This window comes from Humulus lupulus, chromosome 9, assembly GCF_963169125.1.
Source record: "Humulus lupulus chromosome 9, drHumLupu1.1, whole genome shotgun sequence".
Lineage (NCBI taxonomy): Eukaryota > Viridiplantae > Streptophyta > Magnoliopsida > Rosales > Cannabaceae > Humulus > Humulus lupulus.
Genome location: NC_084801.1, coordinates 125,717,127 through 125,789,215, shown reverse-complemented (window position 1 = coordinate 125,789,215; position 72,089 = coordinate 125,717,127). Strand labels below are relative to the sequence as shown.

Here is a 72,089-nt window from a genome sequence, read left to right as displayed (position 1 = left end):
GAGGACCAATCCTACTCTACTCTTGAACTTCGCTACAGTTGGTAAGTACTTTTGTCCTCGCGTAAGTTAGTATGACAGTATGTATCTCGCGATTTATCCCTCTCCATGTTGTCTTAATTAGGTCTGTATCGTCGCACTCCTTTTGTTGAATCTTTTGACAAAAGGCTTAGGGTGATGGATTCCATTCGCAACGAGGAGCTAGAGCTCCCCTTCCGCATCACCGATGCCCATCTCCAATAGTATGGGTTGCTACAGGCAGGATAGAGCATAAATCTGGAATCTAGTGGTCCTAACCAAATTCCAGGATTCAAAGCAATCTCAAAATGTGGCAAGGCTACACGCGGAGTATATGGCAGCCAAGGCGCAACATCAATACACACAGCGCCTTCGCGAGGAACACGCAGAGAGCGTCCTCGCCATCAAGGCAGTTGTGGAGGCAATGGAAGATAAGGAGCTCGAGGCGGGGATCGAGTCGTCTTCCATGCCTCAAGGTAAATCTTCAATCATTCTTCATTATGCTAGGCATGTAGGGGAGGGAACTAGTCTCGACCATTCATCTTTTTCTCCCTCCCTTCTTGAATGTGACCAAGTCTTGGGGCATCGTTGGTCCGAGCAGTAGTATCAAGACTACGAGGACCTCATCGACGTGTTTCTCTGCAACCCGAGGAGGAAGAGGCACACTCAAGGCTTCGTGCCTCTTGGTGTGATGACGACCATGCACGCCTCTTGGTTTTGTCAGTACGAGACCAATCTAATGTAGGAGATGGGTTGACTTATACATGAATTCGCTCATTCTGTCCTCCACTCCGAGGAGCCTGATCACGGTGGGGCTCCCGAGGAGTTTTATACTTGGTCTCACATTTTTATCTGTTGTGATTTCTCTTTCTTTTTTGGAGACTAACAAGTTTATTTCCTTTGTGCAGAAAGTATGGGCCTCTCTGATCTAGTTCGGTCGAAACGTCAAAGGGTGTCGGGGCCTTCTAAGATAGACGCCTCGATAGCACCAAGTGCAGTGCCTGTATCCACAATAATTGCTCAAGCATCCTCTGCGGCTGCTCCACCGGTCCTTGCCCCAAGCACAACGACTATCGATGAGGTCATTGACCTCGAGGCCTCCTCTCCCCAAGATGAGGGACTTTCTGGGAAGGGTAAGGAAATCCCTTCAAACTCATCCCAAGCCAGGGTGCCTCGGTTGGTTATCTTCTCGAAGCACTATGAAGGGGATGACTTAGAGCTACATAGGGAGGCCACTGCGTACTACAACGCCCGCATCGAGGATGGCAATAAGGACTCCTAACTCCTTGCTGAATATCTGTGTGAGGACTAGCCAAAGGATCCCGTCGTCCCTCATCACCGCGAAGAGCCAGAACCTCTCCTCGTGGGGAGAATAGGAGATAGGGCCATACCAGTAATTGTAACGCCCTACTTCCTTAGAGCCGTTACTAAGTGAGTTTTAAGACAAAACAGTGCAATGAACTCGCTAACCGAGGTTTTGAAACAAAAGTGTGTCTAATAAAAAGTTAAGGCTGTAATATTTGAAAGTGCGTTGACTTAATAAAAACTTCTAGTATTAAACAATTGGGATCCCAAAATAAGCTTTGAAAACTATTTACATCTTGAAATAAGTTTACAGTTGATCAGTTCTAAAAATCATAGATTATTACAGCCATTTTCAAACAAACCCCCAACCAAAGCAGTCGGGCAGGCCAAACACGTACGCGTCGCTTCACGCTCTCCGTACTCATGGTTGGTTGACTCAGTCTTTGCCCTTACCTGCAACACGGAGCACCCGTGAGCCGAAGCCCAGCAAGAAAACTCATGCAGAACATAACATATGCAAATATACAGTTAATCATATCAGATAGTCCACAGATAAACAAGTCAACCATTAGACTAAGCAAACACGACCATGCTGCCCCAGAAGCCTTACTGAAGCCTGGGGTATCGGTTCTCATCGTAAGGATAACACATGTATCCACCGGGCCCTGCCCTGACTATAGCATCCCATGTGCTAAGTGTTACTTCCGGCCCCGCTGCCGCACCAGGCCTACGCCGCTCTCGGCCCTTGCCGTTCATTTTATTATAATCACACATATAGTATAACACAACAACATTCAAACGAATATTAATTCATTTAAGTCTGCATCCTAACATGTGATGCAATATAGGGTCGTGCCCTGCAATCATCTCATCATGCAACGTGCAACATAGGGCCGCGCCCCGCAATCATACTATGGGCCCATGCCCTATCCTACGGGTGTTATAGTTTTCTTACCTGTATTCCGAGCCTCCTGATGCACTAAAGCCGCGAGCACGGTCCTCAAGCACGAGCCTCTCCAACATCCTAGTCACAACACACATGAAACATCCTTTAATACTAATCAAATCATAACCACTTCCCGGGACCAATCCCACACTCTCGGGACTCCCAAATTCCTAAAACAAATCATCGGAAACATCCCCCGAGCCCCTGGAACAAATGCCCAAAAATGCAAAATTTCCCATCCTGAAAAAGGCGTAGCGCCGCGGCGCTACCCGCAAGGGCCGCGGCGCCCAGCGAAGTTAGAAAGCTCCCCTGACTGAAAACAGCCTCGCGCCGCGGCGCCCAAGAACAGGGTCGTGGCGCTCCTTCGCGAACCCAGAAAAACTGGGTTTTTCCTCTGCATTTCATCATCCAAAACACTCCCAAATCATCCCCAAACTCACACCTAAGCCCCAAAATCAATTCAAAACCCCACATAGACCATTTAACAAATCAGAAACACAATCAAAGAAACCCAAACACACAATCAAATCCCCAAAATCCACATCTTTGATTTTCAACTTCCGAAAATATAAAACCCAAAACCAAACTTAAACCATGCTTAAATTCCTCAAACCATAACAGAAACAAGCCTTAAATTTACTTATAATCCTTACCTTGAATGAAGAATCCAACCCTATGCATCCTTGATTCATCTCCTAAGTCTCAAATTTCAGCTCCTTCACTCCTCTTCTTCTCCTTCTTCTTCTTCTTGCCCTAGGTCTCCTTCAAGCTTTCCTTTTCTTAATTTTTAAACAAAACCACCAAAATGGATAAGTGCCAAACCGTTCACCCCATATAACCCAGCTGCAATATATCTAATTCCCAGCCAAATGACCAATTTACCCCTTCATCAAAACCCTTTGCTAACTACACCTCAAGGGCACTTTAGTCATTTCTCCTATATTGCAATTCTACCATTTCTTTCACCTAAACTTGTTACTCTCAGCAGTAACTAATGGTTACCCAGGTTCCTCAATCACCAATAACCATTACCCACTAAATCTCAACTTAACCATAAAATTCCCAAAGTCCCCCTAGGCTCCTCCCGAGCCGGGTATAGAAATCCCGTTGTGACTCTTAAGTTAAATTTTCTCTCTAGGACCGTCTCGGCACGTGCATCACAATAATAACTCCACACTCACGTGGTACAATTCACAGAATACAATTATCACATATATGCCCTCAGCGGGCTAAAATTACCAATTTACCCCTATCGTGCAAACGGGGTCCCCATGCATATTTATTTCACCTAATCATGCATACTAACCACATAGTCATGCATCTCAAATAATCAAATAGTCGTACAACACGCTTTAAAATCATAACCATGCATTTAACTCATAAATCACACATAAATTCCATCATGCCCTCCTGGCACACTAATCAAGGCCCTTAAGCCTTATTAGCGATTTTGGGTCGTTACAGTAATCCCCTACTTCCTTAGAGTTGTTACCATGGGATTTATAAGTGTGCTATTAGCTCGCTAATCGAGGTTTTAAGTTTAAAAGTGTGAATAAAATTGAAATAAAGACTCATTTGGCAACATTGGATATAAAGATTTAGACATTCATTAAAATCATAAAGGTTGTACATTTGAGATCCCAAAATACTGTTTAGAAAATGTATTACAACTCAAAAATATAATTACGATCAACCTAAGCGACAAAGAAAATCATTACAATACTTTTCCTAATATAACCCTGGTCGTGGCAGCCAGGTAGGTCGAACATGCACCCGTCGCTCTACGCTCTCCAACTCATGGTTGTTTGACCTTTCCTTTGCCCTTACCTGCACCATAGACCACCCGTGAGCCGAAGCCTAGCAAGAAAACTCAACATATAACATTTCACATATCAATCCAACAGTATACAACAAAACAGTCAACAGACTAAACACATAGCGGCCTACGCCGACCCAGGTGCTTTACCAGGCCTTGGGTTCGCGGTCTTCACCGAGCAGGTGGATAAAACACCCTTGGAGGGTCTCGCCCTAGCAGCCTGCACTCAGCGTGCTTAACACCGATCATGGCCCCTTGCCGTACTCGACCTTTGTTGTTCTTGGCCTTCGCCGTTGTAACAACCCAAAATTACTAATATGGCTTAAGGGCCTTGATTAGTGTGCCGGGAGGGCATAATTGGTTTATGTGTGAGTTTATTGATTTAATGCATGATTATATGAATGTAAGTGTGGTTAAATTTTATATCTATGAAAACCACATTATTATGTGGGTAGATCTGCAGCGTGCAACTTGAGGCGATCCTAGGGAGCTAGGTAGCGGGAAAGTCACAACGGGGCATAATATTTGACTTTGGGCAAGTCAGGGGTATTTCAGGTATCGGGTGGTTATTTGGACTATCGGATTATGGAAATAAATATATGGAGATATATTTAAGGTTAGGAAGCTTAGGCGGGAATTTTGGGGAAATTTACCATTTTGCCCTCGGGGACATTTCTGGTACCCCGAGCCCCGGGATTAACTTAATTAATCAAGGTTGATTAAGTAGAATAGAAACCAGTAGAACAAAAGAGACAAACCGACCCATTTTATCTCTCTCTTCTTCTCTCTTCTTCTTCTCAAAGAAAACCATTAGAACCTAAGAAACTCAACTGAGAACTTTATGATTTGGGCTGGAGTTTTGGGAAAATAGCTCAGTTTCAGCCAAGGGAATTCAACCATAAACCAAGGTAAGCATTGAATTTCGTTTTTGGTTAGTTGATTATAAGGTTTATGGGTTGAAATCTAAGGGTTCCTAGGTTCTTAATTTCAAGGTTGAATTAAGGTGGGAAGGCTTGGGAGTTGGCTTGGATTGTGCTTAGAGAGATGATTCTGCTGTGGAGGCAAGCTTGAATCCATGAATTAATGGCTGAACTCTGGTGTTCCATTGCTGGTTTTTGTGTTCTTAAGTACCTGGGTTTCAGAAATCGAAATGGGATTTTAATGAGGTTTAAACTAGGTTTTCTGTTGGATTATGTTGTTAGGATCATGCTAAAAGTCTCGTGATTAATGGGTTTTGGAATTAGGGTGCTTTGGGGTGATTTTGAATAAGGTTAGGATGTTGGAAATGGTGGGTTTTATAGGCACGAAGGGATGGGCCACGGCTCTGTTCTAGAGCGCTGCGACCCTACGAAGCTAAGGAGCCAGGGAGGCTCTGCCGAAGGGGAGCGCCGCGGCGCCACAGGGCAGGGCCGCGGCGCGTGTCTGCCTTCAGAGGGGCTTGGTTTCTATTTCAGAGGCGGGTCACGGCTAGGTTTCTGGGGTCGCAGACCTTAGGTGCATTTTTTATCTTTTGGGGATTTTAAGCGCGGGAACCTAACCTAGGGTGCTCAGGATCGATTCCACCACCGTGTTTGGTGGAACTCGATGTCCCAGAAGTTAGAATTATACCCGGAAACCTTTACTTGAATATTAATGGAATCCATTACCTTGGTTGTGACTAGGTGTTAAGCTAGGTCTTGGGAAGCAGATCGTGCTCGAGGAACGTCGCTCGTAGTCAGTGAACGTGGAAATTAAAGGTAAGAAAACTGCACCCGGTTGTGTATTTATGGTGGGACTAAGGGTTCCCTAATCTGTATGCTTTGAAAGGGTGGTATTATGACATGTACATCGTAAGCCAATGGCCTAAGAGTGCCAAGGGTTACACTAGTGCACAGGGCGCAGCTCGGCCACTGGTAGCCGAGGACAGCTTATTATGCACTGAGCTCGGTTTAAGCGGGCCGGAGTCAGTGGGGTAAACAGAGGATGCGGCCTAAGTTGTCGGCCCTAATTATCATGTGACTTGATTGTTATTAACGTTTAGTTGCATCTTTGATTTTTAATACGTGCTATGTGAATAATGTGGAATATTAAGTGTCTGGTAATGCTTAAAGGATTATTCATCTGTTATTGATTGTTTGTGAAGCATATTATGTTTTCTTGCTAGGCCTTGGCTCACGGGTGCTACGTGGTGCAGGTAAAGGCAAGGGAAAACTTGATCAGCCCTGACTTGGAGAGCTCTATGAGCTGAATGTACATGACCAGCTGCTCAGCCGCCACGATTGAGGGGAGACAGGAGCAGGGGAACCAGAAATGTCTGTTTTGCCTTAGAATGGCTAATGGTTGTTTAAATTTTGGAAATTTTGTAAACTGACTTTCGAACGCTGTTTCTTTTTGGGATCCCATGTATAAAATGTTTTGTTATATAGAATGTACACTTTTGAGACCAAAACCTTTTAACCCTAGTTCATTAGTGGTTTCAGTAACACATTTTAACTAAATGACTTGATTAGCAAGTCCACCATCTTTATAAACACATAGTGTAGCGGTCTTGGCCATCCAGGGCGTTACAGCCGTTCTTGGCCTTCGCCGTTCATTCATTAACATGCATAACACAGCATAGCATTCATAGATATACACCCATATATTAAACACAACCAATAGGGCCATTCCCTAAAACACAAACAATAGGGCCATGCCCTACTCTACGGGCACAAACAATTTTCTTACCTGTGTCCCAAGCTGATTGAGTACTGCGATCCCTAGCATGATACCCTAACCCAAGCTTTGACATAAACCTAGTCACAACGCATCCATAATAACAATCCATCAAGCCCTAAATCAAATAAGAACTTCAAATTAATATACTAGCCTTTGGGACCTCGAATTCTACTAAACTTAGTAGTAGAATCATTCCCGAGCCTTAACATTTGGATTCTCGAGCTTAGAACCATAAATTGGCCAAAATTCCCTATTGGCGTTGCGACGCTCCCAATTAGAGCCACGACGCCCCAAAAATTAGGGTCGTAACCCTCTCTAAGTTAGAGAGCCAAGCCTAAAATTTCCTGGACTCGCGTCGCAGCGCGCCCTACCTAGGGTTGCGGCGCTAAGGGGATTCAGCGAACCGAGCGCCACGGCCCGACCCCGCGAACCCAGAATTTCCACCATTTTAAGATTCCTAAACCTCTTGAAAATTGACCCAAACACAATATAATGCCAAAATTAAGTCCCAATTCCCTTACACTACACTTAGAGTAGCACCTAAACTCAAAGAAACTAAACAAACCCTCTTCAAAACCTAAATTCAATCACCCAAGTTTCAAACCCCAAAACTCTAACAAAACAACAAAGAAATTCATAGAAACTTGATCTAAACCTTACCTCTATAGTGGTTTCAACCTTGAGCTAGTTCCCCAAGTCTTCAAGCTTGTTTCCCCCCAACAAATCCTAGCCTTGAATCCTTAATTTTCTAGGAAATTTTCTTCAATAGTCTCAAACTACTCCCAAGACCAAGAGAGGGAGACAAAGTCGTGAGATAGAGAGAGAGACTTAGAGTTTCTATTTTTTTTCTTTCCTTAGTTATAGAGTATAGGTTAACTCTATCCTCAGCTGCCTAGGTCCCAAAACTATCACTTGCCTCACAATGACCAAAATGCCCCTTAGATCAACACTTGCCCCTTTAACGCCCCGAAGGGAAATCCTGTCATTTTCCATGTCCCGCTAAGTCCTTAAGTGTTCCTATAATTCCCCATTTAATCCCGACATGACCAAATAATTGCCAAATTACTACCCGTTACCCAGTAAATCCCGAACATCAACTATGTTCCCAAAAGACCCCTAGGCTCACCCCGAGCCGGGTATTCGACCCCGTTATGACTATTTTTCTATTCCACTCCCTAGGACTGTCTCAGATCACACATCGCAAATATATCACCACAATCTCATGGTATCAAGCACAACATGCATACAATTCACATTTATGCCCACAACGGGTCAAAATTACAAATATGCCCCTACTAACCAAATTGGGCCCACATGCATATTTAATTCACCTAAACATGTATTTATAATCACATAATCATTTTATTCACATATTAACATAATTAAATCAATTATTTCCCTCCTGGCACACTAATCAAGGCCCTAAGCCTTATTAGTAAATTTGAGACGCTACGACTATCTTCTCCTTACATAAATTTCGTCCTCAAAATTTACCTGAATAACTCGGGATATCGATCCAGCATATCAAACTCAAGCTCCCAAGTTGCCTCTTCCACTTTTCTATTCCTCCACAACACTTTCACTAAGGCAATGGTCTTGTTCTGCAAGACTTTATCTTTTCGGTCTAGAATCTGAACTAGCTTCTCCTCATAAGATAAATCTTGATCCAGCTCCAAGTTCTCGTAACTTAACACATGTGTAGAATCTAATACATACTTCCGGAGCATGGATACATGAAACACATTGTGAACCCCTGATAGAGTTGGAGGCATCATTAATCTGTAGGCTACCTCTCCAACCCGTTCCAGAATCTCAAAGGGGCCAACAAATCTAAGGCTTAACTTGCCCCTCACCCCAAATCGTTTCACCCCTCTCAAGGGAGAAACTCTGAGAAACACGTGATCGCCGACTTGAAACTATATGCTCATGCATCTCAAGTCTGAGTAACTCTTCTGCCGACTCTGGGAGGTGATCATTCGAGCTCTAATCTTCTCAATCGCTGCATTTGTCCTATGAACAATCTCAGGACCTAAATACCTCCTCTCACCCATCTCATCCCAATAGATGGGTGATCTGCACTTTCTCCCATATAACATCTCACATGGAGCCACTCTGATAGTCGCTTGATAACTGTTATTGTATGAAAACTCAATCAAAGGGAGATACTTACTCCAAGATCCCCCAAAGTTCAGTACGCAAGCTCGCAACATATCCTCCAGTATCTTAATCGTCATTTTAGACTGTCCATCCGTCTGAGGATGATAAGCGGTACCAAACCGCAACTGTGTGCCCATAGCCTTCTGCAGGCTCTCCCAAAACTTGGAGGTGAAGGTGGGGTCCCTGTCGGATACTATCAACCTCGGAGCCCCATGTAGTCGCACAATTTCCTTCACATACAATTCATCATACTGCTCCATTATATAAGTTGTCCTAACAAGCAAAAAGTGGGCTGATTTGGTGAACCTATCCACAATCACCCACACCTAATCATACTGTCCCATAGTCTTCGGTAATCCAACTACAAAGTCCATGGTGATATCCTCCCACTTCCACTCCGGAAACCCTAAAGGTTGCAGCAACCCTGCTGGCCTCTGATGTTCAACCTTTACCTGCTGACAAGTCAAACACTTGGCCACATAATCCACCACACCCCTCTTCATTCCCGACCACCAATAAAAGGTTCTCAATCTTGGTACATCTTCGTCGTACTCGGATGTAAGGAATAAGGAGTGGTATGAGACTCATCTAAAATATCTCGCCGGATACCGGAATCCATCGGAACACAAATCCAACCTTTATACCTCAGTAAACCCACCTCTGAAATAGAAAAGTCCTTAGCCGCTCCGGCTAAGACGTCCTCTGTGTGCTCCCTAAACTGGGGATCCTCCCCCTGTGCTTCCTTGATCCTCTCAAGGAGTGTGGACTGAAAAGTGATATTGGCTAGCTAACCAACTATCAATTCAATTCCTGCTCTAGTCATCTCCTTAGCTAACCTATCAAATATCTACCTCGAACTAAATAGTTGTCCTGGGCCCTTCCAGCTCAGTGCGTCGGCCACCACATTGGCCTTCCCAGGATGGTATAGAATGTCGCAGTCATAATCTTTTACCGATTCCAGCCAACACCTTTGGCGCATATTCAGATCCTTCTAAGTAAAGAAATACTTTAGACTCTTATGGTTGGTGTATATTTCGCATTTCTTTCCATACAAATAATGCCTCCAATCCTTTAGTCAAATACCAGCGCTACCAATTCCAGATCATGAGTGGGATACCTCTGATCATACTCCTTCAGCTGTCTCGATGTGTAGGCTATCACCTTCCCAGCTTGCATCAATACACACCCCAAACCCTGCCTGGAAGCATCGTAGTAGACTACAAATTTCTCATTGTCTGACGGTAGACTCAATGCTGGAGCAGTGATCAGTCGCCGCTTCAACTCCTTGAAGTTGTTCTCACATCTATCTCCAGACATACTTGGTCTTCTTACGTGTCAGTTCAGTCAATGGTGTAGCTATTCTGGAGAATCCCTCAATGAACCATTGATAGTACCCCGCTAATCCCAAAAAACTCCTAACCTCTGGTACACTACTCGGCCTGGGCCAATCCCTCATTGCCTCAACCTTTCTTGGGTCCACCAAAATCCCCTCCTTGCTGACAATATGCCCCAGACACTTGGGGTAACCAAAACTCACACTTGTTGAACTTAGCATATAACATATCCTCTCTCAACCACTGTAGTACCAGATGAAGATGCTGCTCGTGCTCTGTCTCTGACTGGGAATACACCAGTATTGTTGGGGTTTTATGCCCTAATTAAAACCCAATTTCTTTGTAATCTCATTTAATTATCAATAAAAGAATATAAATCATTTTTTGACTTGGTCAATCACTTTTCTCACATGTTTTATTGTCATGATTACTTGTTTAATATAAACTTCTATTAAATCCCGAGCATATAGCTAATCATATTTATAGTGACGTAATCAAAGTGGAATATAAATATGATAATATGTTCAAAATAAGTTAGTCCTAAGATTAGTCAGTGTACAAGATTTACACTGACTTGCCAATCTACGATATGATCTACTTACACATTGAAGTGTTATGTTCTTTCCAGAACATTAGCAAAGTAGATAAGATCGGATGTATTTGTTACATCAGACTAACCCGATATTGACAATTGATAGGATAAGTAAACATACCGTTATTATCTATTCTAGTCATATCATACAGTTGACCATAGGTCAATTCAATCTCAATTTTGAGTGGTTAGTATTCTAACTAATTGTATTATTTGAGTTCTTTGACTTGTTCGTTACCAGCTTACCCTACAGACTAGCCCATACTTACATCTTGGGAACTCGGTAGTATAATTGAGTGGGAGTGTTAATCATAGATATGAACATCTATAGCTTCTGATGAAGAAGTGAAATGATGGTTTCCTTTTAGTTTGGTTCAAGGTGCTAAATGATAGAGATCTCATTTCAGTAATTAATATTAGTTTACTGAAATATCATTTACAAGGAACTAAGTGTTTTAAGGATAAAATACAATGAGGGGTAAAACGGTATTTTAGTCCCATCTCATTATAGACCGTCTATAGAGGATTGAGTGATAATTATCGTTGTAACAATGGATAATTAATAGCATATCTATATTTTTTATAGAGCGTTCTATGAATTCAAGAGTGCAATTCCGAGTCTTTAGTGGAGTCGCGAGGAATTAATGAGTTAGTAAATTTATTTGTTAGATTTATGATAACTTATTGGAGCTTGATTTCATAGGCCCATAGTCCCCATTGTACCTTGGATAAAATCATCTAGATAGTCTCAATTAATTGATTTAATTATCAATTAGAATTATCAAAGTTGACCAAGTAAATTTTGGATAGTTTCACAAAGTTATGTAATTTTGAGAAAAAAAGAGAAATTAGGGCAGATTTAGAAATTAAGATAAACTGGTATCTAAATTAATAAATAAGTTTAAATCAAGGTTCAAATTATAAATAATTAATTTGATAAAAGATTTAAATAATTATGTAATTAATTTAATCAATAGAAAATAATACAGGCCTTGATTTTAAGTCCAATGGGCTTATAATCAAATGAAAATTTTCACGGGCCTAAAGCCCATGATAATTTCGACCTAAGGCTGTTAATTGGCTATTAGTTTATTGACTTTTTAATTAAATTAAATGACCTAATTTAGTCTATAAAATGAGTGCTTAGAGAGAAGTAAAAAAACATAAGTTTCAGAAGTCACAAGTCAGATTTTCTGATAGTTTTTAGATTCTCTCTAAACACAAGTCCTTTTCTAAGCCTCTTATTATTATTTTCTCTTCTTCTCTCTATATCTATCTCATGTGTTGAGAATTGTCCACCCTAGTTTAGGTGATTCCAATGTACTTTGGAAGGGTGTGAAGAAAATTGAAGATCGGTTCAGTTTTTTGGTAATACTCTGCAACAGAAATGATACAAGGGTTAGAGAAACTGAAGGAATGACTCATTCATTCCGCTGCATATAATGTAAGTATTCTTATCATTTTTTCTCCTTGAATTCAATTTTAGAAATATGTTCTAGGTTATCTCATATTAATTTGTTCAATATTAGATCTACATGAAAATAAATAAAGATCATGTATAAGTTTCTCAACAACTGGCCTCAGAACCTTTGGTAATCTTTATTTCCATGCATGAACATGTTAAAAATTGGATTATTTGATGTGTTTGAATAATTTGATGGTTTTTCATGTTTATATGAAGCATATTAATTTTATGTGATTATTAGCAATTTTAGGTTGTTTTGTAGTATTTTCTATACTATTAATTTTTACATATGCTTTATTTTGTGTAAAACATGTTAAAAATTAATTAGAAAATTGTTTTGGTTTGAAAAATTGCTAAAAAAAAATTTTGGAAAAAATTTCCTCTGGCTGCCACACCGGCGCGCACACCCACACGCGCCCATGCATGCATCCTTCGGCAGACTCCCCATGCGTCACTCGGCCGCCCCCCCTACGCGCACGCGTCACCAGCCAGTAGCATTCAGTGAAACGGGTACTGTTCATCCTATTTTTTTTACATTAAAGAAATTAAAAAATGTGAAAATTTATTATTTATAATCAAAGCTAAAAATATCAGATTTTTTTTATCATTTAAAATTATTTTTTAAAATAATATATTTTTGTTAGTTAAGATTTAAATAATTAGATATTTTCTACAAAGATTCAAATTTAAATTTAAAAATAGATTAACAACTTAATTTTAAATCTTTTAATATATCAAAATATTATAATTAAGATATCAGATATTTAAGATATTTTCTTTTAAATTCTTGATATTTTATTAAATCTTTATTTTAAAATATAAATATATGTTTATTCTATAGTTTTTAATATTTAAATTATTTGAAATTTGAAATTTGTTAGTTAGATATTTTCATGGATATTTGAATTTGTGTAACTGTTTTGAGATATTTTAGGGTTGTTATAACTATTAATATTTTATTTTTATTTTTTTAATGGTTAAAATATTAGCTAATAGTTGTAACGACACAAGATATTTTTAAAAAACAGTTAAGATATTGATTTTAAAATTTAAAATTGGTTAAATTTTGAAAAATATCATTTTTTTCTACCAATTAATAAAATATTTTTTTAATAAATGAGATTTAAATTAACTTTGGTTAATTGTTGATAAATCATATTTAAATTAAATTAATATTTTTCAAATTAACCTAAATCAAGTTGATTGTTGATAAATGAAATTTAAATTAACTTTTGTTAATTGTTGATAAATTTCATTTAAATTGACTTATTTTTGTAAAAATTTAATTAATTTGAATTTTTTTGATCAATTCTAAATAATTAATTGTGGTATTTTTGCAAATGAAATAAATTGTGGTATTTTTGCATAAATTCATAGAATTGCTCATATAGTAACATGATTAGGCTCATCCAATTATATCATGGCTGATTGCACTATATTTTATTTGGGCCCATTAGAAAATGTAAAGTTTAAATTCCTCTCTTGTGAATGATTCTACTTGTGAATGCCCATTTGCTTTGCATGACTATAGTGAGCCTAATCAATTAATAACAATTAATAAAATGAATATTTAAATTTATGTATTTTGGACCTTGTATGGAAGATTGGGGGCCTCTGTAGTGGGAACGGCATACTGGACCCAGCCCTCCTCCATACAAGCTCAATTGTTAAAGCCCATTTACCTGAGTTGGACTTAATTGTATAGGTTCATTATATTAGTTAAACCTAAATATTGATTAGCAACAAATTAATTCTAAATTAATTGAATTTGTTTCAATGTGACACTTTAGAATTAATAGGAAATTATAAGACTTTGGTTTTTAAAAATTCAAATCTTACAATTTATTTGGAAAACAATAGTCATTAATTTTCTAAAAATAAATAATAAAATTACTATTTTAATTTTATAATGAGCTTATTTTTAAAAAAATTATTCGATCTCCACCGTTGGTTTAACATAGTCAATAACTTAATGGGGCCTCGAGGCGCTTTGATTCGTCCCCCTATGGAAGGTGTTCATAAGTTATTATGACAAGGTTAAATTTCGAAAGATAGATAATTATAGGTCAAATTCTACTAGACTCACCCCTACGGTGACTGCTAGGACTAAATCTATGATTATCGAAATCGTGGGTCTAGCTCATAAAATAAGAGATTTTGTTTTCTTATTTTGATCGAATAGTAGGTTGTTAATAATGATGTTCATTATTAAATAAGTTTACAACTTTATTTAACTAGTGGTATTTTTGACTCTCGCCAACCGGGACAAGGATATCATAGATTAGTTGAAAACTTAAAGAAATAGAGATATGATTATTTTGGTATTTTTTCCTCATATCTTACATATTTTGGTATATGTTGTGCTATTTCTTGAAATTTGTGTGAATAAGAGTTTTATTGAGCAAATGTGATTGATTTCTATTTTATTGATAATTTGTAGTTCTAAGTTAAGTAGTGTTTGTGTCTACTCCCATCATTTCTCAACTTTCGATGGGGAAACGCACTGGAGAAAACTTCATTAATTGGAAGGAGAATATCAACATAGAGTTGATTGGTGACAACTCCGAGTTCGTCATGATTAAAAAATCCCTAGAACGAGCACCGTGTCCGTACGTTCGTGAAGGCACCGTCATGCTCATGATGGCACCATAAATGCTTGGATAACACCGTCTCCGCACATACGTGATGACACCGTGAATACTCGAATGCCATCGTGTCTGCACGTTCGTGATCAACTCAACTATGGTCTGACGTAGCTCATGAACGAGCTTCATATTTTTGAGCCTATCATGGGTGGACCTAGTAAAGGAGGAGAAAATAAGACTACCGATGTTGTTGCTGATCCAACTAAGACTGAAGCTAACCCAGCTTCGTCTTCGAAAGCTGGAAACAAGAGGAAAGGTGGACAAAACAACAACCCTAAGCCTGCAAAGGCTTTGTTTTTAGCTGCTATGATTCCCTATTGGGTTGGATTTTGGAACTGAAAAGGTTATTGACATCAAATTCATAATCAGATTATGAATTAACCTTCACTAGTAAATTCAATGGTACATTAGGAATCATGAAATAATTAAAAGGGTAAAATTGTAATTTTATTCTCACTTAATTATGAATCATCAATAAATGATTAATTTGTATGTAATGATTACTTTATGGTTACAATAAAGTACTCAGTAAATATATGTCTTTAATTCTCAAGAGTTCAGTCTCATATTTTTAGTGGAATAATCATGAGATTAATAAATATGATCATTGAATCAAATAGTTTTGGTTAATAATCTTTTATTTATTGGAGCTTGGAATTATTGGTCCATATGTCCCCGAGGCAGCTCTATCAACACTAATCAACGTAAAAGTTGATACAAGGGTTAAACTGTGAATGATCTATTTGAGAGAATATTTATTCTTCAAGATAAATGTGCAATTATGTGGTAATTGAAGTTGCACAATTTATTATTGCATTTGTGCAATTTTCGAAATTGTGTAGAAATAGAAGAAATTGATTTAAATCAATTATTTTATTTAAGTGTGAATAGATAAATATGGATAGTCGAAATTGTTTTTTATTATTATATTTATTTAATTAATAATAAGATGATAATAGAAATTCAAATTTTGAATTTTGAATTTTGAAATTTAAGTTGTTATATTTTCCTTAAAAATATGATACCTTATTTGAATTTTTAATTATTAATTAATTAAAATAAAAACCACATGGAAAATCAAATCCCATTTTCAAGGATATGCCACACGCATAGAGTTTGGACTGTTCTATGTGTGTGACATTTCTGAAGTAATCAGATATTGATTTTTATTTTTATTTTCAATTAATTAATAAAACATTTTAAAATGGGTTTTAAAATGGAATGTTAGACTTTATTTTTTTTATTATTATTATTGTTATTATAAACGATGATTGATTTATTATTATTATTATGGTAATAATGTTTATATATTCTATATGATAGAAAATAAAAACAACAAGTTTTTACAGAGAATAAACACTATCATCTTTTTCACAAAACAAAAACATTTCTCTCTAGCTTATAAACAAGAGTCTCATGAGTGGAGAATACTTTTGATTCACAAAATTGATCGTTGTTTTCTATGTACCCACCCACATCTTGAGATGTAGAGAATGTCTTGGAAGATCTAGGTGTGAATACTCTAGCAAGGATAGGAAGATCGAAATATATACGAAAAGATTCAAGGATTCTTGATAGGCTACAAGAGATAAATCGTTTAGTATTATTTTCCATATACATATTAAATATATGTATATATATTGATTAACATATTGCATATTAAAGGATCCCCATATAAAGTTGTTTATATGAAATTTTTTATTGTATATCATTAGCGCAATTTCCGTTGCACACTAGGAATTGTTCCTAACATTTGGATGATTTAAGTCTTACATCAATGCGTTTCAGCAGAAAGTTGAAAGTGATGAGAGTGGCGATGATGAAGAATGATAGTTTTTGTGTTTATATGTATACTCGGTTTAGATGTTTTGTCTGCCAGCAAGTTATTTTTTTATTAATTTTTTTTAGTTTTTTATTATTTAAAATAAGTTATAATTTAAACGAGAGTTTAACTATTGGACTAAATTGCTAATCTTTGACAAACATAAAGGTGTAATTGCTCAAAAAAATAACTCAAGGACTAAAGTGACAATTGGGGTATAACTGAGGGGGCAATGGTGCTAAAAATCCTAAAAAAAATTATGAAAACAAGATCAAATAAAATTATTGAAATTAACAAAAAAAAAAATTTAAAGAATGTCAAAAAAAATATTGAGAAAAAATGTTGAAAATAATAATAAAAAATATTTTTTTTAGATAAAATTACATTTTATATGGGATTTTTAATAGAGTTTGCAAAAATATGGATTTTTTTCAAGAAAAGTAAATCTATGACTTTTTGAAATAATTTTCACTTTTATGGGTTTAGTATCCCATATTTTTGTATAAAAGTATGTTTATACTATAGTTTTACTCTTAATCAAGTTTTATTAATTTGGAAGGGTATGTTTGTAATTTGATTATTTTTTTAACTTATTTGATTTTTTTTATATTAATTTTATATAACTATTTTTATATTAAATTTTTCTGTGGATGTTTTGCGAATTTTTTGTTATTTTTTTGTAATATGAATTGTATTTATTATTATTTTTAGGGGAAATTGTGGCAAGAGTATCCAATGTTTTAAGAAACTAGTGATTTAGTACCCAATCTTTTTTTGTGTGGCAATAGTACCCATTGTCCACTTCCATTGGTTTCCGTCGGTACCCAGCCCAATTTCGTCTTATTTTGTCCATGTGTACAGTAGAGATTAATTCACCATTTAGTATTTCAAAAACCAAAATTTGAAATAAAAAAAACGTTTTAGTTAAAAACAAAATAAAAGCAAACTGAAAATTAAAAACAATGGCATGTCCATGAATGACTGAAGAAGAACAAGCCCAGAAAACACCCCATTTCGAAAACAAAACCCAAATAAATCCCCAAACCCAGCCACCATTTGCTACGAAAATGAAGAACTAGTTTGTATTTTCATTTTCGAAGAGAGGGAACAAGACGATTTTCTCATACGGAATGTCGTCGTTTCGGAAACCAAACGAGTTAGTTCCACTTTACGGTAAGTGTTTTCATAAGCCTACTATTTATTTTTTGAATTAATAGGTTAAGTAAATAGGTTTATCGTGGTCTTTTCTTGTTTGTTGAAGTTTGTGGTAGGTTTAGTTGAATAACTGCTAAATGGGTATTAAATGTGTATGGTTGTTAATTGAATTGTTTAATGGGTTTTGTTCTATTTTCCATTGTATTTGTACTGTCAACCTTATACTTTTGCCAAATTTATCTAGTGAAAGTGAAAGGCTTAGACTATAAAGTAGGGTGTTTTGGCTGACCCACATGAGAATGTTTGCATTGGATACTCTGTTTTTGTTTTGACATATTCAAATAAGATAATTAATTGATGTGTATATTTTCCTGCAAGGCTCTGTGCCTCAAATTGGTAGTAGTGGTGATACCAATAAGGTCAATGATAAAGCTCAACCTCCACTTAAGAGGTGTTGTATTGAGGAGATTCCTAATGATGCCGAAGTGAAGGTAGATGTGAGGGTTTGGGTCAAATCAGATGATTATGTGGATGAGCAAAGAGGAGATGATGGATTTGGAGGCAAATGACTTTCAAATACCAACTGGTGAAGATGACTCAGAAGGCTCTGAAGAGTTCATTATGCACATGCCAGATGATTGGAATCAAGATGATGAGGCTGATAATTAGAGTGAAGATTATGAGAGTAAGTATGAAAGTGACTCGAGTATAGTGATAGTTGATTTGGTAGATACTGACAGTGAGGAAGAGCAAGCCCAAAATGTCTCAGTTGGTGTGGAGGACATGGCCTAAGTCCAACAACCAACAAGCCACACTGGTCAACTAAGTAATGAGGCCCAACAAGAAATTAGTTTAGGCCACGTGAATGGTTTTGGGGAAACCCAATCTAAACCAACAAATAGGCAATCTGCTGGATTTTATGAACCTGAAACTAGGCAAAGTCAAGGGGTTGTAGAGTCACAAACAAAAACTTCAATTGGCATTGGTGAAGGGCCTGTTGAGACAGAAACTTCTTTTGGGGAAAGTGGAGGGCCTGATGAGACACAACCTATTGAGACACAACCACAACCTGATCCAGACTTTGTTGAAGAAGAGTATACCCTAGATGAGGATGAGGAAAGGCATTTTGGGGATAATGTTGCACACCCTAGCAGTTGGTGGAGTTCAGTGGCTGATACTTGCAACCAAGAAGACATAGGAGGGTCTGATAGTGAATATGAGTCTGATGACCTGAGGAGTTTGAACAGTGATGAAGAAGTAGGTGGGGTTAAGAGAGGAAAAAAAGAGTTCCATCCAAGGACTGACTGGAAGGATTTCAAGTTTACACTTGGGTTGGAGTTTGCTAGTAAGGAGCAACTTAGGGAGGCTTTGACTGAGCACTTCATAAGCACTGACAGGGAGTTCACTTATGTGACCAATAATTCTGTGAAGATAAGGGCAGTTTGTAAAGGGAAAGGCTGTGGTTGGATATTGTATGCTAGGGTACAGACAAAAGACTACACAACATTCAAAGTCAATACACTAGTGGATGTGCATAATTGTGGCATTGTATTTGACAACAAGAAAGTGACTGCTACTTGGTTGGCCAAGCATTTCATCGAAGATTTTATAATGAACCCAAATATGACTTATAGCAACTCCAACACCTTGACTGCAAAAACAAAGATCTTGAACACATCCTCCTATGTATTCTACAGCATCAGGAACAAGGCCAAATAAATGTTGGAAGGTTCTGTGAAGGAGCAGTATAGAGTTTTGGATGATTATTGCAAACAACTCCTACACCACAATCCTGGGAGCACAACCACTATCAAAAGTAGCATTGTCAATAACAAGAGGTTGTTTAAGAGAGTTTATATCTGCCTCAAAGCTTGCAAGGAGGGATTCAAGGCTTGCACGCCACTTATTGGCTTGGATGGTTGTTTCCAAAAAAGGTATTGCAAATGTCTGTGTGCTGGCTGCTGTGGGCATTGATGCAAATAATGGCATGTTTCCAATTGCATATGCTATTTGTGAGAAGGAAAATACGGACACATGGAACTGGTTTTTAAAATTGTTGAAGGAGGATTTGGAGGTTATTGACACTACGAGATATACTCTGATTAGTGATAGACAAAAGGGGTTAGAAAATGCTTTAGGTTCCCTGTTTGATGGTGCTGAGATAAGATTTTGTGTGAGACATTTACATGTCAACTTTAACAAGGAGTTTCCAGGTCTTCTTCTAAAACAAAAGTTGTGGGCTTGTGCAAAAGCCACAACACCAGAACATTTCAAGAGGAGGATGACTGAAATGAAGGAGGAGAATGAGAAGACATATGATTGATTAATGAAGAAGGCTCCAACTGAACGGAGCAAGTCACACTTTAGATTGCATGTCAAATGTGACATGCTCTGAACAATATGTGTGAGAGTTTCAACTCTGCCATATTGGATGCAAGGGACAAGCACATCATAACTTTGTTGGAGAAAATCTGGTTTTGGTTGATGTCTAGATTATGTAAGAAAAGGGAAAGTGTGGCAAAGTGGTTGCAGCCTGTGGGGAAGAAAGTTCTAGATATCATAGAGAAGAACAAGCAAGTGGCCAGACATTGTTCATGTATTAGAGCAGATGCAAACATGTTTCAGGTTGCTTATCTTGGTAGTGAGAGCTTCTCATGTAACCTAGCTACTCGGACATGCACTTGTAGAGCTTTTGAATTAAGTGGGGTACCATGTGGGCATACATTGGCCTGTATATGGAGTTCCAACCTGAATGTTTATAATTTTATAATTGATGCATACAAAAAAGAAGACTTTCAAGCACAATCTGCTGCAATTATTGGACCAATGCCAAGTCTTGATAAGTGGCCAGATCCTGGTTTGAATCCAATTTACCCCCCAACTGAATTGAACTTGCCTGGAAGACCAAAGAAGGCAAGGAAAAAGGCACCTGATGAAGATGACACCAATGCAACCAAAAAAATAAGGTTTGGTCAACCAAACCATTGCAGCAATTGTAAACAAACAGGTCATTCAAGAGTCACTTGCAAGAATCCAACAGTGACATAGGTATTCAATCTTCAGTTATTTTTAGTTAGTTTGCTTTTCAATTATGATTTTATAAATGTTTTAGTTAATTTGATTTTTATTTATTGATTGCAACATGTTGTTGCCAAGAAAATGGGCAGACCACCTCTAAAAAATCCACATCCCGACAATCAGAAAAGGCAGAAGATGAGAGCCTAAAAGAATGCAAGAGATGCAGTAGCAGCAGCAACAACAACTTCAACATCTCAGCCACCACCCTCTCAACAAGCCATTGCATCTCAAGAGCAACACACACCTAGGAGAAGTGGAAGACCCCGTGGAGGACAACCAATAGCTGCAACTTCCTCATCCTAGCCACCACCCTCTCAGCAAGGCACTGCATCTCAAGAACAAAACAAACAGAGGATAAGAGGATGACAAAGTGGGCCAGCAACAACATTTTCCTCATTTCAACCAACACCATCTTAGAATCTAAGCTATAGTGTGTCTGTCATATTTTGTTGTTAAGACTATTTTGGGTCATTTATGACCTTTGTTTTCAGGCATCTTTAGCCTAATTTTGTGTACAAATGTATAAAGTGTGGACCTTGTGATTTGGCCAAGTATTTTGTGTAGTCTGTTTATTTAGCAAACTGATATGACTTTTTTGTCTATGAATTATGACTTGCATTTGTCTATAAATTTGGGTGCCAATTATATTTTGTATCTGCCATATTGGGTGCCAGTTATGACCTTGCATCTTGTATGAATTTTCCACATGATACCATGTAGTCAAAATTATTATTTTCATAATGAACTTAAACTAACATGACCAAAATTTAACCAGAACAAGCACAATTGTCAAAATACATTCATTCATTTTAGACTTGCTGCATTACAGATACAATGAAACTAGCACTTTGACAACTGAAACAAACACCATTGCCTTGTATCAGGTACTTTTTTGTTAACCAAAATCACACAATGTCTAATATTTCAAACACCAGACTAGTACAATTATAGATACAATGAAAACCAATTTTCCCCAACTTATACCAATCCAATCTTTCTTAAGGAGGTGACCACGAGTGCTGCAAACATGATCTTCACCCACAATTGGTTTGTTCCCATGGTTTAGACTTGTTATTTCAGACGCCAAGAGATCTTCAGCGTTCCAAGTTTCTCCCTCAATTATTTTTCTCTAGTTTGGAACGACAACCCTTCCACTTTCAACCATTTCTGGATGCACCCACCGGAAAAAATCGCAACCCCCTTCTGACTGACATAAAGCAAGAAGAAAACCTATATCTTCGGGCCATTGCTTTTGATCCACTAGAAAAATACGAATTTTCACCCTCCATTTTCCTCTACTGCTACTCGTCTTCTTCAATTGTGTTTTGTTTTTAATCTTCAGTTGTGGCTGGGTTTGGAGATTTATTTGGGTTTTGTTTTCGAAATGGGGTGTTTTTTGGGTTTGTTCTTCTTCAGTCGTTCATGGACATGCCATTATTTTTAGTTTTCAGTTTATTTTATTTTGTTTTTAACTAAAACATTTTTTTATTTCAAATTTTGGTTTTTAAAATACTAAATGGTGAATTAATCTCCACTGTACACGTGGACAAAATAAGATGAAATTGGGCTGGGGACCGACGGAAACCAACGGAAGTGGACAATGGGTACTATTGCCACAAAAAAAAAAGATTGGTTACTAAATCACTAGTTTCTTAAAACATTTGGTACTTTTGCCACTATTTCCCCTTATTTTTATTTATTATAAACATTTTTTTCCTTTTTTAGATTGTACGATTCTTTTTTCAAAGTCTGGGTAAGGTAACCTGTTACTTAATTGATTTTTCACAGTTGCGTAAAAAAAATAATCCTAGAGCTAGATTAAATAACTTGTATTAGGAGGGGTCACCAGTTACTTGTTTGATTTTTCACAGTTATGTAAAAAAAATCCTAGAATCACGTTAAATAACATGTATCAAGAAGGGTAACTAGTTACCCTAAGAGGAATAACCTTCTGCCATAAGAGGAGTAACCAATTACCATGAGAGGGGTGGCGGGTCACTCATATTAGAAATGAAAAGAAACATCAAATTTGAAGGAAAAAGAGGAATAACACTTCATTAAAAAAGGAAGAAGAAGTAAGTATGCTTTTAGTAACATAGGTAACCAGTTACCATAAAAAACCCAGAAATATACATATACATCATAACGTGAAGGTAGCCAATTACCCCAGAAATATACACACAAATAACGTGAAGGTAACCAGTTACCACAGACCTGAAGATAGAAAAAAAATAGATCTAACCACGAACCGACCTCCTCCCTCGTCTTTGACCACCATTAGAACCCCCCATCCTCGTCGTTTTGCGTAGCTCCGAGCACCACAGATCGCACTCAGCCTAGGCACCACCCCTCTCCATCGCCTCCGACTACCACCAGCACATCCCTCGCCTCAGCTTAGCCCCATCGTTTTGGATTTGGGGGCTCGCGAATGGAATCGCGCAAAGATGCGCAAATTGGGGATGTGTTCGTCGATGGCGTGGCTAAGTGTTCTTGGCTGGGTTTCACGGAGGTGCGCACCTAAGGTGAATCGCAGGTGGTGAGGGTGGGTGGGCGGAGATGATGGTGAGGCAGGCGAGTGGATGACAAGGGAGGTGGTGGCTAGGGCAAAATGAAAGAAAAGAGAGATGAGAGAGAGAGAGAGAACCGTGCGGCTGGGTTTGGAGAGAGAAATGTTTTGTGTGGCTGGGGTTTGAGAGAGAGAAGAGTGGAATGCTAATTTATAATAATACCCCTGTTTGGCTAATATGCTTTGGTTTTAAATTTAGTTTCCACATTTTAGTTAGCTACTAATTGTGTTTCTCATACTTTAATTTTTTCTTTAATAAATTTTCTCATACAAATTAAGAAAAGTATAATTCTCGTATGTTTGCATATTGATGGCATAAAATCCATATTTTTTTTAAATTCCTCTTTTTTTTAATTAATGAGATTCTTATATATACTTTTGGGGTATATAATGCGGACAGTATGGGCCTATTTTTCTATAAAGCCCAAATTGTTTGTTTGGGCCCAATAATATGAGAAATAAGGCCAATACCAAGGCTCTAATGGAGTTCCACATTCAGTAGATTTGTGTGTACTTTCCTTCTGCAAGTGAAGAAAGAAGTGTTATCTGGTTTCACTTCTGCACTCAAATCATTCATTATTTTCTAAAATCAAATCCCAAAACAAAACACTCCGATTTCAGGATTTGAGAACAAAATTTTCTGTTTTCAAAACCCCTGAAAACTGAATCATCTCCTTTATTCTCATCATCATCGTCATCTTCTTCTTCTTCCCCTGAGAACACAGTAGCCTGTTGCTCCTCCACTCGCCGCTCATCTCCGACCACCGCGAACCCCCCGCAGTCGCTCTTCCAAAGAGAGCTCCGGTAAACTCATCTGCTTTTCAAATAATTCATCTTCGAACTGGTGATTTCTTTATGCGATCGTAATTCATCAATTTCATATATTTTCCCAACAAATTTCTTTTCTTTTTTTCTTCATCTTATCGTTTACAATGTTGTTAATTACCCAAGGGTTTGCCTATGGTTATAGATTATAATATAGGATTTTTGGTTCTCGGTATATCTGTTCTTTCGTGGTTCTCAATTTGGGGAAAAAAAGTTTGGAATATAAAACTATACATACACACACACACATGTATATAGAGAGAGGGAGGCTACTTATAACTTGCCTGGAAAATTCATATCCTCTGCTTTACGCATCATCATCGAATGTATCATCGAATCTTCTGTGAGTAGTTAGGGCTTTCTTTTTCCATGTCTGTTGAAGTATCTCACTAGATCTGTGCGGTCATCTAGATTTAGAAACATCTCCTGTGTGTCCGTAACTTGGAAATTTGATTATCTTAAATTTTGGTATTTACATGAAAGTTGGGATTTCTTTGTTGGGGTTATATATTATCATGTTTGACTGAGAAGTTGAAAATCTATGTTGGGTCGACTAGTTCTAGTTTTGGAAAAAAAAAATTAAGGTTTAAACTCCTTGAGATAAAAGGCATTAGAATTTCTGGTGTCAAAGAATAGAACTTTAATAATATGAGTGTTGAATTTGTAATTTTGATTTGGTTTCTTGTTCAGTTTTGAGTTGGGTTTTTAACAATTTGATGTGTGTATTAGGCAGTGAGTGAAAAGCTTGGGCAGCAGGGTAATGGCGGACCTAGAAAACTTGCTGTTGGAGGCAGCAGGAAGAACTAGTTCAGGAGGGAGAAACCGACACTCGCATCCTCCTCCGTCTAGAAGACGGCGTGAGGATTCATATTCTGATGGGGGAAGTGACTCTAGGGATGATGACTCGGATGATGATCGTGGTTATGCAGGTAGAAAGCCATCTGGGTCTCAAGTTCCTTTAAAGAAGAGGTTGGACCCTGCCGAAATGGATGATGATCAGGGTAGCGAGGAAGAAGGGGATGATGATCGTGGTTCTGATCACGAGGGTGACAGTGATGAATCTGATGTTGGTAGTGATCTTTACAAGGATGACGATGACAGGAGAAAGCTTGCTGAGATGACTGAGCTTCAACGGGAGATGATTTTGTTGGATAGAGCATCTAAGAAAGAGGATAAGAATTTAAAGGAGAAATTGAGACCAAAGTGGGACAACAAAGGGAAGATCCCACAATCTAGAAAGGAGACTCCTCCTCTATCATCATCTCGAGTACGCTCATCTGCAAGATCTGCTGACAGGGCAGCTGCCAAGGATGACGCTTTGAATGAGTTACGAGCAAAACGCCTGAAGCAGCAAGACCCAGAGGCTCACCGTAAACTGAGGGATGCATCAAGAGGAAGCTCGGGCAATCGGAATTTCTTGAACAACAAGAGGAAATCCTTCACAGCAACAAGTCTGAGTAGCTCTAGTCAGAGTGACAGTGAACGCCAATCTCGCAGTGAAGATGAAGGGTCTACAGGGGATGGTGGAATGATTGACAGTGATGATGAGAGGGGAATGCCAGGATCAGAGGGGGTAACTTTTGAAGATATAAAGGAAATCACGATTCGGAGATCCAAACTTGCGAAATGGTTTATGGAGCCATTTTTTGAGGAGTTAATTGTAGGTTGCTTTGTGAGGGTTGGTATTGGGAGGTCAAAGGCTGGGCCAATATACAGACTTTGCATGGTTAGGAATGTTGATGCAACAGATCCTGATAGACAGTACAAATTGGAGAATAAAAACACTCATAAGTATCTCAATTGCGTTTGGGGAAATGAAAACTCTGCAGCCAGGTGGCAGATGGCAATGGTTTCTGACTCTGGTCCGATTGAGGAGGAATTTAAGCATTGGGTCAGGGAGGTGGAAAGAAGTGGTGGTCGGATGCCGACCAAGCAGGATTTGTTGGAAAAGAAGGAAGCTATAAAAAAGATCAACACTTTTGTGTACTCTGCAGCTACTGTGAAGCAAATGTTACAGGAGAAAAAATCTGCTTCATCACGGCCATTAAACGTTGCGCTAGAGAAGGATAGATTGAGAAGGGAGTTGGAAGTTGCACAAAGCAAGAATGATGAGATAGAGGTGGAAAGGATCAAGACAAGACTGGTGGAATTAGAAGCATCCCGAAAAGTAAAGGAGAGTGATGCTAAGGCTATTAGGCTAGCCGAGATGAATAGGAAGAACAGAGTTGAGAATTTTAAAAATGCATCCGAACTCAAGCCTATTAATCAATCTTTGAAAGCTGGGGAGGCTGGTTATGATCCTTTTTCAAGAAGATGGACCAGGTCAAGAAATTATTATGTATCGAATCCTGGTGAGGCGAAAGGGGAAGAAGCAGAAGCAATTCCCATTAATAATGGGGTACCTATAGTTACAGCAAGTAATGGGCGAGGTGGCATAGTAGTACCAGCAGAATTTGGATTGGAAGCTACTGCAGCAGCCTTGGAAGCTGCAGCAGATGCTGGCAAGTTGGTTGATACGCTTGCGCCTGTGGATCAGGGGACAGTGACAAACGTGCTGCACAATTTCGAGCTGCCAATCTCACTGGCTGTGCTTCAGAAGTTCGGTGGACCACAAGGTGCTCAGGTAGGATTCATGGCAAGAAAGCAGAGAATAGAATCAACAGTTGGATGTCAAGTCCCCGAGAACGATGGACGGAGACATGTGCTGACGTTGACAGTCAGCGACTACAAGAGAAGAAGAGGGCTTCTTTGAAATTGAAAGGGAATGAATGCTGCAACGTAAGCAATATCTTCTGAATCCATTAAATGCATAGAGCTAGTTGAAGCTTTAAAGGTGAAAAAATATAAGGGCTGCGGGGGTTCAAAGCTGCAACACTATTGGTAGGTCTTTTATACAAGTCTCACACTCATACCAGGTATATTATATTTTAGCCTTTGTGGGAATCCATTATGTGTCATTGTCGAAACATACTATATTTCTATCTATATTTCTCTGTGTGTAATTTAACTTAGCTAGAAAGAGGTGGTGCCAAATCTTCTCCATAGCCTCAAGTGAGTCAACATCAACCCTTCCTTGTTTATTTGATCTTTTTGTCTCTTTTCTTGTATTATTTGACAAATCTTGGAGCTGCATTATGGTATGATGATATTCATGGTGCTATGTTTTCACAATAAAAAAGAAAGTCCTTTGCATTAGTATATCAGCAATGTTGCTCATTCAGAGGATGAGCAGCATTTGTCTATTTGTTACTGGGCTTTGCAGAGTTTTGTTCTCGTAAGCAATTAGTTAAACTCAGATAGCACCCAGTCCTTTTTTGCCAACTCAGCTCATGACGTTGTTTCTGGTTTAGTCTAGGATTAGGATGATAGTTGTTATAAATATGAGACTCGAACTTCAGAACTTGTTGGAGCAAACTACTACTGTTGTTTAAGAGTAGTTTTGGCAATAAGCGAAACAGTATTAACCATTAACTTTTATTCTGCTCATGGTATGGAAAGAACAAAAATTAGGAAGATATTTTGGCTTGTTTGCTTCTGTATTATTTATTTATTTATACTTTTTTGTAGCTTCATAATAAATGGGAGAGTTAATGGCAGTTGGAGAAGTTAAAAACATTCGCCAGTGTATAGTGATCAATTCATTGATAAAGATTTCCATTCAGTACTCTATTTGATCTAAAGATTTCACTCCTGACAAAATGAAGGAATAAAAATGAAAGCTGCTTCAGTGGCTTTATAGGCATTTGTAATTGTGATTCACTTTGCCCCCTTCCTTTTTGAGGGTATCCACTTTGCACTTGATTTTTTAAAATAAACATTTTGTATTAGTCCTAAAACTGATGATATGAATGAATTAGGAACCAAGCCATCGCCATGAATAGGGTTAAATTTGTAATATTAATATTTTTTTTTATAATAAAGGGGTATTACATTAACACCTCATAATTTAATTTAGACAGCCCATTTTTATTAAAAATTAATAGAAAATATATATCTTTTTTTTTTAAATCTTTGCACCCATTTTGTCTCATCCAAAAATGGAGCTAACTTCAAGGTATCAGTAAGTATATGACAAAGAAGAGTTTGTTAGAAAAAAATAATGAATAGTAATTTTTGTTGTCCCCACATTGTTTACTAATGAAAAATCTCCATATTTAGAAACTATAAATAAACATTTGAGGTTTTAGTTATAAATACACCAAAAACATTTATATATATACTAGCTAGAATGTACGTGCAATGCATGTTGTGTTTTGCATATGTTTGAATTTAAAATAATTTAAAACAGAAATATTTAAAAATTATATAATTTCCATAATAAATATTAAATATGTGAAATAATGAAAATATATTACATGGTATTAAAAGAAAAACGTTGTGTTAATATTTAAAAGATTTAGTTATGTAATTTATAAACTAAGATGAAGATTCAACTACTTCCTCTGCTACTCTTCTACCTGTATCTGTCACTTTCACCTCTTGACGTTGCTCGTAAACATCTTCTGTGTCACCAGATACCTGCTGGGAAGCTGATATAACCTCTTTGTTAGTTGGAGGAGGTATATTTGTAGCTTGATCTTTTCTAGCATTTCCACTTTTAGACAGGCTCTTTACCCTGCTCGAGAAATAATATTTTGCTGTTTATTAAAAAATGAAATAAATAAATAAAAACCTGAAGAAACTACAGACAAAGAAATGGAATGTGCCATTACCTATCTGCATATCTCAAAGTATTGAGTGTGTGTTCGCATGACCCTGCATTTGGTGAAATGCAAGAGATCATAACTGTCCTTGAATTTCCAACAAAGGAGTCGCGAAGCATTTCTGTAAGCTTGCTTCCACGAAATGGTATGTGTATCTGATCATTGTCCAAAGCACGGATGCACTCTTTAAGAGCCAAAAGACTTGTTGATTTCTGCTCCCTCAATTCTGCAATGAACCAAATATCAAGAATCAAGCAATTGGAAGTTGGAATACAGTTTGCAGAACACTACGCACATTGGACTAATATTAAAATACAGCTGCTACAGCATAGAAGGCATCTACTTATCACCCAACACAAGTATTGGTCTTCATATAATTCAATCCAGCAAGTTCCAGGTCCCATACTTCATTAAAAAAAGGTGTAGAAGCAAACAATCTTAATAATGTCTGCATCTCTAACAATTGCCAAGGACCATACGGTCAATAAAGTATATCTATCTCATTGAAACAACAGAAAACAAATAATATTTCATTTCACAGCAAAGACCGCGAAATGCACATGCAATAAGTAGCCCCCCCACCAAAAAAAAAAAAAAACCTCTAAATGGTAAAGTTTGACTTAGACCTATTCCAATTTCCAACCTACACAGTTTTTTCAACCTCGCAAACAATCAAGGCACAAACTATATAAACTACGGTTCCAAATTTTCTATACCAAGAATGTGACAATAACTATGTTATTATGTAGTTATATATTTGGTAAATAAAATTTAAGTTAGATATTCACATTTTGTGTTTAAACAATTGAGAGTGGGCAAGTCAACTGCCATATAACTTGGTACACTAAATTATGAAGACAAAAAAAAAAGAAAAAAAAAACAGGTGGGCATATATACTCTGTTACAAAAATTTAGAATGCCTCATTCGGTGGAAATGGAAATAAAAGAAGGGAGACTTCGTCTTTAAGATTTATTACCTTGTTTGCCTGTCGTTATCAGTAGTGTCAGCACCTCTTTCACTACCGGCAAGATCAATGAAAGAGATCTTTCCGACAACTCTCGCACTTTTAGAATCATTTTCATCAATCTTCCTCCTTGAATCTTTTACTTCAATGTGCTTTTTCACAACAAGTTGTAAGATAGCATGTGACCTCGAAGATTCCTCATTGGCCCCAGTAGACCCTGTACTTCTAGCAGCATTACCCCTCTCGATAAATTCTTTAACGATTTGTACATCTAAAACCTCAAACTCTTGCAAACCAACAATGCAAACTTGTTGTCTTCCATCTTCTCTCATACAAAGTTTTCTATTGGAAAAAGAATGCATTCAGCAAATTCATACAAATCAAAAGAATAACTGCATTACTCAAACATATCTTTCCTCGTGTGAATGTGAGCACATGTTTATATTCACCTTGAAATCCATGCTAATATATACTTGATGTTCTCATAAATCAAACATAGTGCATGATCAGATGAATGTAAAAAGACCACACAATTTAAACATGTGATCAAAATGCTCAGGTAAAAAATTCAGAATTCAGGCCTTCTTGAAAATTCACATTCAATACCTTAAAAATTTCTCAAAAGAACTCAAACAATGAAGGAAAAGTCAAAGTTAAAAAATAAACACGTACAATCATACACCAAGTTTATTAGGGGCAAAGAATCAAGTTTTAGATCACAATAAAGTGGTGATTGAACAACAAAAAGCAGAGTAAACTGATAATGAATGAGATGCACTAACTTTCTGTCGCTGAGAAGATCAAATAGCTTTCCTCCATATATCTCAAAGTAGCTAAGCCACAATTTAAATCTCTGATTACGATAGACTGGCTGATGCAACAATCTAACAAGGTCTTCTGCAGCTCTGAGAGGTAATGGTTGCATTGTATATGTTTTGCCACTGCCTGTAATCAAGATGTTATCAACACTTCAATCATTCACAATAAAATCCAAATGTCTACCTCTGAGACAACCAGCAGCGTGCCAGAATGAACTTTAGAACAGGAGACTCGTATATTGGTAAAACATCTAAAAAGAGATGACTTGATCAAGTACTCAAAAGAGAAGAGGGGGAAGAACAAAATACCTGTTTGACCGTAAGCAAAGCATGTAGCTTTTGTTCGTTCGAAAATGGTAGGTATAATTGGTTGAACAGTAGCCCTGTATACCTGTCTCAATCAGCATGTAATGTAATAAATACATAGCTACACAAAATAACATAAAAATCAAGGTGAACAGATGAACTTTATAAGAAAATTCCAAAGTACCAAGTGCAACATGAAAGACTATCTAGATAGAAAACTTCATATAAATCATATCAGCCAATGTACATGAAAACAGTGACAATACCTCATCATTGGTGACATGCTCACTGAGAACAGCATCAAAACAAAACTCATGCTTCTCCACATAAGCAGTCAAGTCGACCTATAATATCATGGCAGAAGTTTATATAGTACAACAGTAAATCAAACAGGATGTAGGATGTAGATAAAGCCAGAAACACTTCAACATTAAATCAAAAAACCATACCTTAACCTTGGGTTCATAGACGGTCAAATAAGCATTATCATACACATTTACAATATCTTCCTCTTTCCGAGAAAGCAGAAAAGTAGGATTTTGGAGTAAAAATCTAAATGTACATTGCTGGACTTCACTAATTCCAAAACAAACAATCACAAATTCAAATGGGTTCCATTAAAAGATTCAATCGATCTATACAATATTCCAAGAAAGATGATTTAGTAACAGCAACAAAAACAATAAAGCATTAGACGAAATAAGCAGAAAGGTGAAGTGTACAATATACTGTAATCTTAAGACTACAATTAGAGCATAAAAACCCTTGATATAATTTATCCACACCCACTCCTCAAAACGTCAATAAAAGTCAAATACAGAACAACATCCGTACAGTCCTGCAAACACTATACCTATCAAATTCGGAGCGGACCTATCAAAACCGATTTCATGAAGTCATAAATAGAGTCACAATCTTTCAACAAATAAACCATGTAATCAAAAAACGCGAAATCGAAAGGAAGGAAGAGGAGGTTTGATGAGATAAAGATTTTAATTATGGATGTAAATGCCATTGGTTGTATCTTATGGTAATGTTTGTATTTTTTTCAATAGGTGTATTGTTTGACTAAATTATAAAATCTGTGAAAGTGTTAATAACTAACGTTAAAATTTGTTAAGTAGTGTTAAAATCTGTTAAATCATACAAAAATCTGTTAGATAGACATTTATATAATAAGTAAGATATATTTGTCTTTCTTTGTTTTTTTCTTTTTACTCTTTAGAGTTGGCGGCAATCTGTGTGTTACATTGGCTTTGATTTTTATTTTGTTATTTATAATTAATTATAATTGTTTTTTATATTATAATTATTTATATTATGTTATTTATAATTATAATATTATTATTTATATTGTATTATTTATAATTATAATATTATTATTTATATTATAGTTATTTATATTGTGTTATTTATGATTATAATATTTATGCATTTTTAATTTAGTAGATATAAATATTTATTTATCATATTGTATTTATTCAAGTATTATATACGTTATGATTTTTCTTACAATCTTAAAACAAATTATTGTTTAAATATAATATTTGAAACATATTATTGTTTAAATATAATATTTGAATGTTAGATTTATTTTATATTATAATGTTTAATATATCTATTAGTGATATTTCTACATCTATATATTGAAAGATATTGTTATTGCGAAAAGTTCGTTTGAACTTAAATCTCATTAGAGAAGTTTTGGGAACTGAATAGACTGCTGAGGCAGGGGCTAGACCCTTCTATTGGAAATTATCTAGTAGAGATATTTGAGGTTGGATAAATACTTAATAAAAATATTCTACGAGAGGCTAGACCATGAATGGTTGGGTTTTTGACCCTTCCAGGCTAACTTAAGAATTTTATTTAAGTTTGATATAATAAATCTACCAGCCATGGTGTTTGAGATAAACCTAGTCAATTCCAATCCAATGGAGTGGTGGATTGATACTGGTGCCACTTGGCATGTATGGTCAGACAAAAGTCTGTTCAAATCTTTTGAACAGGTAGATAATGGCGAGAAGATTTTCATGGGAAATTTTGCCACATCTAAAATTGCGGGTCAAGGAAGTGTGATCCTAAAAATGACTTTTGGAAATGAGCTGACTCTGAACAACGTACTGTACGTGCCAGACATCTGGAAAAACCTAGTGTCTGGTTCACTGTTGAACAAACACGGATTCCGAATTGTATTTGAGTCAGACAAAGTTGTTCTGTCCAAAAGTGGAATGTATGTGGGAAGGGGTTATGTAACTGATGGGTTGTTTAAACTCAGTGTAATGGTTGTTAAACCAATTGTCAATAAAGTTAATAACTATTCTACTTACTTGCTTGAGTCTTCCAATGTTTGGCATGGTAGACTAGGACATGTTAATTATGATACTCTATAGAGATTAATTAACTTGAATCATATACCAAAACTTCACATTGATTCAAATCATAAGTGTGAAACTTGTGATGAAGCAAAACTAACAAGGTCTTCCTTCAAAACGATTGAAATGAATAATGAACCCCTAAATTTAATCTATAGTGATGTATGTGATTTAAAATTTGTTCAAACAAGGGGAGGCAATAAGTATTTTATTACTTTTGTCGATGATAGCACGAAATATTGCTATGTGTATTTGCTAAAAAGCAAAGACAAGGCTATAGAGAAATTTGTTCTCTATAAGATCGAAGTTGAGAATCAACTTAACAAAAAGATTAAGGTGTTGAGAAGTGATCGAGGTGGTGAGTATGAATCACCATTTCGTGAATTCTGTGCTAAACATGGAATCATTCATGAAACCACTGCACCTTATTCACCTCAGCAAAATGATGTTACTGAACGAAAAAATCGTACATTGAAAGAGATGATGGATGCGATGTTGATTAGTTCTGGATTGCCGCAGAACATGTGGGGAGAAGCTATCTTATCAGCTAATCATCTTTTAAATAAGATACCCAAAAAGAAATAAGATAAGACCCCTTATGAGTTATGGAAAGGAACGAAACATTCCTTCAAATACTTAAGGAGTGTGGGGGTGTCTTGCCAAAGTGGTTGTACCTTTACAAAAAATGGTAAAAATAGGTCCAAAAACTATTGATTGCATTTTCATTGGTTATGCACATAATAGTAGTGCGCATCGGTTTTTGGTGTATGAGTCTAAAATATCTGACATACACAAAAACACGATAATGAAATCCAGAAATACGTCGTTCTTTGAACACGTATTTCCTTGTAGATCAAAAGAGGATTCAAGTTAGTTAAAACGAACACATGAGACTATTGCTGAAAATAGTCAGGATCAAAGTCCAAAATGTGAGGATGAACCTAGACGTAGCAAAAGAATTAGAACAGAAAAATATTTTGGTCCAGATTTTCTGACATATTTGCTAGAAAGTGAACCTCAAAGCTTTGATGAAGCTGTGAACTCCACTGAAGGCTCTTTATGGAAAGATGCTATTGATAGTGAGATTGAATCCATACTTCAAAATCACACCTGGGAGTTAGTAGATCTTCCTCCAGGATGTAAGCCTTTAGGGGCTAAATGGATTTTCAAAAGGAAAATGAAATCTGATGGTTCAATTGATAAGTATAAGGCACGGCTTGTAATTAAAGGTTATAAGCAGCGTGAAGGCCTTGATTACTTTGACACTTATTCTCCTGCGACGAGAATAAATTCCATTAGGATGATACTTGCTATTGCTGTGTTACGCAATCTTGAAGTACATCAAATGGATGTGAAAACTGCTTTTCTAAATGAGGATTTAAATGAAGAAATTTATATGGAACAACCCGAGAGTTTTTCCTCCCCAGGAAAAGAAAGAAAAGTATGTAAATTGGTGAAATCTTTATATGGTTTAAAGCAAGCATCAAAATAATGGCATGAGAAATTTGACCAAACTATGTTGGCAAATGGCTTCAAAATCAATGAATGCGATAAATGTATTTATGTTAAAGAAACAGATAATGACTATGTCATTTTGTGTCTTTACGTAGATGACATGCTCATTGTTGGAAGCAGTGATAAGATGATCAAATCTATCAAGAGTATGTTGAACTCAAAATTTGACATGAAAGATATGGGTCTAGCAGATGTCATTTTGGGGATTCAAATCTCAAGGACATCTGATAAGATCATTCTAAGTCAGTCACATTATGTGGACATAATTCTTGAGAAATTCAACAAAGAAGATTCTGGTGTATCCAGAACCCCTGTAGATTCGAGTCTACATTTGTTCAAGAACAAAGGGGAGAGTGTCTCGCAGGTTGAGTACTCTAGAATTATTGGAAGTCTAATGTACTTAATGAGTTGTACAAGACCTGATATAGACTACGCAGTTAGTAAATTGAGTAGATACACGAGTAATCCAGGGTTTGACCACTGGAAATGAATAACAAGAGTACTTAAGTACTTGCGATTTACTCGTAGCTATGGGCTGCACTATACTAAATATCCAGCAGTATTTAAAGGGTATTGTGATGCTAATTGGATATCTGATATGAAAGACTCAAAGTCTACGAGTGGATATGTATTTACACTCAGTGGTGCAGCTGTATCATGGAAATCTTCTAAACAAACAGTATTAGCTAGATCCACGATGGAATATGAGTTTATTGTTGATAACTCTACAAAATATAGTTATTTTACCACATTTTATAAGGCAATTGTTGCTTAGTTCTTGAGTTTTTAATTAATTTATCAATTTTTTAAGTAATTTTGAATTTATTAGTTTTATTTTGATTTTATGTATTTTTATTTGTTTTTTGTATTTATTTTGTTTAATTATGTTGTTGCTAATTTATGTGTGTTTAATTTCTTTATGTATGTGTATTTGTTAGGAGCAAATGAAATATTGATAAAATGTTGGTATAAAGAAATGAAGAAATCAAGCCCAAAATGAAAGGCCCAATCCAATTCTTGACAATGCCATGTCATCAATCCATGTGCTTCTTTCTCCACCATCGGATTTGTAACTATAGGAAAATATGACAATTTTGAGCATGAATCCATGTGCTTCTTTTTTTTAGACCAATAGGAGTGTTATCCTTTACCAAATAATTTATCTATAAATATGAGTCTCATTTCACCATTTCAAACACACATTCTCTTACACCACTTCTTCCATCTCTCTATTCTCTCCATCTTTTTCTTTTCTTAGATTAGTTTGTTATGTATTTTTAGAGGAATAATTTGGAGGCTCCTCCTCCAAATTTTCCTATTTATGTTGTAATTTTTATTTTGTTTTTGATAGTTATGGGTTTCTAATCCACTTAAAATTATTAAGGTGGAGGATAAACTAAGATATAACTATATAGTGTTTATTTTATGTTGACCTCCCAAAATGAGCAATAAAGTTTATGATTTTTCTTCTTCTAAATATTTCTTTCATCTATAATATCATGTATTTTGGATTGTTAGAACATATTTTACTTGGTTCTTAATTGTGCAAAAACATAATAATCTTTGATTAAGATGTGTCATTAAATTGTTCACATCCAATGCTTAGAACAAAAATACTATATTTTACTTTAGAAATAACATTATTTGATTTTTTTTTGTAGTTTCATTAAATTGATTCACAACTAATACTTTGAAGTTATACTATTGAAGTGAATGAAAATCTATATTTTTGAATTAAAGAGAGCTTAAAGGAAGTATAATGTTTTAGAAAATGTTATTAGATTGATTTCAATTATCACTAAAAATTGGGAAGTCAACATATTAATAAATATTATTATTTATATTTTGTGGATTCTAAAATCTTAATAATTTTATAAATAACTATTAAAAACAAATCTTTTTAGTTTATTTATTTTTATTTTTTTAGTATTTTCTTTCTTTATTTTAAAACAAAACACATCAATCTTTGGAACTAGGTTAGAAATTTATTTCACTTTGGTAAAAATAGTTTTCTCTATTGATTTAAGTCAACTCCTTTGGGTTCGACCTCGTGCTTACACGAACACTATTCTATAAATATGATTCGTGCGCTTGCGAGTATAAATATTTAAAACATACCCATTTTGGGTCCATCAATTGCCTTAGACAAGTGTGGCGAAGAAGCTTAATGGCTTCGTCAATTTTTAGAAGATATTCCAAAATGGCCTAAACCAGTACCAGCTATTGGCTTACATTGCGATAGTTAATCTGCAATTGGTAGGGCACATAATAATATGTATAATGGTAAGTCTAGACATATACGTCGTAGACACAATACCATTAGACAACTACTCTCAACTGGAGTTTTCTTTATTGACTATGTGAAGTCAAATGATAATATTGTGGATCTGCTAACCAAAGGGTTAAATAGAGAGTTGATTGAAAAATCATCGAGGGGAATGGGTCTAAAGCCCATGAATGAATAAAGTCAATACAGTAGACACCCCACCTAGTTGACTGGAGATCCCAAAATCTAGGTTCAAAGGGACAACTAAAACTGTAAATATTATGTTGGATCACTGTGGGGGTTATCCTCATTGTCTATTCCTATGATGAAATAGTGATAACCGTAAGGAAAAGGTTAAGCTATGCTTTTAATGATTTCTTATGCGGCGAAATGTCGAGTAGAGTAATACGGGTTACTCTTAATTAAGAAAATCATCTATGTGAGAGAGAAGATGGGCCGCTTCTATAGGGATTGAATAAGGGCTCAATTCCTAGAATATCTCTTGCAGAACCAGGGAAATGTTCAGGGCCAAAACGAACATAATCTTGAGAACCAATATATGTCAGGAAAGATTCCTATGTGTGGTACATTATCGTTTACACGAACGGCATAACAGTTCAAGGACATCGCGTCTACTAATCAGCCAGTAACGTAAATATACTTACACAAGGGAAGGTTCAAAGGGTAACACCTACCTATCCTATACGGGTTTCTAACATTGAACTCTATCACCAGGGTCTAAACTATCTGTTGGTTATTCTTGTGTCAGTTTTCATTCATGTGGGGGATTGTTAGAAAAAAATCAGTAATGAATAGTAATTTTTTGTTGTCCCACATTGTTTATGAATGAAAAATCTCCTTAGTTAGAAACTATAAATAAACCTTTGAGGTCTTAGTTTCAAATACATATATATATATATTTGTCTTCCTTTGAAGATTAAGATATATATATTTTCAATATTGTTTTTCTCTTTTTACTCTTTGGAGTTTTTAGATCCATTGTAGTGTGATAGAGTTCGGGCATTGGTTCGGTGAAGTAATTGAGTTACTTGTCGTTCACCATTGTATCCTGGGAGATAGACGTTGAAACCTCGTAGAGGCGGCGAATCTGTTTTAAGGAAACTGTGTGTTACACAGACCTCGACTTTTATTTTGTTATTCATAATTATTGCCTAAATTAATTATAATTGCTTTTTATATTATAGTTATTTATATTATGTTATTTATAATTATAATATTATCATTTATATTATAATTATTTATAATTATAATATTTATGTATCTTTAATTTAGTAGATATAAATATTTATTTATTATTTTGTGTTAATTCAAGTATTATACACGGTTTTTCATAGTTGAGATGGAGTAATTATTATGTTGAAGAATGATGCTAATGTAATGGAGAGTTCATCACGAGCTTGGGGATAGGACATCTGGTCGGAATGTATAGACAAGCAGCTTACAGGAACAGGATATTTAGAAAGGGGCCAAGTGAAGTGGGATGAGCTGAACTGTGTATCCTCAAGATTGAGCTTGGGAAAGCATCAATTACCCCTTTGACATTTAAAAGTTACTTGTAACTGAAAGTGGTTTCACATTATAAGGAAACTTAAATTTTGACAAAAGTTTTGCTAACATTGTACTAGAGTTCATATTGTGCATACTCATTCCTATTTTACACGGTCACGTAAAACTATGTTTATCATTTTGGGGTGTTTATTTTAAGTAGTTGAGTTGTCTAGAAAATTGTAAAGAGACTTATGAATGATGTAATATTAAACTCTTGTGTATAAAATTGTTCACTTTACTCTTAAAATACATGCGGGGTTCACACAAATAATTAATTTTACTCTCTTAAAATTTGAACCAAACATAAGAAGAAATTTAAATTCTCATTCTTATATTTACTTTACCACATACCAAATACCTCCTTATATTTTCTACTTAGCTATTCTCTATATTTCGTTGATGAAATTTTCCATCAACACTTTTTTATTCAAACTCCTCATAAATTTGAAATAATTATTTTCATACACCTAAAAAAAATTAAAGTTCTAAGCAATTTTATTTTTACTTTTCCACCTTTGTAACTTATTGTGTCAAAAAAAATATCTTTGATACATTTAATTAAAAAATTAATTGGTATACCCTATTTTTAAAATAAATAATTATGCTCACAAGGTCAGCTCAGAAAACATTATATTAGACTCAGTTCCATATATTATTATCATTAATAAGCATTGGATCTTCTTACCTCGAAGACAAATAGTTGGCTCGAAAGTTTTATTGCTATTTTGGCTCGGACGAAAGACAGTCACGGTTTCAGCTCGAAAAGTTCGGGAGATCAGCCTGAAGGCGCATCGAAAAAGCGTTATAAAGAGGGAAAAATCAGTATTTAAGTAAACAGTTCCTCTTTTATAGGGATTTGATTAGATGTTTACTCATTAACTGATTTATTTGTATTTTGACTTCAAATAAGATATTTATGTAGCTTCCCCTAAAATCATGAGAAGAAAATCTGTGTATATAAATAGACTGGAATGTAATCATTTATTTTGACACACAAATTCTATATTATAACTATCTAGGAAATTATTTCTAAGCTTTAACTCAAAAACTTAACAAAAGTAGCTCGTGGACTAAATAGATTTAACTACTGAATCACTTAAAATCTTGGAGTTCATCTTTATTTTTATGAAACAATTATTAGCTTAATTGCTCTTATTTCTAGTTGACGAAACTCTGCATCAACAACAATAATTTTTTTAACAATAAGAAGCTTAATCATAATTTTCAATTTTTTAAACTTAAAATAAGAACAAAATACTAAAATAAATAATTTAAAATAAATCAAAATTATATAATTAGAATTAAAATCATTAGTAAAATTTTCAATTTTCAATTTTCATATTTATAAAAATTGATGTAATTTTTTGTGTGTAGAAACTTGTCTCCACAATATTTTTAGTATCTATTTAAAATTAAAATAAATATTAATATGTAATTTTCAAAGGGTAATTTGACATATGAGGGCATTTGTAGTTTATTTATTTATTTTCCAAGCTTTAAAGTAGATTAAATTATTATTTTTACAAATCAGCAGCCACATGATTTCGTTAGAAAAATTCACAAGTCTTATACAAAGAATCTTATATATGATGTACTGTATTTAAATTGTTTTTTAAGTAGGAGCATCTTCTCTTCACATGCTCAAAAAGCTCCTCTTTAATTTCATTTTTTTTTTATTAATTATGACCTTTGTTTTTATTTTAGTTTCCCTCTCAAATTGATTAGGACTACTAGTCTACTATATATTTTTGATACATAACAAAATTTAATTTCTAAATTTTATTTGCTACTTTGTACATTTACCTATATTTTAAGTTAATCAATGACTAACCAAGAGTCAACTTTAATACAATAACAGATTAATAATATAACCAATAACATTAATGTGGCCTAATCCAAATAAAACTTCAATGAAGAATCATTACAAGGATTACAAAAAACATTGATAATTATAGAAAATTGCTAAGGGTACCACTGATATCCAACACTAAAAGGAGGTGACGTATCGCTATTGGTGTAATCAAATATTGAGTCCTATACATTTGAATTTGAGAAATATTATCAGATATCGCTAACTAAATATAAGGTGTTATATTATGAGATGTTAAAAACCTTAAGATGTCAAATATCAATATTCAAAATTATATTACTTTTTATAAGGGTGTGCCTACTAAATTGATGACAAATTCATAAATTATATTGCAAGTTTTTGACCAACTCAAAGTGTAAAATTAATTAAATTTAATGATACAATATTATTTAATATTATAAACCTACACAAAGATTAGTACTTAATAGTTATGTTAACATTTACTTATAGTATTTCATATGTAAATTGTTTAATGAGAAATATGTAAAAATACTTACTTATTTTTTATTATATGTTAATTAAAGTGTTATATGTATATGTATAATATAGGTAATTTAGCATATATATATTATAGTCATATTGTACAATAATTTTTTTTTTCAAAATAGCTTTCAGACATTTTCGATATTTCACGACATACTATAAAATTCTGGACACTGTAGAAAATTCTATGTACCTTATCAGAATTTCTCGACACCTTTGTTAATTTATTTTGACAAAAATTATTTTGCAAAATATTATAAATTAGATTATTCTTACGGATTAATGATAAAATAATGTGATATATAATACACACAAAAATGATCTTTAGACATTGAAAGAGACAGCTTTACTTTTTATCTTTACTTGCCGTCTTGTTTAATGTGTAATTAATTGTAATAATATTATTATTGAGAATCACTCCTCCACGTAATTAGCACGACACTCACTTCCCATTATTAACTAATATTAATTTAATACTCACATTATTATTCATAAATATATATATCATTATTCTTAAATAAACCTTTCTTTTTATATTAAACAAACTATATATGTATATATAAATATACATTTCTTGATCATCTCAACAAGTCAATGGTTGAAGCCAATCCATTACAACAATATATTAAGATGGTGGGTGGGTCCTTCACTCCTTTGTGTAAATATTATTTTTAAATAGATTATTGTTGGAGTATTCCAATTAATAATTTTATTATATTCAATTATTAAACAATTTTTAACCACCAATTATGGAGCTTTGTCCACGTTATTACATTTCAAGAAATATATGGATTTGGTCAATAATTATATATATGTATATATATAAAACCAACACGCATACGCATATCCCATATATATATAATGACTATATCTATATATGTATTGCTGCTTTATATACAAAAACATAATTACGTAATTTTCTTACTAATCTATCATATATATTAGGTTAAAACTAAGTGCAAATATACATTTATTTAATTTTATTTTAAAAAATGTATTTATTTATTTGTAATTGTTATATAAATTTTAAACAAATAAACAATGTCATATACTATAAAATAATGACATAAACATATTTTAAAAAAAATATTAAACCAAAATATTTGTATATATTTTTTAAAATATAAAATAATTTTTTTTGTTTTTTTAAAAAAAAAAAAAACCATTAAACTAAGAATCCGTTAGATAGACATTTTTTATATATAAAAATATGATGAATTCTAGTTTTAAAATTAAATAATTTTTTTAAATTTACTTTTAGAAAAATTACATATGAATTTCAATATAATCAAATATTAAAAAAATTATAAATTATAACTATGAATTTAAAAAGATTATTTTATCAAATTTTAATTATTTAACTAAAAAAACTTTAAAACCAACAAAAAGTTATATATAAATGTATATTATTTAATTAATGGCTATAGCAATTAAAATAAGTAATTTCTCATTAAGAAAAACTAAACAACAGAATAAAAAAAAAAAAATTTATGTCTTATTTCACTATTACATATATGTTTGCATAAACGACAAAATAAATAATTAATAAAAAAAATAAAAAAAATTAAGCACATAAATAATTTTTTGTTATAGTTTTGAAAAAATTATTGATAGAGTAATTTAAATATTTTAATATTAAATTTTAAAATATAAGATGATAAATTATTATGGTTCATTTATTACTTTATTTTTTCTAATTTATTTACCATATTTAAATCACTTTATTACTTTTTTTTTTTAAATGATCTTATTTAGATAATTTTAAAGCAAACAGAGTTAAAAAATAATAAAAATATGTTAAATGTAACTAAAACAATAATTTTGGTTAAAATCATATTTATAATATATAAAAATAAAGATATTGACTATAATACGATGGAAAATTGATCGAGCTATACCTACTTCCTCAGCTTTGACTGATATTCGACTGTGTATGTTGATAATTAATATTTACTTGACGTAATTAACATCATTGATTCTCACAAGTACAAACATTAATATTACCTCCATAATTAATCATGTATATATATTACAATTTTGATTTTATATGCGCTAAATATATAGCCATTTATAATTTTTTTCTTTTTGGGTTATAATATTCAATATTGACTCAAGCATAATCCAAATGACTTATATAGCTTAATATGGCAAGATTTATACTAAAACTGCTAATTGTTAAAATCATACTCAAATTTAAATGAATATCCAAATTTTCAGCATAAAATATGGTATGTTTTGATAATGTAGTTTCATGTTTATCAGTTTACGTGTATAATTTTATGTTTACCTTTTTTTTTTTTTTTTTAAATATCACTTGATAAAACAAGTTAGAGAACCTTTTTAAAATAAACGTCATCTTCTTAAGTAGAACTTTTCTTAATGAAAAAACAAAACACAAAAATACTAATCTCTTCACTAGCGACTTAGCCTAATAAAGCGGGAAGTTTTCATTTTAATCCAGTTTGGCTTATTCTTTTAGCCAGTATATACATATATATATATATATATATATATATATTACTAGATACAACCAATCAACGCGTAATGAACGTTTGCTTAGTTTTAAAGTTGTAAATATTATCTATAATTTTAATAAAAACTGATTCACTATTTAAAAAAAAAAATATATATATATATAATAGAATAAATTATAATTCTACAGTATATATAAATATTTATAATAATCTCTATATATATGACATCTAAACACAACGTTGACATATATATTTATTTACATGACTACATAACATATATATAAAATACAATAATATTTAAAAAGAAATTAATAATAGAAATAAAATAGAAATAGAAAAAGTCATAGTGTAAACAGTTGTATACATGCATCAAATATTTTTAGTTTCTAATGTATCTCACAATATCCTTTAGTGAATTTGATGAAGAAAAATAGTTTCAATCACTTGATAAAAAACAGACCACCACACAAATTTATAAGATAAAAAAAAATATGTATGCCTTTATTATTTTTAAATAAATATGATTTAATTATTTAAATTATCATAAAATATATTAAAAATATAAATTTTCAATTAATTATTTTTAAGTTTATATTTGTTCTAGTTTTTGAATTTGGCAGTGACAACAAAAGATTATATATTATATGTTTAATATAATATTAAGTTTAAGTCACTACAACAAAATAGGTATTTAATGGCTATATGAGGGAGACATTGTAGACATTTGATGTCTCCCCCTAGGGGAGACGTTGTTGCAGGGGCCATCTAAAGTGGCCCTATGACGTCTCCCATGGGGAGACGTCATAAAATATATGGTTTTATTATTTTTAAATAATCATTATTGTAAAATATCTCAAAAATATCCTATTTTAATTTGTTTAATTATTTATTTATTTAAGTTTAAGTCATGTTTACAATCTACCGTTAAATATAAGAATATTCCGTTAATGTTAACGAAAAAAATAAAAAAATATTAAAACCAATAATTTCTGTTATCTACACACTTATTATATAGATGAGATTTTGTTACTTTATATATTTATTTACTACCAGTTTTAATTATAATACAAGTAGAACATCATATTTTACAAAGAATAATAATATGTCCACTAAAATATTACATCAACTGATGTGAAACTGTCCCACCTGAAATAAAGTTGTTATAATATTTTTGTGCATAATTTTGATGCACATATCATTACTCATATTACAAAATAATTTTAAAAAAAATACTTTAGACTTAATATTTAATTAAATACATATTTAATCTTTTTAATAATCCCTCCACTTAATATTGAAAAAATATATATATTTTTTAGTGTTTTATAAAACAAAAAAATGAATATGATCTATGAGAAAGAGCTAAATCTCATGTTACATATGTCAAAATGTAAAGTAACAAAAGAATACATTCACAAATACATATAAAGAATAATACTATTTATTAATAAATTTTTTTTTAGATCTCGTATTTTATCATATTTATAAAAAATTATCGTCAAAACTTAATTTTAATTAAAATATTTTTTAATTTAACCTGTAAAGATTAGTGTTTATTCACAAATTATTTTAAGCATAATGCCATAATGGAATACAAGAAAATATTTCAATCTAATATACAATACATGAGGTCTAACAAAAATATGACAAGGATGTAATTATAAAATATAGAAGTACAAAATAGTATGTATATAAATAAAGAATGGTTAAGGAATACTAATAGTGCCTAAAGATTTCAATTGGTTGGATGAGCTGACACATTCCAATACTACTTATTTAATTCTCTCTTATAGAAGTGAAAGTTGGTAACTTTTCTCTTTACTGCATCTTCTAGTTCTACAACACTTAACATATATAATACATTACTGTACATTTTGCCGCCATTAAAAATGCTTTCTTTTTCTTCTTCTGCGACTCTCGTCAAACTCACCACCTTCTTCTTCTACTCATCATAGACACCGTTCCTTTCTGGGTTCAATTAAAGATCAATTTTGTTCCTTTTCAAAACCATGTTCGATTTAGAAACTCAAAGCAAAATCCCAAAACCAATCCAAATACTATGCCACCAATTACACACCTTCAAAAAATCAATCTTCGGCTTTCTCCTATGCCTTCCGACCTCTCTTCTCGCTCTTCTTCTTCTCATCCTTCTCGCCTACAATGGCGTCTCCGTCTTCTGTGTTCATCTCCCTTTTCTCCCCAAGACCCCACTCCCTCCTCTAATCCCTCCATCTCAGCTCATTCTTCCCTCCAATTTCTCCCGCCAAAATCTCGCCGGAGATCATAACACTAAGCTTCTTCTCCAATGGCCGCCGAATCCATCTTCTCCTTCTCCGACGAAGCTTTCTTTTTCTTCTTCTTCTTCAGTGTATGTTGTTAGAGAAGAAAACGCTCCTCTCTTTATAAAGACTACTACCCATTTTCCCAGTTCACCCAAACCCGAAGTTTCGCTCGTTAAACCGGTACCCATTACCGGTTCGGCGAGCCGGAGAGCCAGAAGGTTGAAGAAGATGAAACGAAAGCTTCGGTCTTTGACTTCATCATCGTCGGAAACGGTGACGACGAATCAGCCGTTTTCGAAGAGAATCAAAGAGTTTTTTGTTTCCAAAAACTGCACCAAGCCACGGTTCTTCATGACATGGATATCGTCGTTGAGTTCTTTCGGCGAAAGGGAATCGTTCGCCGTGGAAAGCCTGTTCAAGTCTCATCCGAACTCTTGTTTAGTTATAGTATCGAAAACGATGGATTCCGACGAAGGAATAAACCGTGTTCTGAAACCGTTTTCGGATTCGGGTTTCAAAGTTCTGGCTATCTCGCCGGATTACGATTACGTTTTCAAAAACACTCCGGCTGAGGCTTGGTTTAACTTGTTGAAAACGGGTAAAGTCAATCCGGGTGAGATTCCTTTGGGCCAAAACCTCTCTAACTTGCTCAGATTAGCTCTGCTTTACAAATACGGCGGCGTTTATACCGATACGGATATGATTTTCGTTAAGAGTTTTTCGAGACTGAAAAACGTTATTGGAGCTCAAACCATTGATTTGGAAACGGGGAAATGGAGTAGGCTAAACAACGCCGTTTTAGTCTTCGACAAAAGTCACCCTTTACTCTTCGAGTTCATTAAGGAATTTGCTCTAACATTCGATGGAAACAAATGGGGTCACAATGGTCCCTACCTGGTTTCGAGAGTTGTTTCAAGAATAATGATCAATAGTAGTTGTGTTTTCAGAAACAGTGGAAACGAAAAATCCGATTTCACAGTTTTGGCTCCTCCTGCTTTTTACCCAGTTGATTGGAGCAGAATTCAAAGCCTGTTTTCAAGTCCAAACGATGAGTTTCAATCCAAATGGGTTGTGGGAAAGTTGAGGCATATAAGAACCAAGAGTTTTGTGGTTCATTTATGGAATAGACAGAGTAAGAAGATGAGGATTGAAAAGGGAAGTATTTTAGATTATATTATGTTAGATAGCTGCGTTTTCTCTTGTAACAACAATTCATTATTGGTCTCTTCTCTCTAATTTATGAGTGAGTGAGTTCTTTTACTTTTTTTAGCTATAAAGGGCCATAAAAAGAATAAGAGTTTTGATGAAAGTGTAAAAATTGTCTTTATACTACAGTGTTTTCAGTGTCGTTTAGCCTTTATTATAGACTAATACATATAGAGAGAGCAATGAAAAGAAAAAGAAAAAGGATTGTGTAATTTTGATGTTCATTCATATTTTCATCACTATTATAGATTTCAATAGCCAAACCCTTTTCAACTTTTTCTCCTTTTTTATTCCTTTTTCTTTAAAGATATTGAAAATGAAATGTTGCATATTATTTTGTTGCACATTCCATAATTATATGGTACTTTTTATAAGCTCATAATGAAAACAAAATGAAGATGATGAAGAATATATAGGAGGTTGTTTTAGTTATTATTTTTTTTATGTTCATTCATATCTTGGTCACTATTATAGATTGAAATAGCCAAACCCTTTTCAACTTAGTTTTTTTTTTTGTTCTTCCCTAAAGATCGTGAAAATGAATGTTGCATATTATTTTGCTGTCCATATTCCATAATTATATACCCTTTACATGCTTATATATATAGAGCAATGTAGAATAGATGAAGATGAATTAGGAGGTTGTTTAGTTTTGATATTTGTTCATTCATATTTTGGTCACTATTACAGATTAATACAATAGCCAAACCCTTTTCAACTTTGTCTCTTTTTTCTTTTCCTACAGATCTTGAAATGAAATATTGCATGTTATTTTGTGTCGAATAGAAAAAGAAGAAATAAACTTGATTCTATGAAGAAAAATAAATAAATAAATTGCAAAGGATAAAGCTCATTATTATAGAAAAAATCTAAAGAAATAACTAAAGGGGACATGAAATGTGCAAAATAGTGAAAGTGTTGTGTCAACTTTAATTATTTACTTTCTAGCCTATGCCACCATGTGCTTAACCCTTTCTATATTTTAGACAGCTCATTATAAACCCCATTTTCTCAACTTCCCAACCTCTTATTATTACTTATTTTATCTTCCTATATTGAACCCAAATTTAAAAATTCATACTATCTTACAAAAGAAAAAGAAAAAAAAGAGAGTAAAATCAATTGTACATGGTAAGAGTAGTTGATTCATTTATTTATCACTTTGATGATGTAAGATCATGTGAAATATATTGGTTTTGAGAAGATTAGGATGACACTAAGAAATTTTGGTCACTATCTACCTAGAATTTTTTAGTAGTTAAGAAACACAAATTAGCATGAGGCTCGTTGCATTACATGCTTTCCTTAATGTTCATAATTTAAGAAAAAAAACGTTGGTACGAGACGAGAGATGCCTTCCACCTAATTTAATGGCTTACCTCATGCTTTTATGCTTATTTTATTTGCAATTAGTGGAAGAAAAAATAATAATGCAATTAACTAATTTAAATTGGTTATTTATAATCTTAATATATATGTATAGATATTTATATATTCAATTTGAGATTTTTTTTTATTCTCGATAAGATTTGGAATTCGTCCAGTGATAAGACGAATTCTGTTCAGTCCAAAATTGTTCAATTAATAGGTCAACAAATAAAAATATTTTTAATACTTTTTTTCAAAAATTATAAATTGATGAATACATCAAATATCTATAGAGCTCAAATTTTGATTAATGAGTAGAATATAAAGGTTATACATAATTTGTTCAATAAGTTATAATTAAAAAAAAAAATACATCAAATTTGTAACCAAATACATCCAAATTATTGGTCAGTACATAGGGTTGACCAAAATGTTGAAATATTTATATATATATATATATATATTTATTCAATTGCTAAAAGAATATTATTGTATGATGATGTACCTCAAGACCTTAAGCATTAATTGGTTCCAATCTTTGTAACATGTCTAACATGTAATCTGCTTCATATTTTTTTGGGTAATAAAATAGTATCTTATTACAGAGAACTCACATGATTATAATTACATATAACAACTTATACACCTTCCTAGGCTTTCATGATTTTTCTTTTGACTAGTGAAGAACACCATTATGTAATCTTCATGGTGATTATTAATCTGTTTTGGACAACAAAAATCAAACATTGAAATAAATGTTTGATCAATTCTTATCTTGTCTTCTGATTAAGTGATGTTTAAGCAAAGCTTTTAAGGTTCATTAATTGCCCTACCTTTCCCTGATCATCTGCTCTCTCATTTTTTTATATTAGTATGTTTCTTAATGATGTGTTTGCACATCCTCTGGTATGCAGTGGTTTGGGCCTTGTACCTGGGCCCAAGATCTACCCAGGAAAGAGTTTGTCTGGGCCCAAGGCCCACTTATGAAGTAGATGAAAAATGATAAACAGCCTGCTTGAAGGTATGTTAATGCTTGTTCAAGAGATATAGTTGACAACCCATTAAAATGGTGAATTCTAGCAAAAATAAAAAATAAAAAAGTTGAAAATTTAACCCAAAAAACAAAGAAAAAATTGAAAAATTTATGAGGTCGGCTCAATGTTTTCCAAGTCCTTAGGTCTAAAATTCATGTCGAGGACTTATTCCTGAAAGAAAAAAAATTATTACTTTTTTTTTTCATCTTATAACTGTATTTTATTTTTAGATATAGTTTTGAATTTTTAAAATATGATTTTGAAATTTTTTATGTAGAAAATATAATTTCTAAAATATTAACCAAACACAAATACATTGTTTTGTTAGAAAATTTAGATAAAAGTAAATTATTATTAAGTATTTGCTGAATAATTAAAAAAAATTACAGAAGTAATTTTAATTTATACGACCTTTAGAAAATTTGGACCAAATATATAACAAAAGTTTATATTTTATTGAGTATTTATAGCAAAAGAAAAAAAAACCCTTTTTTGGATATCTAAAAAATATAGCTTTCAAATTTATTTCTACATATATACTAAACATATATCAAATGACAAATATGATACAAAGATATTACATATTATGTAAATATATATTTTTTATAAATTTGTTAAACCTAATATCTTACTATAATTTGGTAGAAAAAAGGTACAATTATATGAAATACCAGTTTTTTTTTAATAAAGATACCATATTAGCTGAAAAAGATTAAAACTACAATAAAGATACTCAAGAAAATAAAACACAACAATATATATACATATTAAAAAAAGCCAAAAATAAAAATAAAAATAAAAAACATAATATTGTTGTATAGTTTACTTTCTCTTTTCATTTTCATGTTATTTATAGAATATGTTGTCGTTTTAGAAAAGAATAAGTCAATTATATTATATCATTTATATTGTTTTCTTAAGTTGCAATCCCCATTCTTTATAGGGTAGGTAACCATATGATACTCTGTGTTTTTGTAAAGTATCGTTTTGGTACCCTGTATTTACAATAATGCTCATTTGGTACCTTGTATTTTAAAATCGTACATATTTGGTACCCTAAACTCAAATTTAATTAATAAAATTTTACCAATTTAATCAAACTGCTCTCAATTATATGAGTTCCAATTTCAAATTTAATTACTTAATTACATATAACTGATGGCAGTTTTCGTCATATTCACAAAATTTTATTTATCAAATATGAGTCTAGGGTACCAAATATGTATGATTTTAAAATACAAGGTACCATATGAGCATTATTGAAAAAAGAGGGTACCAAAACGATACTTTGCAAAAATACAGGGTACTAAATGAGTAAATTCCCTTCTTTATATTCTCTGTTCAATTTTTTTTTCATTCGTTTCTTTGCATTCGTTTATGGCATCCTCAAATCCATATGGCGTTCTTGGATCTTCTTCATCGACTGTAGTGTTTTCTCACACTCTCTTCGTAAAGCTTGACAACAATAACTTCTTACTGTGGCGTCCTCAGATCTTGGCTGCAATCTGTGGTCATGATCTTCATGATTACATCGACAAAGACTTTGATCCGCCTCCTCAGTTCGTGGATGAATTTGATAGAGCGCTGGAGAAAAGTAACCCTAAGTACAAAGAATGGCTGAAACAAGACCAATTACTATATTCTTGGTTACTTTCTTCTATGTTTGAAGGAATACTTACAAGAATCATTGGAGCGAAGACCTCGGTTGAAGTATGGACTATGCTTGAAGCATATTTTGTTGCACAGATAGAGGCGAAGACAGATCAATTCAAATCGTAGCTCATAAACATCAAGAAAGGATCTCTCTCGCTGAATGAATATCTAGTGAAGGTTAAATTTCTGGTGGATTAGTTGCGATCAATAGGGGAAACAGTATCGACAAAGGAGCATATTGTAGCTATTTTCAATGGATTAAATCTAGAGTACGATACATTCATCATCTTTGTAAACTCTAGATCTTAACCATACACTGTGGCTGAGATGGAATCTCCGTTGTTGGCTCAAGAGAGTAGAATCGAGAACAATCACAGGAGCTAGACTCGTGATTGCCTCAAGCAAATTTTTCCCAATCCAAAAAACAAGGTCAGTTCTCCAATCCGAGGTCAAACTCAAATTTCCCCAAATTTACTTCTTCAAATTTCAGTGTAGCACCTGTTGGTCATGGTTCTTCATGGAATCCATATGCTACGCCACCTATAACTGTTGGATCTACTTCGAATTAGGCAACTAGAGGAGGCAGTCGAGGAGGTTTCTCATCTAAAACAGTTAGTACCATACCGATCTGTCAATTGTGTTCCAGACCAGGTCATCTTGCCTCAAAGTGCTATCAACATTTTAATCATTCGTTTCCAAGGTTTGGTGCTTTTCCACTGGACAAATCTCCTCAAGCTATGATTGCAATGGTGGTGACATCAGACTTAGTCAATGATCTGGCATGGTATCCGGACTCAGGAGCTACACATCACTGCACAACCAATGACCAAAATTTAACATCCAAAGTTTCCTACAATGGATCTGAACAACTTCACGTTGGGGACGACATAGGTTTGACCAATTATAACATTGGTAAGGCTACCATAACTTCCAATTCCAATTTCAATTCTAGACCCTTATATCTCAATAAAGTTCTCCATGTTTCAACTCTCACAAAAAATCTTATCAGTGTGTCAAAATTTACTCAAGATAACAATGTCTTTATTGAGTTTCATCCAACCTTTTGTCTTGTCAAGGATCAGGTCACTTGGGAAGTTTTGATGCAGGGCAAAGTTCACAAAGGGCTGTATAATCTTGATGTCTCCTCTGTTCGTTTGTCAGACACAAGTTCTCCTCAAGCTAAAGTTTTTACAGTTCAAATTGAGTCTTGTAGTTCATTTCCTTTTGTACAAGCCTCTAATGACATGTCTTCTGTGTATATGCTTTGGCACAATTGGCTCGGACACCCATCAGCCAATATTGTTGCAAATATACTAAAATCTTGTAATATTTCTCATGGTAATAAAGATCACAATGATTTTTGTTCAGCATGTTGCAAAGGAAAAATTCACAAATTTCCTTTTCCTTCATCAACTACTCAGTACACTTAGCCTTTACAACTCATACACACTGATATTTGGGGTCCTTCCCCTCATGTATCTAGCAATGGTTACAAATATTACATCTATTTTATAGATGCATACTCTACATTTACTTGGGTCTATCTTTTGAGGACAAAATCTGAAGCACTTCAAACCTTTATAAAATTTAAGAAACAAGTTGAAAATGAGCTTGGTTTTACAATCAAATCTGTCCAATCGGACTGGGGTGGGGAGTATAAGGCATTCACACAATTTTTACTTGATAATGGCATCAATCATCATTTGTATTGTCCTACTACACATGAGCAAAATGGTGTGGCAGAGCGTAAACACCGCCACATCATTGAACAACTCTCACTCTTCTTGCTAATGCAATCTCTCTTTTATTTTATAGGATGAGGCAGTGAGAACTGCCATTTATCTCATTAATAGATTGCCAACTAGAGTAATTGCTAACTCCACTCCTCTTCAACTTCTTTTCAACAAAAATCCCGACTATTCTAAGTTGAAGATTTTTGGGTGTGCTTTCTACCCAAACATACGTCCATATAATAGACACAAATTACAATTTCGGTATGTTAAGTGCATTTGGGGTATAGCTTCAATCACAAAGGTTATAAGTTGTAACGCTCTGGTTAGCCAAGACCGTTACACGGTGTATTTTAAATAGTTCTAAACTCGCTAAACGAGTCATTTGGCCATAAACGTGCCACTAAATGTGATTAACGGTCCAGAGTTAAAAATTTCAGTAAAAAGGGATAGATATTTCATTAAAACGTTAAGCTGTACATGGGATCCCATAATACACGGTTACAAAGCTGTTTACAGTTCCAAAAGGGTAATTACAACTCAAAAGTTACAACCCACCGACCTAAGTGGCAAAAATAGGGTTTAACCCTGGTTCCTTTGAGAAACCTTGGCCGTGGTGGTCAAGCGGCTGCATATGTACACGTCGCCACTAAAGCTCTCCAACTCATGGCTAGTCCAGCTTCCCTTTCCCCTTACCTGCACCACATAGCACCCGTGAGCCAAGGCCCAACAAGAAAACTTAAACATGATTGCCAAACCATAATAAGCATGCCTAGCAATAATAACCCTACTCATGCATGCATACTGTTCACATAAATGACCACATTGTCATATGGGGGCCAACTACCCTAATTAAATGATTGATGAATCATATCGGGGGCTGTTGCCCAAAATGCATGATTAATGAATCATACTGGGGCCCGTTGCCCACATTACATGATTAATAAATCATATCGGGGCTCAATGCCCTAGGATATGGGACTAATAAGTCACCCCAGGGCCCATTGCCTTATCCTCTGTATAACCAGCCTTGGAGCTGGCCCAGCGTACTTGGCGCTTAATTTCCATGACCATTGGGTCGGACAAGCGTATGATGCGCTCCTGATCATATCTAACCATATCGACCAGCGCTCAGCGTGCTATTTCCGCTCTTGACTTATAAGTCAATGATTTTCGACCAGTGCTCAGCGATATTGTCGTCCTTGACTCATAAGTCAATGCTTTTCGACCAGCGCTTAGTGCTATTGCCGTCCTTGACTCATAAGTCAAGTTTTTCTCAATCAGATAATGTAGACAAGCATTCATTAAATAACAAATATCCAGATACAGAGTACTCAACATGATTAATCAATCAATCATAGACATAATCATAATCATGCATATTTACAGGGCCCTAAGCCCTAATCAAATCTATACTCAACATTCGGGCCAAGCCCTAATCATGTACATCACATATTAGGTGCAATTTTCTTACCTCAGGTCTGAGTGTAAAGTAAAATAAGAATGACTCTCGAGCACGATTCTGATTCTGATCCCCTAGCGATAACCTAGTCACAACCAAGTATAGAATCCCAACAATAACGAGTAAGTAAAGGCTTCTGGACAAAGTCCTACCCTCTGGGACGTCGAATTCTACTAAACTAAGTAGCATGATCGATCTTGAGCCCTTAGGTTTGAGTTCCCGCACTCAAAACCTCCCCAAGGCCCAAAAATCCCTTAAGTGCTATGACCCCAAGCATTTGAGCCGTGACCCGCCTAAGTCAGAGGCCCAGCCCCTCCTTTCACTAAACACAGGTCGCGACGCAACCCTGCTTCAGGGAAGCCATTCAGTCTTCTGGGTTCATGAGGGCCGCGGCGCCCCAAGAACAGGGCCGCGACGTGACCCCGCGAACCTAGATTTCTCAGATCCAAAACCTCTAAAAACTCACCCCAAATCCGTACCAAACCCACTATTCAATTTCACAACATCCCTAGAATGTCCTAGAAAACAAAACCCGCCATTCAAATGGAACAAAAACTCAGAAATTCAAACCTTAAATTACCTTTGATTAAGTTGTTTTCCCGCTAAATCCTCCGGCTATCAAGTTTCTAATCTTCCCTAGAATCGTTATGACTCTAACCTTGCTTGAATCCGAGTCCTAAAGCTCGAGTTTCCTTCGAAAATGCTATCAAGCGTCAAAAAGGAGAGTAGGAGAGAGAGAGAGTTTGATCGTGTTTTCTATTTCTATCAGGTTACTGAAGGCTCAATTAACCTTAAGTAAATCCCAAGGCTTGGGGTACCAAAAACGTCACTGATGGTAAAATGGTCAAATTCCCCAGAATTCCCTCCTGATCTCACTAACTCCCAATATATTCTCAAATATTCATTCCCATTACCCAATATCCCGGTAATGTACTACATAACCAAAATACCCCTTGACTCACCTCGAGTCAAGTATTGCTCCCGTTGTGACTTTCCCGCTAACTTGTTCCTTAGGATGTCCTCGTGCCGAGTAACCTGAATATATCCACATAATAATGTGGTCTCACACATATATCACATATATGCCAAATATACCCATAACGGACCAAATTACAAAAATTTCTCTTCTGATAAGAATTGGGCCCACATGCATATTTAATATACCTAAACATGCATACTAAGTCATATTATAATATAACTCATATAATCATATAACAATACACATATATATATATCACATAAACACATAATTTCTATAATTTGCCATCCTGACCCCCTAATTAAGGCCCTAAGCCTTATTAGGTAATTTGAGACGTTACATAAGTGTTTGGATAAGTCAGGTCGTCTCTATTTATCTAGAGATGTTATTTTTGATGAAGCAAAGTTTCCTTCCTTTACTGATTCTAAAGATACTATTACTGTCTCTAATAACCCAGCTCATAAAGTTTTTATTTTCATTCCCACTTTGAATTCTATAGAAAGAACTCCAAATACAAGTGCTTCAACTCATGTGCTTCCTCCTACATCAAATGGTCAGCCTATTCAATCTGTTGAAGATATGCCTAATATTTCTTCGAATGGTCATACGAATTCTAGGCCTGTGACAGTCAGAATCCCGTGATGTAGTGTCCTAGAATATTTACTTAGCTAGATAGATAGTAGTTGTCGTTAGTATTAGTTTGTAGTATGTTAGATTCCGTGGATTTTGGTTCAAGCCGGGACTTAGTTGGACACTCATAGCAACAGTTATGGATTTTATAAGTTTAACCTATAGTTTAAGAATATTAATTATAACATAAGGTTTGATTAATATAGCTGATTATAGAGATGTCATTTATTATAACCTAAAGTTTAGATGGAACTAATAAGATGGTGACACTTGTCATAAGCATGTTTATTAAGGATTTAAGTATTTTGATGAATAGTTTAATTAAAAGAAAGATCTAGAAGCTCTAGAACCTTCCAACAGTTGTTAGGATCGTATTATGACTTAGTCAAAACTGTTTTATCAATTCAAAATATGCTGAAAAAGTGCAAATACATGTTTCATATGTCAACATATGTCGATATATCATAGCTATAGGGGCCAATATATCGCCTACGGAAGATACGGAAAATATGTCGACTTGCATGAACGTTAGAACGGGGCTCGGGAAAAAGGTCTAGGTGATATATCGCCCAGGGTAGGCAATATATCGCCCCTAGTGCTTTATTTTTGAATATTGAGAATTTTTAAATTTAAAAATAGCCTTAACCACTTGGACCTGCCTTTGAACGATTTTGACCGAGTTCTGGGCGTCTGTTGAACGAAAATTCAAATCCTTTTCATTTTAAATCCATTTATTTATTCAAATTAAAAGGATTTAGTTTCGCTTCTTGAACTCTATAAATAGGACCTAGTACTCATCCATTTTCTTCATTCTTCAAGCAGTCTTCAGAGCCTCCAAGTTGCTAGTGTTGCTATAGAGAGAAACACTTGGGTTTTTGGGTTAAAAGCTTTATCATTCTAAGCTTTTCTAAACACTTGAGAAGTGAGATATAGTGAGATTTCGGTATCGAGGTTTAGATCAATTCATAAGATCACTCAAGGTATTCTTATCTTTAAGTTTAGTTCTTTATGGTTCTTTAATTTTCTTTATTTTCTTTCTTTTTAGATCCTAACTCTTGTTTATGATTCTTGGTTAGGTGTTTAAGTTTCTTGATAACTTAAGGTTCTTCTCGGTAAGTTTCTTCTTTGATGGTTTAGTTTTCTTTTCATCTATTTTCTTTAGAAACTCACCATTCTTACTGTTGGTTTTTAGGAGTGTTCTAATCCCGTTCTTGTTCTCAAATATCCCAGTTTTTGGTAAGGAAAATAGGATAGATTTTATGTGTTTATATGTTTATGTTATGATATGTTTTATGCTATGATATATATTTAAATATGTCTTGTAGTCATTTGGGGCTTATAGTTGCTTAGATAACAAGCCCCAATATTTTTATGTTGATTGGGGCTTATAGTTGCTTAGATAGCAAACCCCAAGAATTTTTATCATTTTCATGGTTTAGAGTTATGATTTACCCTACCTCGATTAGTAGACAGAGGACTTATGTAACTCCTACTTCTTTCTACAAATGCATTATAACAATTATGAAAAATAAGAGAAGATGTTTTTATTCATACTTTTGAGTGCATTACAATGTTAATCGAATGCTAGAGCTATTAAGTAAAGTGGACGAATAGCTAATGAATACGCAACTATAATATTCATAGGCATTTCATTAGTATAATACCCATAGAATGATGCTAAATACAAGCAAACAATCACTAAAGTTAAGAACAGTAAAGAGAAATTCATGATTTGATGATGAATTTTATCTAGAAGGTTAAGAGATGAAGAAGTTGTGTAAGTAAATGGTTGAAGGAACAAGTATTTATAGGACAAAAAAAAACTAGCCGTTATGATCGTTGGTGAATAGTGATCCGACCGTTGGAAACAGTAACCTGACCGTTGGGGATATAGTTGTATTTATATTGTGGGATTTTAACAATTCTAAGTTGTTGAAGTAACTAACACATGTGAATAATTAATTTATGGATGTTAGAGAAACTTTTTCAGAAAAGTTTGTGAGTAAAAAATGTTGGACTAAGTAATATAAGAAGATTGGGAAGCTTTCATTTTTTTGTTACTTTTCACCTTGTATTATTCATAGTGGGTCTCACAGTAGGTTCCACATGGGTCCCACAACGGGGTCCACCCCATGGTTCCCACATGATGATGCAGTAGTGATACAATGATGACTTTAGCAAACCACCATGCTTAATATTTTGAATATTTTATCATTCCACTATGCTTGATATTTTAAATATTTTATTAGCATAGTATCCCAAGTTTTTCCTATAAATAGCTCTTTCAAAACTCATTTTGAATCACAAAACCTCATTTTCTTTCTCTCACTCTACCCAAAAATCTTCTTAACACCATTTTAAAGTTCTAAACCTCGAAGATCTATGCGAAGTTCTGTCTGTAACGCTAGCCTACGAAAACCTTTTAGGTAAGCTCTTTCCCGAGCCTTTCATTTCAGTTATTTAGTTATTATATATATACAGATTATTTTACTATGCTGTTATAATGCCAAAATTTATATATAGACTATTTTACTATGCCGTTATAATGCCAAAAATTATATATAGATTATTTTACTATGCCGTTATAATGCCAAAATTTATATATAACCAATTTTACTATGCCATTATAATGCCAAAATTTATATATAGATTATTTTTCTATGCTGTTATAATGCCAAACAATTATATATAGATTATTTTACTATGCCGTTATAATGCCAACATTTATATATAGATATTTTACTATGTCGTTATAATGCCAAAATATATATATAGATTATGTTACTATGCCGTTAAAATGCCAAAATTTATATATAGATTATTTTACCATGTCGTCATAACTTATAATGCCAAAATTGAAATATAAACTATTTTTTTATGTATCTTTATAATACTAAACTTATATAGGCTATGGTCACACTTTGGACTATTATGGACTTTTATTATATGACCTTATTCCCTATTATTATGGACTGATACTATGACCATGACCATGACCATGACCACGACTTTTAGACCGAGATCTTGCCATGGACAATTATAGTATGACCATACGCCTGGACATAAAATAAACAATAAAATAAGAAAGATAGAATAACAACAATTATAAACTAAAATTACATCATGTAGATTTTATGTAAGTTAATAGTTTGTGTTTTTATCAGGAAGCTAACAATTTCGGTTGTTTTATCAAGACGCAAGGTTAGTAGAATCCTCATCTACAATACGAGTCTTTTATGTGTATTATGTGCATTTATATGCTTTATATGTTATTCTGCCATGTTGTTATGCATAAGTTATTTTTAAGAATGTTATATTTATTATGCATAAGCACGCTTAAAGTAGAATGTTATATTGCTGCTTGGGAGACCTACGTCCCAAAAAAATGTAAGGAGGGAGATGTACTTCCCTATATAATGAATGTTTATGAGGGAGAAATTCCCTATTATCATGTTTATGTTCAGGTGGAAATGTGATTCTCTATGTAATGCCGGCAGCAGCATCCTCTAGGGCTCAAAAGAAAGGAAAGTGAAAGAAAGAAAATACATAACATGTTGCACGTTTATTTTAATGCATATGAGGTAGCTATTCTGCTTACTGAGCCTTAGCTCATCAGATAATGTTTGTGTTGTAGGTAAGATGCCCCAAATATAAATTGTTGATGAGTATACGTGGAGCCAACATGACTGTACATATGGGGCTGACCTGAAGGGAGTGGAGTTCTGCTATGCTATTTTATAAATAAATGAGAAACTTGATTTTATATTTATATTTCACAAAAAGTATTTTGTGAACTTTATAATTTACATAAAGCTTTAAAAGTATTTCATGAACGTTGTAATTTACATAAAGCTTTTAAATTTATCGGTTGGATACATCTCTAATTCTACGTTAAGGTGTCGTAACGCACGAAAATTATTTATAAAAGTATTAAGATTTGTATGTAAGATAAAGTTTTTATTTAGTTTGTGGGTATTGTATGGTTTGAAGTTATGAACATTAGTTTATGTAATGTTTAATAAAGTTTTTTTGTAAATTCAGAATTTTAGTATTGTCGTATTCAGGTTAAACTTTGTTTTTACACTATATATGTATGAAGAAGAAAGGAGGTCGTTACAACCTAGATGGGTTATCTTATACTGCCATGTGATCTAACCTACCTCGATTAGTAGACAGAGGACCTAGATGGTTTATCACATGCCATGTTAATGAGTTAAGGACCATTAATATTGTAGTTCTATATGTTATATGTTTTTATAGTATACGTTTATGATAAAGTCTTATGTTTATGATTTATGTGTTAGTAGATTTTCCTTGCTGGGCATTAGGCTCATTCCTTTATTTTTTTAGCTTGATGCAGGAAAATGATTATGGAAGGCGGAAAGATTCATGGTAGCTTGGCTTGTGTGTTAAGGATGAATGGACTGCGTGAACGATTGAGGATGAAGTTATTTTTAAGTCTTTTGAATTATGTTTCTTTTGTAATTGCGCATTTAGTTTTTAAACAATTAAAGTTTATGGTTTATGTTTTTATGTATTAAACAATGGGTACTCATACCGTATTTTATATTTTATATTTTACTTTGTATTTTGCACAATATTTATTTTGGGGTTTTAAATAAAGTTATGTTATTTCTTATATATGTTTCCCAAAATAGTAGCTATGTCTAGTAGTTTTAATGGTCCAAGGTCTTAGAAGTAGTTGGGTCATTACACATGATCTGTTAGGGGAAAGGCCGGGTAAAAGCTGTGCAATCCCACATTGCCTGGGGAATGCCAAGTGTAATGATTCTGAGACTGTGTAGGTATGGGACTACACAATTGAAGATGGCTTAAATGGATTGATGGGTATTACCTATGCCAACAAGATGCATCTTCTTTTCGGTAGCCCATCACTTGAGAACTCCAAAGTTAAGCGTGCTTGACCTGGAGTAGTCTCATGATGGGTGATCTCCTGGGAAGTTTTCACAGGAAGCGTGTGAGTGAGGATAAAGCACACTGGAAAGACTCGTGTTGGTTTATAGGGCCAGTCGTCATTCCAGGAAGCAGCCATAGTGACGTGGGGCGTTACAAATGGTATCAGAGCCTTGACCCAGCCGGAAGTGTGGCCGACGGGGACGTTGGACCCCTAAGGAGGGGTGATTATGACAGTCAGAATCCTGTGATCCGTTGGGGGAAAGATCAGGAAAAAGCTGTGCAATCCCACATCGCCTAGGGAAGGTCAAGTGTAATGATTCTGAGACTGTGTAGGTATGGGACTACACAATTGAAGATGGCTTAAATGGATTGATGGGTACTACCTATGCCAACAAGATGCATCTTATTTTCAGTAGTCCATCACTTGAGAACTCCAAAGTTAAGCGTGCTTGACCTGGAGTACTCACATGATGGGTGACCTCCTGGGAAGTTTTCATAGGAAGCGTGTGAGTGAGGACAAAGCACGTTGGAAAGACTTGTGTTGGTTTGCAGGGCTAGTCGTCATTCCAGGAAGCAGCCATAGTGATGTGGGGCGTTACAAGGCCTGTGTCAAACTCACAAGATTCTTTGACTAATGTGTCCTCTAGTCAATATAATTCCCCATGTTCTGCATCTATTTCATCTCAAAATAAAGCTGTCGCCATTGTTTTAAATATACCAGCTGCAGCCCCTAATACTTACACTATGGTAACTCGATCTAAAGCTGGTATTCACAAAACAAAAATGTTTATGACATCTAAAAAGCCATTGTCAATTGTTGATGCCTTGCAAGATGATCAATGGAAAAAGGCTATGATTGATGAACTTTCAGCACTTACTAAAAATAAAGCTTGGTCGTTGGTTGAGCTTCCACCTTAACGAAAATCCATTGGGTGCAAATGGATTTTCAAGATTAAGGAAAATCCAGATGGTAGTATACTGAGACATAAAGCCTGCTTAGTTTCTCAAGGCTTTACTCAAAGGGCTGGACTGGATTTTCATGAAACGTTCAGCTCGGTAGTTAAGCCAACAACAATCAGGATAATGTTCACTATTGCTATTGCAAGGACATGGTACATTAAACAATTGGGTGTCAATAATGCGTTCTTGAATGGAAATCTAAAGGAATATATATATATGGCTCAACCTCCGAGTTTCAAAGATCCTAAGAATCCTCATTTAGTTTGTCGATTACACAAAACATTGTATGGTTTGAAACAACCTTCTCGGCCCTGTTTTGAGAAGCTAAATTCAGCACTAATCAGTTTCAGATTCTACAGTTCCAAGGCTGATTCCTCATTGTTTGTTCACATAAACTAAACTCATCTAATTTTTGTCTTGATTTATGTGGATGGCATATTAATACCAGGGATATCTATGACTGAAATTCAGAACTTAATTTCTCAGCTTCATACTATGTTTGCACTTAAAGATCTAGGTGATGTGCACTATTTTCTTGGGATTCAGGTTACCAAGAATTCTACAGGGTTGTGCTTGTCGCAAACAAAGTATATTTTGGATGTTCTTGGGAGAGCCAAAATGCAATATGCCAATGGTTTACCTTCTCCTATGTCTGCTACTGAGAAACTTAGTGCTTATGGAAGTGACCCTATACCCGATCCTATGATCTACAAAAGCCTTGTTGGAGCATTACAATATGCTACAATAACAAGACCAGAAATTTCTTATTCGGTAAATCGGGTATCTCAATTCATGCAAAATCCACTCTATTCTCATTGGAAAGTTGTCAAGAAGATACTGAGGTATCTCAAAGGTACTGTAGATCATGGCTATATATATATTTATATTTGGAAAAATCTTGGGTGCACCCCCCTAAAATGGACACACGGTTGGTGTACTATAATTGGCTACAACTCGGTATGGTTGAGTGGGTTGTCTTGTAGTATATTATTGCTTGAGAGTTGGGACGCGTGGGGTTACTGTTAGCATTAATGCCCTGAAAGCATGTAAATATATTTTATTGATTTAAATAAAAGTACAATTTTATTATATTTGAATATTATAATTATTGTTTGAATTAATAATATAATAATATCAAGATAATTCATTATTCATTCATGAGAATATGATCTTGTATTAGTATGAGATAATTAAGATCATATATAATGAATATAATAGTCAGTAACATATTAGAGTAAGAAATCTTTAATGAATGGTTACTAGCAGGGTTTACTAAGCATACATGATGCAAGTGATCTAGATTCAGATTACTGATGTTGATAGACATCTTAGTAAAGATGTTGTATATAATAGAGATTATATGTGACAAGATCGATGAGAAATAAATATCTTTATAAATTTACCGTTTGACATAAATATTTAATTCTTATCATAATAGATGATCATTTGTAGATCAATCTAAATCTTGAGTATTCATGAGCTCATATTTGTGTTTATTGGATCTTTTGGTGCACTCGTTAATGTTTCTTAGAATAATGAGGCTAATAACTTTTGTTTTGGAGATTTGATATCATAAATGGTTGGGAACATGATTTACAATAATAGAATCTAGACTTTCCTAACAAATCGAATCTTGGTTCCCTTAAGGGTTAATAATTCGCTAGTGAATTAATGGTGCTTAAGGATCAAGAGGTAATTTGAAGGGTAAAACGATAATCTTGACCAACTCTAATTAATAAACCAATAAATGGAGGATAGAACTACATTTATTGATTATATCAATGGACTACAAGAGAAAACTTTGTAAATATAATTCTATAAATACTCAGAGTGCAATTTCATATTTATAGTGGAGTAAACATGAAATTAATAAATAAAATTATTAGATAAAATAGTTTAATTAATAATCTGGTTTATTGGAGCTTCATATTATAGGTCCATGGTCCCCAAATTATCTCTGTCCTACACTGTCAAGGGTAAGGATGTCAAAAGAAAGATTTGTAGAGAGAATGGCTAAATTACAAATGAATTAATTTTCGAGGGCAAGGAAATAATTATGTGATAGTTATGAGCAATTGATTAATTATGAATTAATTAATTATTTAACTATGTGTTAAAATAAATATTAATCATGTTTGGATTAATATAGATAGAGATTAACCATTATCTTGTTTATAAACCGTAATCAGGAAAATCACATTTAGGGATGTTAGAAATAACATATAAAGAACACTCGTTTCTTTTTTACGTGGTTCGAAGGCTAAAATCCCCCTAGTTCATGAGTCAATATTATTACTGTATATCTCTCTATATTTTTGCAGAGTATTTCACTACAGAGAAAGAAGCCAACCCCTTCCCTATCCAAGGTCATGGTATTTATAGAAGAACCATCCCAGGATAGGGATCGGGGTCATCACGTGAATAAAAATCCTCCCCATCACTTGTCTTACACAAATGATGAATATTATAATTTACATTAAGGTATGGTCTAATCATTAGGTAAAAATGATCATGGGTCGTTTGACATAATCGGATATGTGATGTCTGATCACGCACGTTTATATATAACATATTCGGGTTTATAAAAGTTCTTGGAAATGGCATATTTGTAGCGTACCCCAACCTGAACATAACTTCAGCTCGCGTCAAGGACGTTGTGCTTCATATGCATCTCCAGCTCGTGTCTTAATGCTTCGTATTCCTCAGCTTGTGTTATTACCTGGGGAGTCACACTGCCTTCGCAGAGGAAATAACAACTGGTAGATCCTTTAGTACTGTTCTTAGCTAGCCAGCTGTACTCGAGTTACCTGAAAGACCCGGGCTGAATACCAAAATGTACATTTGCCCCCCAAGTCCCTGCCCGTGTCTTATGACGTCACTCTGACTGACATGGTGGGGACTTTTAAACTTTTGCCACGATTTTCCAGGTTTGGCACCACTTGAGTATGGGACACGTGGAACGTCGTGATTGGAGTCTGTTCGGGTTTCGAGGATTGCATTAAATGGCCTGGCCACCTTTTGGCCACCGTTTAATCTTTCAAAACATGACCCTCGCATCTCGCATTAGCTTGATCGGACGGTCCACGTTTCTTTATGCCTGTTACGTATAAATAGGGCTGGCAATTTTCATTGTTCATCACCTTTCATTCGAAACTTTTCCTCATTTTCTCTCTTCTGAACTTCAAAAACCCTTATTCCTTTTCTCATAAAATCCCAGAAGTCTGCCACCAAAACCTTCGAAAACCCAGTCACTAAGGATCTTTCCAGGAACTCTCCTTCTACGTTGCTCATTCCTTTCGTCGAAGAATACACTGTAAGTTTTCTGTTTTGCTGGTTTTCGCGTGTTTCTCCTTTTTTTTTTATTTTTTATCATGCCAATCTACACTTCATCGTCGTTAACATTAGGTTGCTTCTAAACATTTCTGGTACATAGGTTTTGATTGAGGTTTATTGAGTAGGCCCTAAAATGAGTTTAGGATTGTGATGTTCATAAACTAGGTAATTTCTGGGTAATTTTAGGAAATACCCATTCTGCTTGTAGAAGATGAAAGGTTTTTTAGGGTTCGACGTTAGTTTGCTTAGGGGCTACGCTTCTAGGGTGGTATTGGCCCAAACCGCCCCCCAAGGAAAGTAGTGGTCTGACTGTTTGACATATGGATCCCTAAATATCAGGGGTTTGTTGGGAAATTTAGGCACGTAGCATAGGTAGCGCCTGGCACCATATCGCGGGTTGAGATTGCATCAGCTCGTGTGTTAGAATCCTCAACCTTTCTTTGTTATTTCTTGTGTAGAGTCCAAGAACTTTACTTAGCTAATTGTTTAGTAGTATTATAGTATGTATAGTATTATCTTTGTTACTGTGGATTTTTGGTTCAGACCGGGAATTATTTGGACACTCATAGTAGTACTTATAGACTTTCTAAGTTTAATCTATAGTTTAAGAATATTAAGTATAACCTAAGGTTTGATTAATGTGACTGATATTAAGGATTATATTTATTATACTATAAGGTTTAGATATCAACCAATAGGATTTTAAGCACATGTTATGAATGGTGATTAAGGATTAAGTATTTTTTTGAGGATTAAATTTAATAAGGAGTAAAGTTTGAATGTTATAGGGTCAGTCAGCAGCTTTGAGTACGTTGAGGGCTTAGTCAAGGCTGTTTACTCCATTCAAACTTAGCTAAAAATGTGTAATTTCATGTTTAAATATTCAGCGTGTGCCGATATATCGCAGCTATAGGGGGCGATATATCGCAGCACGTAGATACGGAAAACATGAATCGATGCACGGTCGCCTCGGGAACAATGGTCCAGGCGATATATCGCCTATAGGGGGCGATATATCGCCTCCTCCAGTATAAATTCAAATACTTTTGAATTATTTTCCTTTCAGCCATTCAAACTCCTCCATAAGTCCAGCATCTTTTGAACGAGTCTTCAGCCTCTGCTGAACGATTATTCAAATGATTTTCACCTAAAAAGCCATTATTTTTATTCAAGTAAAATCAAGATACTTTCTTTCCCAAACTCTATAAATAGGACCTAGTACCCAGCCATTATTCACCTTTTGCTCTAAGTTCAGAAGCTGCTAGTGTTAAGTGAGTGTGAGAGTATAAACACCTGGTTTGGAAAAACATAAGCTTAAACATCATAAGCTTATCAAACACTTTGGGAAGTGAGGTTCTATAGTATTTCGGTTGAGGTGTAGATTGGTCTTTCAAGTCTTTGAGGTAACCAAAACTCTAGTTCATTTCTGTTTTATTATGTTATTTTCTTTCTCATAGTCTTCTACTCAATCTCTAACCTTAATCTTCATTTTGGTTAGGGAATCTAAGTTCTTGAGCACATAAGTTTCGGTAAGCATGATTCTCAAATGGTTTAGTCTTCCCATTTTCCTTTTCATCTCTTTTCTTCTTTCAACTCACTCTTGTTCATTATGGTTATTAGGAGTGTTCCAAAAGTCCCAACTCAGTCCACATATCCCGGTAACTTTGGTAAGGAAAATAGGCTAGAATCAATATGTTATATGCTTATGTTATCTTATGTTTTATGTTGTTAAATGTGTTATGATATGTATGCATGTATGTTTGTAGGCTTGGGCATATGACCCATATGACTAACAAGACCCCAAATGGGTTATGGGCATATGACCTACTTAGCTAGTAGGACCCCACTAATCCCATGGGCATATGCTTGTTTAGTCTATGGGACCCCAAGTAATAATGGCCATTATAATAAGTGTATGTTATATGTATTATGTTAAGTCTTTATGCTTCTTATGAAGTTATGTTTATGACTATGTGTTAGATTTTCCTTGCTGGGCATTAGGCTCATTCCTTTTTGTTTTATGTGCAGGAAAATAAGCTTTAGAGGCGGTAAGATTCGTGACGCTTAGAGGATGTGTATCGATGGTGAATGGAGTCAAGGGGCCGAGCGTTATTCGATTCGAGGATGTAGTCTCGTTTTACTTTTTTTTTTGGTTTTACATGTATTTTCCGCATTTCTTATGTAATGTCTTTTTATTTTAAATCATCTTTTGTTTTTAAAGACAATGGGATCCCATATCCTTCTTAGTATTCTATTTATTTGTAAGTAACTCTTATTTTACAAGTTACTCAATAAAATTATGGTATTTTCGTAAAAATGTAAGTTTATGTATAGTTTCGTTAATGGTCCAAATAGTCTAGATTAGTGGGTCATTACATCTTGCCTATATAAAAATTTTAGGTCTCCCACTAAGAGGTCCATCGATCTTGTTCGATAGGCGAGCTAATGGCACGCAAGAAAGGTGCATCCAAGAAGAACGTAGCTGGCTCATCATCCCAGCAAGCTAGCAAGGGAAAGGAGGTCGTGCCGGAATCCCCTATCCCTCAGTTCGGCCCCGTGGTGGAGGAGGAGGTCGTAGTCAGACTTGATGCCTTCTTCGAGGCGGAGAGGATAACCTCTAAGATTACGACCCAAGGAAGGGTCAACAAGATCATGTTGTCCCACAACATCGAGGTCGGGACTGGCGTTCTCATCGCACGACCTCCCTTCGAAGGGGAGAGGAGCTACGCACCACTCCAGGATGATTTCGCGGCCTGGAGTGAGGAGCACTTAAAGGCCGGGGCCTTCCTTCCCCTCGACCAATACTTCACTGACTTCCTCAACTACATGCAGTTGGCGCCGTTCCAGCTCCCCCCGAACTCGTATCGACTGTTGTCGGGGCTGAAGTACCTTTTCTTGAGGCATGAGTGGGAGTTCCCCACCCCTGCGGACATTCTCTACTTCTTCTGCCTCAAGGCTAGCCCAGATCAACAGGGATGAGGCGACAGGTTCTACTATCTGACCCGATTCCCAAACTCACTCGCAGTCATCGAGCTGCCTAGCCACCTCAACGACTTTAAAGACCAGTTCTTTATGTCGAATGGGTATCGCAACTGCGAACACCGATATTTCAACCGTCCTCGTAAGTCTTCTTTCTCTCCCTAGCTCGTGGAATTATTCTTTTCATACTTAGTCTTCTCGTGTGTATACTGACTAGAGTATCTTCGTGCAACCATTTTTGCGAGGACGGCCAAATCAGTGACCCTTGGTGGTCAATACGACACTTTGGCGGGGCTTCCATCTAGAGAGAAGGATTACCGTCAGCTCATGTCTGATGACACGATGTTGGCGTGTAAGTTGATTGCCGAAGGTCAGGCCCTGGCCTTGAGGAGGACTCGGGCTAACCACCCGGCCACCTGCAAGCTAACGCCCATCCCCGAAGGGGGTGCTGAGGTCAATGATGATGAAGAGCAAGAAGAGGCTGAGGTGCCGCTCGTGCGAAAGAGGTGAGCGCCTAAGGCCGCTCGGGACCCAGACGTGGGATGAGCTTCGTCGGGGGCAGCAGCTGACCCCTTTGGCCAAGGTAACCTGTACCCCTTTATGGAATTAAATAGGGCTGTTGCTAACCTCAGGATAGTTAGGTTTAACCCAAACCAGCTCGTGCATCGCCACCCTAATGACCCCGACCGTAACATAACCCTGGTCTAGTGCGTGGATCACTTAGTGGTTCGCCACGACATGGGCCATCCTAAGGGAACCGTAGTTGTAGATAACACCCTCTCCTTTAGGTTGACCCTTTTCGAAGAGTATGGGACCAACCTTAGGTCGTGGCCTTCCCTTCTCCAAGGTGTCGCTGCCCCTGGACTTAGGCAATATGTCGAGGAGTCCAGCCCCGAGGTAGAACCCAAGCCCGAACCTCCCCTAATCCAAGAAGTTATAGACTTAGGTTCCCCTTCTCCTATAGGGGTTCCAAGGCCGGAGGTCGTGGCAATAGACTCCTCCTCTAGCTTAGAGGGTAGGACTTCTTATTATATTGCATAGACGTTCTTATGTATACTGAAGAATTTGTACGCATACTTACGTAATTCCCATTCTTTTTTAGGTGAGGCGATGGCACAACAAAGGGTTCCCGGCATCCGCGCGATGTTCCAGGAGGGAAAATTCAGCTCGGGGCCGACTGTAAAGAAACCCCGGTTCTCATCAAAGAAGGTGCCACCTGCAGCAGGAACGACCTCCAAACCCCCGGCTAAGGGGAAAGACCAGAGCTCGATAGCTCCAACTGCTGCTGCTCAATACAAAAGGGGTTCGCCTCCACCTCCTCCTCGGTTTCCTTCCAGTCCTGCTCAGGACCATACAACACCGGTTGATCCCCCAGCTCCGATCATCCCTGCCCCCACCGTACGCATCCCAGTCAATGCTCAGGACCTGGAGCAAATTCCAAACACTTTTCGGGGGACTATCTACGAGACGGCGAACCACGGTGTGGAACACTTTTATAAGGCCAAACCAACGGACCTGAGGGCGATCGAGGAGAGAAGCCTGAAGAATGTCATGGAATCCGCACTGGGGATGAACTTCATAGTAAGCCGACTTTCCTTGACTTAGCATATTCTTTTGATCTTATCCTGGTATGTGCCTAACTGCTTTCTTACTTTTTGCAGGCATTCTTGGCTCAACATCGCAGCATAGCTCGAGCCAGGGCCAGGGCCAGGAATGAAGAGCTTAAGGCTAAGCTCCAGTCTGCTCAGGCTGCCCTGTCTGCTACCCAAGCTACCCTTGCAGCAACTCAACAAGGTGAATTAAGCGCCAAAGCTGCCCTGACGGTGACCCAAGAAGGCGAGCAGGATGTAAAGGCTACCTTAACAGCGGCCCAAGAGGGCGAGCAGGCGGCGAAGGTTTCCCTGGCTGCCGTGCAGGCTGAGCTCGTGGAGGTCAAGGCCAAGCAGTTGGATGTGGAGGTTGCTACTAAGGAGGAAAAGGCGGCCTCAATATCCTCCATGGAGAGCATGCTCTATCATTGCTGGTCCTTCAACCAAGAAGGCAACTTCTCCTTTTTTCCCTCTGATGTGTGGGATTTCTACCTTGAGAAGTTCAAGGCCCGGGCACAGAGTCCGAGATGCAGGAAACCTCCATCGCTGGCGGGCAGGAGACTGAGGAGGTGACGTCCTCATAGTGCCCTGGAGGGGCTTAATTTTCTTTTTCCTTTGTATATTTTTACATTTTTTTTTGTAAACATTTGCCGTTTTTGGCTTAGTACAAGGTTATTTTCCTCGAGACAGTTTATTTATAATTCCAATATCTATTTTTTATCTATTCCCTAATTTTTTCTTATGCTTCATGACTTGTACATTCAAAATCTTTAGGAAATGATTCTTAGGTTGAGGTAGATATTTTAATTTTGGTCGTAACCAAAATTGGTGTTGATTTATATCCTAGCTGTTAGGTATCAGGCCTTGGACTCGGTTGTATCCAGGATGTTTAATTAAAATTTAGTTCGTGTTAGTTTTATTGACACCTCACGTTTTTTAGAAAAAACTAGTTAATCAATTTCCCTAACTTCCAAGTTTTGGACCTGGTTGTATCCAGGATTTTTAATTAGAACTTAGTTCGTGTTAGTTTTTTGACACCTCTTGTTTTTGTAGAAAAAAATACTTGGTTAATCAATTTTACCAACTCCCAAGTTTTGGACCTGGTTCTATCCAGGATTTTTAATTAAAACTTAGTTTGTGTTAGTTTTTTGACACCTTGCGTTTTTTTAGAAAAAACACTGGTTAATCAATTTTTACTAACTTCCAAGTTTTAATCCCCTTCTCGGGGTATATGCCCCCTAAGAAATTAGAAAGTGAACTTTCTTGATTGCTTTGGACCAACTCTATCATCTGAACTAACACATAGATGGAACCATATAAAAACACAAGAAATACACAATGATTTTTTTATTTCTTAAATTAAATGGATTTTATAACTAAGCCTTACATAGACAGATGGTACGATCATTGATAATACTTTTTCAGGTGCATAACATTCCAGATTTGTGGAATTGTTTCTCCATTAAGTCGAGCCAATTTGAAGGTTCCTTCCTGTATGACTTCCACTATTTGATAGGGTCCTTCCCAACTCGGACCCAAAGCACCATCTTTGGGTCCTTGCCTGCCAAAAATACCCTTCGGAGTACTAGGCCGCCTAAACCAAAGATACGCCTTTTGGCCTTTGAATTAAAATAACGAGTGAGTTTTTGCTGGTAATGCGTGAGCTGTAGCTGCGAATCTTCTCATTTTTCATCAATTAGGTTGAGGGATGCGCTGAGCAACTCATCATTCCGTTCCTGGCTGAAGGTCTGGAGATTGTGCATGGTTATCCTTGTTTCGACAGGAAGGACGACCTCACTTTCGAAAGTCAGGGAGAATGGGGTGTGCCCCGTAGAAGTTCGGTGGAAGGTCCGGTACGCCCACAGTATCTATGGTAGCTGCTCGGGCTAGACTCCCTTGGCCTCATCCAACCTTTTCTTAAGGCTCGCTTTGAGTGTCTTGTTCACGGCCTTGACCTGCTCGTTTGTGGGTAGGCCACCGAAGAGAAACTCTTAATTATGCCATGCTTCTCACTAAATTCAGTGAAGAGATTGCTATCAAACTGAGTTCCATTGTTTGATACAATCTTTTTAGGCAGTCCAAATCGAAAAACAATACTCTTGACTAAAAAGTCGAGAACCCTTTTTGAGGTGATTATTGCAAGGGTCTCTGCTTCTGCCCACTTTGTGAAATAATTGATGGCCACTACTGCATAGCGAACTCCTC

General features: G+C 35.2%; 2 protein-coding genes and 1 pseudogene across 4 annotated transcripts; 2 read left to right on the top strand and 1 right to left on the bottom strand.

Annotated features, from left to right (window-relative positions):
- The first annotated feature begins 24,088 nt into the window (after positions 1-24,088).
- On the top strand, positions 24,089-27,616 carry LOC133802339 (protein RTF1 homolog). 3 transcript variants are annotated; one of them, XM_062240638.1, is made up of 2 exons: positions 24,089-24,397; positions 25,152-27,616. In XM_062240638.1, the coding sequence occupies exon 2, from the start codon at positions 25,179-25,181 to the stop codon at positions 27,168-27,170; it is 1,992 nt and encodes a 663-aa protein (XP_062096622.1). In that variant the 5' UTR covers positions 24,089-24,397; positions 25,152-25,178; the 3' UTR covers positions 27,171-27,616. The 3 variants fall into 3 exon arrangements, with proteins under 3 accessions (XP_062096622.1, XP_062096621.1, XP_062096623.1); XM_062240637.1 differs by having other exon boundaries at positions 25,148-27,616; XM_062240639.1 differs by lacking the exon at positions 24,089-24,397 and adding an exon at positions 24,421-24,437 and having other exon boundaries at positions 25,148-27,616.
- A 1,193-nt stretch (positions 27,617-28,809) lies between these two features.
- LOC133800019 (kinesin-like protein KIN-13A) lies at positions 28,810-33,110 on the bottom strand (annotated as a pseudogene).
- Positions 33,111-45,443: 12,333 nt separating this feature from the next.
- LOC133801718 (uncharacterized protein At4g19900) lies at positions 45,444-47,614 on the top strand. The gene has a single exon (XM_062239979.1). The coding sequence runs from the start codon at positions 45,772-45,774 to the stop codon at positions 47,278-47,280; it is 1,509 nt and encodes a 502-aa protein (XP_062095963.1). The 5' UTR covers positions 45,444-45,771; the 3' UTR covers positions 47,281-47,614.
- The last annotated feature ends 24,475 nt before the right edge of the window (positions 47,615-72,089 follow it).

Bases quoted from the DNA above. Each gene is read 5' to 3' on its own strand.
- LOC133802339 (XM_062240638.1), top strand. From the start codon at position 25,179: ATGGCGGACCTAGAAAACTTGCTGTTGGAGGCAGCAGGAAGAACTAGT.
- LOC133801718 (XM_062239979.1), top strand. From the start codon at position 45,772: ATGTTCGATTTAGAAACTCAAAGCAAAATCCCAAAACCAATCCAAATA.